Below are 70,693 nucleotides of genomic sequence, written 5' to 3'. Positions count from 1 at the left end.
TACACCAGAGCTGGTTGTAGAGAAAAGGGCTGGAGGGACTTCCCTGGTGGCGCAGTGGTTAAGAATCTGCCTGCCAATGCAGGGGACATGGGTTCAAGCCCTGGTCTGCGAAGATCCCACATGCTGTGGAGCACCTAAGCCCGTGCGCCACAACTACAGTAGCCCGCACACTCCAGGGCCCGAATGTAGGAACTACTGAAGCCTGCATCCCTAGATCCTGTGCTCCACAACAAGAGAAGTCACCGCAATGAGAAGCCCGTGTGCAGCAATGCAGACCCAATGCAGCCAAGGAAGGAAAGGGAAGGGGGAGGGGAGGGAAGGGATGGAGAGAGAGGAGGATCAAATATGTATGGACCAAGATCTTTGGGGTGGTAGTGCAGTAGCTCTCGTGTCCTCTGAGAAGCTCAAGGTGATAAGGGATCTGGTGATGGCCTCTTCTGGTGCCACTGCTGCATATTGTCCTTTGCTCTGGATTTTTTTTTAATTGATTTACAATATTGCATTAGTTTCAGGTGTTGGATTTCTTCAAGCAGAATCTTAATGATTGCACTGTAGGCCTGTGGGTATTTCCAACTTCACCTCAGATCCTAGGGAAAATGCCCTACTGCAGTAATCAGGAGGCAGGATTTTAAAAGTAGGGCTGGGAACCTGGATAGATGACTTGGGTGAGAGTATCTGTTTAAGCCATCTCTTGGAAGCACTTTGACATTTCCGCTTTCAACCTGAAATGGCAGATGGCCTGCATCATTAGGTATGTTTGAAGAGTGCTGAGTAAGTAGTCTGTGGCTTCTGAAATACATAATTTTGATGCTGCAGTCCTCAGAGCAGTAGCTGATGTTCTGAACTAAGTAAGGGTTCTGGTGTCATTTGTGAATAAGGAGAATAGAGTGCTGAAATGACCATTACTGTAAAGAGGTTAGTTGAATTCAGAGTGGTCAGGAGAGCATTAGGCATTGGCCCTTCAGGCCTTAAAAATGCAGAAATAGCTAATAGTGAGTAATGTCTAACACAGCATTTCCCATGTGTCAGACATTTTACATGGATTATTTTATTGAGTTGTCTCAACAGTTTAGGAGGGGTGGGAAGGTAAAGCTATTCAGGCAGTGTTACCCCAGAGTCCCTGACTTTCAGAAAGTATTGCCAAAATCTTGGCTGTGCAACAATGCCAAACATAAAGAAGGAGACAGTTACGGAGAAAAAAGAAAAAGTGGCTTTATTTCTTTGCCAGGCAGAGAGGGAACACAGTAGGCTAGCGCCCCACTAGTAGGCTAGCTGGAACTGTGCCTCACTCCCTGGGGAATAGGGAGAGGTTATATAATCAGGACTGTGGTCAGAGGTATGTAATAAAGGAATAGGCAGTAACAGTCTTGCATTCTCCTGCAAAGTGTCAGAAGGGTGGGTTGCTGACAAGATTAGGGTGTGTGTGGGGGGGTCTCAGATGGACCCTTTAATCTTGCCTCAGGTGGTTTCTGGCTGCTCCTCCCTTGATTAGCAACTGTTCAGATCTGCCCTTTGGAACTCAGGGAAGGTCCTTTGGAGGCTGGACTCTTGCCTACAAGAAATGGGCAAAAATCCTCCATGCCCAGGAGACCCACAGGGCCCTGCTCGGCATCAAAAGCATTAGAGTTCGCTTTCCTTTGCTGAAATTTGTATTTAGTGGCCTTTGAAGTGTGAGTAAGAGCCTACACAGCTTTTGGGTCTAGAGAAAGTGATGTGTGTGTGTGCCTGACCCTGCTTCAGGTAAGCCAAATATGTGGCAGGCCCTTTGGGAAGCATAGTCAAGGAGGTTTGGCTCTCTTGAGTATTGGCTCAAGTCAAGTATCCTGGTCACTGTGCTCCTGAAGCTTATGGAATGACTTGACTGTGTGTCTCAAAGACACTTATATGGACTAGATTATGAAAGAGCTGAGTCTGATCAAGAAAATTATTTTCGACTCACCACCTGCCACCACAGCCTAATTGTTATTCCTGAGGATAAAGGAACTTTCACAGTGGACTTAGCTTGACAAACATATTAAAAATGAAAAGGAAAACCTATGGTTTATTTTAAGGAGGTATATATGGAGTGGGATATTCCATCCAATTTTTAAGATTTAAAAAACAAATTTTGGGGTTCACAGCAAAATTGAGAAAGTACAGAGGTTTCCTATATGTCCCCTACCCCCAAATATGCATAACCTCCCCCATTGTCAGCAAGCCCTACCAGAGTGGTACATTTGTTAAAATTGATGAACCTACATTGACATAATCATCTGGAGTCTACATTAAGGTACACTCTGGTGTCCATTCTGTGGTTTTGGACATGTATAATGACATGTATCCACCATTGTATACAGAGTATTCTCACTGCCCTAAAAATCCTCTGCTACACTTATTCACCACTCCCTCACCCCACCTCAGTCTGTTGCATCTGAGTGAAATAATTCCTCCTTTTCTCCGATAGCCGGAAATGATTTTTGAGTATTTCTGTATGTGAGAAATGCCCCTGGTATTTTACTCTTTGATTAAACATCCGGTATTTTGTATAAGACTTGGAAACTAGTCAGTTGTTTAGGCTTTAACAATGAGAGTAAATGGCACACACTCATCCTTGCTTTCCCCCTTTCTTCCTATTTTTGTCGATTTATTCCTAGCTTTATTCCTAGCTTCTGCTAGCTTTTCATCACCTGATAATCTCCCCACCTTTCTGAAGACCATTAATTTGTCATCTTTGGGAGGAGCCAGAAGCCAAAAGCAAATTACTTTCTTGTCTGGTCTCCTGGTGCCAGTTAACCATCCACAAATTCTGATAGGGAAGACCTGGCTCTACAAATGCTGCCCACCTCTGATCTGTATGGGTGCTCTGGCTTTTTTTTTTTAGTTGATCTTTTATTTTATTATAAAATAATACTTGTAGTAAAGTCAAGCAATAGAGATGTATACAAAAAAATGATCTCCCCCACCTTATGCCTGTGAAGTTCTGTTAATGATTTGTGGATACTTCACAGTCATACATACCAGCACATAAAGCATGCCTTTGGTGTGGTGGTCATGCTCTATCATACTAACCTGATGATGATCATGAAAAGTAAATTGCCTCCCTGGGAGCAACCTAGGTTAATTTTACATGTGTCAGCACATAGGTACTCTGTGTGTGTGTTACTCCTGGCCCCTTTACAACAAATGATAGCGACACTGTTCTGTACATGGTTGGCACGGTATCCAGGCATCTTGGATACCATGCCAACCAGTATGAGCTTTTAATTATTTTACAAATAACAGCAGTGAGTTGGCGAAAGTATGCTGGGCCCCTAAAGTAGCTAAATTTTAAACAGGGAGGCAAAACGAAGTTAACTCACAGGGTTGTTTGAGTGTGGTCATAGTTGTGCACAGCTCCAACGTGGGGCGACGATCGTCTCGGCTCGCCAAGTACTTAAGGGTTTCCCAGGAAGCAGAGCTTTCAATTCTCAAACTGGGACAGTTAGTCCCCCCAGCATGGGGTTCTGTGCCTTCCTCTTGTAGGTACAGAAAGCCTTTCCCACCCTCACCAACTTGGCAGAATCGAGGCTCTGCTTTGGCTCTCATCTGAGTTTTTGGTGGAGGAGTGCTCGAGGTGGTAGCTGGATGAATCGATTCAGACCTGAGTCCTAAGTCCTTCTGTTGCTTGGACTGGTCAGCAGGAACCAGTCTGCATTGAAAAGCCTATGACTCAGGACTTCCCTGGTGGCGCAGTGTTTAAGAATCCGCCTGCCAATGCAGGGGTCATGGGTTCGATCCCTGGTCCGGGAAGATCCCATATGCCGCGGAGCATCTAAGCCCATGCGCCACAACTACTGAGCCTGTGCTCTAGAGCCCGCGAGCCACAACTACTGAAGGCCGCGTACCTAGAGTCCGTGCTCTGCAACAAGAGAAGCCACCGCAGTGAGAAGCCTGCGCACTGCAAGGAAGAGTAGTCCCTGCTCGCCCCAACTAGAGAAAGCCTGCGTGCAGCAACGAAGACCCAACACAGCCAAAAATAAATAAATTTATATTTTTTTAAAAGTTAAAAAAAAAAGCTTATGACTCAATTATTTGTAGTGAGGTGTTTGGACCTAGAATCTGTTGTACAGAGTGAAGTAAGAAAGAAAAACAAATACTGTATGCTAACGCATGTATATGGAATCTAAAAAAACGATACTGGTGAACCTAGTGGCAGGGCAGGGATAAAGATGCAGATGCGGAGATCGGACTTGACACAGTGGGGGGGAAGCGGAAGCTGGGACGAAGTGACAGAGTGGCATGGACATATATACACTACCAAATGTAAAATAGATAGTGGGAAGCAGCCACATAGCACAGGGAGATCAGCTTGGTGCTTTGTGACCACCTAGAGGGGTGGGATAGGGAGGGTGGGAGGGAGATGCAAGACCGAGAGGATATGAGGATATATGTATGCATATAGCTGATTCACTTTGTTGTACAGCAGAAACTAACACAACATTGTAAGGCATTTATACTTCAATGAAGATGTGGGGGGAAAAAAAAGGCCTGTGACTCTAGGGCTTGCTGACTCCCCAACATTCCAAGCCTTGTGCTTTATTGATGGTCTTGTTTTATAAGAGAATTTCAAGGCTTTCCAAGTCTTGAGGCAAAGGACAGAGATATTTGTCTAAGGGGGAGATTAGAGGTAGGAATAAATCGACAAAAATGGGAAGAAGGGGAAAGCAAGGATGAGTGTGTGCTGTGGGGTGGAATAAGGTATATTGATTCTAGCAAGAGGGTTTCGTTCTCTCAGAGTGTAGTAAGGGGTTGCTGCCATTTGGGGGAGCATAGCAATGGGGAGTGAAACAAAAAGTTGTTGCCGTAGTGTTTGAGTAAAGCTCACGGGGTAGGTAAGCCACTGCCAAACACTAGCTGAACTGAGTGGTCTGGTAGAGTGCGGCTAGTGGCTGGTTCAGGTGGTGTACCACAGGTACCTTGGGTGAGACAAGTGACAGGATGGCCTGGGCGGGCTTGGGAGCCATTTTGACTTTGTTACCGCACTGGGCTGTGTCCTATCCTCATAAGACAACTGCATGGTGAAGGAAGTGGAAGGGTATAGTGAGGACCCCGATGCTAGGTGTGTTGTCTTGGGTAACTGCAGCTTTGAAGTTTCTTCATCAGATACTTCTCAGTGTTAGGAGCCTTTTAAAATGGAACAACATTTGAAAGGGCAAGCAGAAGGAAGGAGATTTAAACACTCATTCAGTAATGAGTTCAGTAGTGCTTACATGCCAGGTGTTATTAGGCACTGGGAATAAATACAGTGGTGCACAACACCAAGTGTCTATCCTCGGAAGCTTACACTTAATGAGAGACAAATATCAAAGTCAGATAGGATGCGTGTGCTATGAAGAGAAATAAAGGGGACGGGAGGGTAAAAACAGGTGCCCTTTTAGCCAGAGCCTGCATATACTTTTGTGCAGGTTGTCTGTTGCATGACTCAAGTTTATGAATTATGACAGTTTCGTATTAAGACATTTTGATGTAATGGCTTTTAAATTTTTTGATGTAGATAAATTTTCATTAAATTTAACCGCACTGATTGGGCTAGTAATGAGGCTGGTGGTTTCTGAGGAAGTGACTTTGAGCTGAGACCTAAAGGATGGCAGGAACTATCCCTTCTTACCAGTCTGTATTAGACACTATCTCAAGATGACACTTATTTTAAATAAGAAAACTGCAGTGTGGTTTGTAGAGCAGCACTGCCCATGACCTGACAACATCCCCAGAAATTTCTCTCTTCACCTGCTGGGGCGGGGAGGTCGGGGGCAGCAGGAGGGAAGCTGCTGGATGGGAACCTGTTGTAGTCTAGCCTGGGATTTTCTGACCAGAGCCTGGGGCTGCACCTGAGCAGCAGGACATGGCTAGAGAAATGGACTCAACTATACTGGTAGGGACCATAGTTGCCACCAGACAATCCCCTTCGCTTCCTGAGATTTTGGTCTCGGCCATCAAAAGGACTCATGCAGATTGCCAGCATCTCCCTTCCAGAACTCTGATGACATTGCCTATTAACACTGCAGAGTCCAGTCAGACAAGATCTCTCTCTTCCTCCTGCTACCACCTCCGTCAACCTCTCTGTCTCTCATGTTGATCTCCTCAATTGGATTATTCCCAGCAGCATAAACAAACATGGCTCCAGTATCTTCAATCCTAAAAACAAACTACTTTGACCTCATAGCCCCCTTAAGTGTCTCCCCCTTTTCTGTACTCTTCTTAGCAAAACTCCTTAAAAGAACTGTTCTCTATTCTGTCCACCTTTTCATATTACATTCCCTTCTCAGCATACCACTCCACTGAAATCATTGGCTTTATTAAGATTATTTTCATATTGCCAAGTATAGTAGATATGTTTTGAATATTAAATTCCAGTTTCTAGCATTTGAAGCAATTGACCAAAACAATTTCTGGAAATAATTTATTCTTCCACCATTACTAGCATAGGGCAAATCTAGTGATTTGCTTGTTCTCCTATATTTTTGCTACTTCCCAGGTTCCTTTGCAATTTCTTCCTGTGCTCTAAACGTTAGGATGATTAAATGCTTAGGTTTCTGTTTCTCCTCTACCTAGGTGATCTTATCTAGTCCCATCTATATGCGGAAGAGCCCTAAATTTATATCCTTAGCCCAACTTCTCCCCTGAGCTCCAGAGTTACATTTCCAATCGCCTCCTTGATGTGACTCAATCTCTAACATACATCTCAAGCTGAATTCCTGATCTCCTCCCACACCAACTCCTGGTGTTCCCTTACCTCAGTAAACAGTACCACCATTCATGCAGCTATCCCTCACATGTACTTCATTAGCTATACCTGCAAATACATCTTTCTCCTCAACTCCATTGCCCCTGCGCTAGTTCAAGCCTGCTAAAAAATCTTACTACTTCCCTTCTTTCCCCCACTACAATCCATCCTCCATATAGTCACAAGAGTGATCTTTTTGGGGCTTCCCTGGTGGCGCAGTGGTTAAGAATCTGCCTGCCAATGCCGGGGACACGGGTTGGATCGCTGGTCTGGGAAGATCCCACACGCCGCGGAGCAACTGGGCCCGTGCGCCACCAACTACTGAGCCTGCGCTCTAGAGCCCGCGAGCCACAGCTACTGAGCCCACGTGCCTCAACTACTGAGCCCACGCGCCTAGAGCCCATGCTCTGCAACAAGAGAAGCCACTGCAATGAGAAGCCTGTGCACTGCAACGAAGAGTAGCCCCTGCTCCCTGCAGCTGGAGAAAGCCCGCGCACAGCAACGAAGACCCAACACAGCCAAAAAAAAAAGTGATCTTTGTAAACTGTAGATCCCATCGTGCCACTTCCTGCTTACCCTCCCTCCCCTGAGGTTGCTAAATGCAAATAGAAGAAAATCCAACTTTCTTATAATGTCTTCCCTGCAAAGCTCTTCATGTTCTGGCCCTTCTCTGCCTTCATCTCTTTGCACTTTCCCCCCATTCATTAAGCTCTAAGGATGCTGGCCTTGTTGTTCCTGGAATATGCCAAACTCAGTCTTACCTTAGAGCCTTTGCGCATGCTCTACTTGAACACTTCTCCCACTTTTTTCCATAGCTGGTACTTTCTTCAGCGGGTTTCTGCTTAAATGTATCGCTGCCCCCCCTCTCCCCAACTTCAACTCTTATTTTCTTCACAGTACTTATCTATTTAACATTCCCTTATTTGTGTTGGTCACATCTAACCCATTAGAAGAGAAACTCCCTGAGGGCAGAAATCCTTTATCTTTCTTGTTTACCACTGCGTGCTGATGACATGGGGGTGGGGGGGTGGTTGAAGAGAGAGGGTACTAGATAAATACTCATTGATTAATTGACTGACACTGTCCACACACTGGCAGCTTTCTGGGCCAGTTAGTGAGTGGCTCAGTCATTGACTGAGTCAGAGATTCTCCTGGGGAAATCCTTGCTACTCAGTGGCCCCTTGGCTGACTGGCCTTCCTGCCTGGGCACTCAGTAGTCACAAACTGACACTTGCCTTGCAGGACATAATCAAGCTGCACTTGGCTTCACCTCACTGATGTCTCCCTGAGTCTGGCTCCTGGAATGTTCAGCATCTCAGGGCCTGGCCTGGAGCTCCACGGGCAGACAGCTGGCAGGCTAGGCTGCACACCTTTCGGACAGATTACCCTGCCTGGTGGTCTCTGCCCCGGTGTGCTGGCTCCAGATGTGCCACGTTGGTACTGGGGTCTTCTGATCTACGGAGGCAGACAGTGGGAAGACACAGCTGGAGATTACAGGTCATACCTGTCATGGTTTTGTTGTCTGCAAAAGAGCCCTCGATGCACTGCACTGCCCTGCTCCTCACTGAGCCTACTTGACTCCTGCTGCCAGGACTTCCTGTGTGTGAATTCGATTTCACAGAAGGACGCTGTGGCCCACAGGGTTGGAGTCTGCAACCACGGTGTGTGTGAAAAATCTGCACTGGCATTCATTCTCTGATGGCCAGACCAGGGATCTGGACAGGATTCTGGGTCCTGGAGAGGAGAGAGGGCAGCTTCTGGAGGCATCTCAGTGAGAGGGCAGGGCAAAGAGGGCAAACCTGGGAGGGGGAAGGCCTCCTTGGACAGCCATCTGGCCCTCTGGCACCATCTGCTGGCTGAAACCGATCAGTGTTGGTAGTTCTTGGGGATTGGCCAGGACCAGCCTGTAGGGCAACCCCATACCTGTGCCTGCCTTTGCTGGGTCCATCCTGGCCACTCTGAGCCCACAGGGGGCACCCATGTATCTCCATAGACTTTCCCTCTGGGAGAGGGGGTGGAACAGAGAATAGCCCAAGTTCTTCTGGGAAGCTTTGATTCTTCCGTCGGTGACTTTGAGTCGGTCAGATCTAGGTTCAAATCCCACCTCCCCACTTCCCTGCTATGTGGCTGGGGCAGGTTGCATAACCCATCTCCATCTCGTGGGCAGGTCACTCTGGCTTGACAACCCTCCAATCTAGCCTGGGCCCACAGCTGTCTGATGGTGCTGGGTACAGATATGGGTCAGGAAGTTTTCTCCTGCACCGTTTAGGTTGGAGGCCCCTTCTGCCTAGAGCTTCCATGGCAGCTTTCAGAGGGTGGGTCCATAGCCCACCAGGGGTGGGGGGTGCAGTGCACTGGCTGGCTGTGATAGAAGCAAGGAAGCTGATGAGGGGCCCTTTCTGCAGTGTTGTCTAAGGCCTCAGTTAGACTCTTCTTCCCTGAGCAGATAAGGCTCAGGGGCCTTGCAACAATCCCCGCCTTCCCTCCCAATGTCTTTCTTTACTCCTGCAGCCTTGGCTGTGGAGGGTTGGGCAGCCATGTGAAGGAGAGGCTACAGGGGCTCAAAGTTCCTTCTGGAATTGACCCTGGAATCATGCTAATTAACATCCAGTTTTACACTCCCTGCTTTTTTTTTTTTTTTTTTTTTGCGGTACGCGGGCCTCTCACTGTTGTGGCCTCTCCCGTTGCGGAGCACAGGCTCCGGACGCGCAGGCTCAGTGGCCATGGCTCACGGGCCTAGCCGCTCCGCAGCATGTGGGATCTTCCCGGACCGGGGCATGAACCCGTGTCCCCTGCATCGGCAGGCGGAATCTCAACCACTGCGCCACCAGGGAAGCCCTACACTCCCTGCTTTTTAAACTGAGTTATGACTTGTAGGCAGTACACAAATGATTATAGCTCAGTGAATTTTTATATGTGCATACACCCGTGAAACTACCACCTGGATCAAGATAGGGAATCGCCAGCATCCCAGAGCTTCCCTCTTTGATACCTGCCTCCCTGGCAAAGGGAACTATTATTCTATCTTCTCTAACCTACACTAGTTTTTGATTTTAATTTCTATGGACTCATAAGTACTCTTGTGTCTACCTTCTTTCACTCAACATTGTGAGATACATCCATGGTCATATCCATAGTTTCCTTTTCATTGCTGTTTAGTATGCCATTGTATGAATATATGACAATTTATTTTTTCATTTTACATTTGATGGATTTGTTACTTCTAGTTTTTTTCTCTTATGAATAAAGTTACTGGGAACATTCTTAAACATATTTTATGGATATGAGGACTTATCCCTGTTGGGGATTAGTCCAGAGTTGGGATTACTGAGCCACTGGGTATATGCATGTTTAGTTTTAGTAGATACTGTCAATTTTCTGAAATACACCAATTTGTACTCCCACTAGCAACATGTGAGAGTTTCAGTTGTTCCACATCCTTGTCAACACTTGGTATTGTCACTCTTAAGTTTAGCCATTCTAGTGATTGAAATAATTTTCACAAAAATCCTGTGAGGTAGGTATTGCTATAAGCCCCATTCTACAGACAAGGAGACTGGGGTTAGAGAGGGGAAGCCACACATCCCACCCAGATCACACAGATGTGAGCAGCAAGTGGGCAGCAGCAGGTCTATATGATTCCTTTGCACCATGGCTGTATGAAATTTTAAAGTCAGAAAATTAGGGTGTGCGAATATTATAGCTCTTTTACTTTCTATAGTACCTATTTCCAGATGATAGCAAAAATATAATCTGGTCACTTCAATCAAGTGGTTGTATGATCACTGTCATTTCAGGGGTACACTCAGTCAAGTTGAGGGTTTTGTCCCTCTTCTGCTATCCAGGGTCAAAACTACAGTCTGAGCTTATATGATCATGGCATGGAGTGGGAGTTGAGGGGGCTGGAGATTGTCTGGCTCTTGGTCATCATCCATCTTCCTCTACTACTCAGGAAGGCAGGTAGACTTGACCCCTGCCAGTTGTGAACTGTCATCCTTGATTTCTGCTGTGCCCACGGATGTCCGTGTTTGTGCCATAGTCTCTGGCTTGGACTGTCCAGATTCTTCTAGGTTCATTTGATTCCGTTTATTACATCCCACAAGCCCCTTGCTGCTTATCTAGCCCCTCTTTGAGCAACTTCCATGCTGTTTTAGGGTCTCAGGACATACTTCAATGCTCCTCACCAGCCTGAGATGCTCCCAGGCCCACTTGCCTAGGCACACCCAGGTGCCATTTCTGCTTCACTGCTGCCATACTTTCTCATCATGGAAGACTTTAGACCTTACTCACAGACCAAGGCACAGATTCTCTTCACTCTCGGAGCTCCCAAACCTTTCTGGAGGTCCTAATCTCTCCCTATTCCTGGGTAGAGGGGATCAGGGGAGGGAGTGAGAGAGAGTCCCTTCTAAGAGGCCCACCGCAGTAGCTAACTGCAATGCTCACTTTGCCTTGATTTTTTCCCTACCCCCAGTGTTTTAGAAAACTAGCTCTGGTGTCGTCATACCTTCTTCCTCACTATGCTGTTGCTGATGTAAAATTTAAGATATGAGTCCTTCAGCCTCTTGGACTTTCACTGCTCAAAAAAACTTCTTGCATTAAAAATCTTTGGGGGACCTCCCTGGTGGCGCAGTGGTTAAGAATCCGCCTGCCAATGCAGTGGACACGGGTTTGATCCCTGGTCTGGGAAGAGCCCACATGCCACGGAGCAACAAAGCCCGTGTGCCACAACTACTGAGCCTGCGCTCTAGAGCCCGCGAACCACAACTACTGAGCCTGTGTGCCACAACTACCGAAGCCCGCGCACCTAGAGCCTGTGCTCCGCAACAAGAGAAGCCACCGCAATGAGAAGCCCATGCACTGCAACGAAGAGTAGCCCCCTCTCGCCACAACTAGAGAAAGTCCGCGTGCAGCAATGAAGACCCAATGCAGCCAAGATAAATAAAATAAATAAATTTATTTAAAAAAAAAAAAAGCTTTGGGTTTCAAGAGAGCATTTTGCTAATCAAGATCCAAGAATTTCACTCTTTATTCTTTGCATTCAGCACTCTCTCCTCTGGAGTAATAGGTAGTCTGATTTTAGATGGAAGGCTTAGAGTTTGACAAAAGGGAAGAAGGAGTGGCTAAGCAGAGGAACGTGAGGCTCAGAGAGGTGAAATAAGTTGCCCAAGATCATATAACAGTCACTGTGCTTACCACTGTATCAGGGGAGAAAGACTGAGAAAGTTGACACAGCAGGAGAGTACAGCCAGGAGATCTCCGACCATGTAGACTGGATTACTTCTTAGCTTACATGCTGTCCTATGGGCTGGAACACACATCCAGAGCCTGAGGTCTTTTCCATGGGTAAGCGCCTGACAAACGGAGTGTGACTGAATTCTGGGCAGCAAAGTTTGATTTTAGATCCACCGCGAGGGCCGGTCCTCATAGGAATGCTCCTGTGAGCCCTTTACATCAGTGAAACTCTATTTACAAAGGGTGATCATCTCTGGAAATGAATTCACCATAAAAACCAGATTTTCCCACCTGGACTGCTTGAATCCCAGGAGTTTAGCTCCCCTGGAGGTAGTATGCTGGAAATAGTTAATCAGAAAATATTCCTGGCATTTGAGGGATGGGGCTAAAATTCAGTATCTCGGCTGTGGTTGCAGAAGCAGAGCTGGGGCTGGAACCTCAGCCCTGCTCTGCAATGGCTTTGTGACACTGGAAAAGTCCCTTCTCTTTGATTTTATTTTCTTCCTCTATAGCACAAGGAGTTTGATCACATGGTGTGTGGAGTGACTGAAGTAAGGATGAGACCTCAGCCTTCTTAGGGCTAGCTCCAGGATCAGTAGAACCACCGCCTCCCCACCCCCTCAAAAAACACACCCACACCCACATACCAAGGGGACTCTGTCGGGGCCAGTCCTTTTTGACCTGGGCTGGTGATTACGGATAAATGAGTGGGGATGCATGTTCCCCAGCCCGCACCCTGCAGTCTTGCAACTGTCTTGTGTCTCCTGAGTGGAGGGTATGGTGGATTCAGAAAGTGTGAATCTAAATGGGTCACCTTTGACAGACACTGCTGGCCCCTTCTTGGCAGTGCTACTATAGTGGTTTCTCAACTTACCCTGGGTTTAAGAATCACTTGGGGGAACCTGTTCAAAGGCAGAAAAGCCTGCCCCCAGGGAGTCTGATTCATTACATTAAGAGCGGGCCCAAGAATCTGTATTTTTCTTGACCTGATGCCAATTTTTTTGAAGTAAAGAAAATTTTGAATAGGTAATACATACATATGGATCAAAATCCAAAAGGTAGAAAGGGTATAAAGTGAAAAATCACCCCAGCCCTCTTCTCCAGTCACCTAGTTCCCCTCCCCTGAGGCCAAAAATTACTTGTGTATCTTTCCTGAGATAATCTATGCGTACAATAGCTGCATGAGTAAATAAAATGTGCTTTTTGAAAACAAGAAGCTCTTGGTGACTCTAATATTGGGGGACCACAGACGTGTGGAAAAAACATACACCTAGTTTATGCCAGGCCCCGTGCTAGACCCTCAGGCTAGATGTGCGATGTGGCACTGCTTACGATGCTCAGCAAGACTTTACAAGGTGCCACCTTGTATGCCATAGGCTGGGGAGCAAAGGGGCTCCAGTGGGTCTTGAGGAGGAGACCTGAAGCTTGAGCTGCTGAGGGCAGGGCGGTGTTGTGAGACCAAGTCTGAGAGCTGTAGGTCCTTTCATCTTCCTGTCATCAGCTGTGGCACCTGGCAGACACTGGATACCACAGCTAGTAGACAAAGACCTGGTAACCCAAGGAGCTGCTTGGCCTCCCTGCCCAGTCCCTTCCCAGAAGAGCTGTAGGCCTCTGATTTCTTTAGGGGGCCCTCTGTGGAAGTGTCTTTTGTTTCTTTGGCGTCAGGAATACCATCACGTGCCTGTTGGTTAGCTGAGCCTGGCGCCTTCGTCTCCTAGGGAGGGGTGGCGATGTTCCCTAAGCAGAGCAGGGTAGAGCTGGTCAGTCTCTGACTGGAGAGGATGGGGCGGGGGAGGGCGGGGTCGGAATTTTCAGACTAACCCCTTTCCCTTAATGGTTGGCTTCATCCTAGGGAGACTATCACACAGCCCTCGGGAAGCATCCCATACAAGAGTTCTGTGCAGGCTGGATCCTGGCTGCCTGGTTCGCTGCAGGATCTCGCCCGGTGGCTCTTCACCGCCCCGCTCCCCTCCACGCCCCCACCCCACTTCTGCTGAATGAATGGATATTCACTGGCAGAGAGAGGCCTCCTCTATACACTTGGGGTTTCTCTGCAACAATTGTTACTTTGGACTGGAGGCCTCTTCAGAAGTCAACGATAGGCAATAGGGGTTAAGAGGATCAAAAAATCCTTGCTCTGCCACTGAACCGTTCTGAACCTGTTCCCTTACAAATAAAAAAGGGTAACGATACTTCACCGCACGGATTATTGTGGAGAGTGAGCTAACTCCTATTAGGTTCAGGGGAGGATACTGAGACCCTGAGCAGAATCTCACAGCGCTGACTGGAAAGGCCAACTCCCATTCTTTCTCGGAGTCCCAGTTTCCCCGTCCTGAAAGGGAGCCGTAGCCCCTCCCAAACACCATCCTCAACACACACGCGGGAGAACACCTCTCTCTCCCTCCCCCCTCCCCCTCCCCCTCCCTCCCCCTCCCTCCCCCTCCCTCCCCCTTCCTCCCCCTTCCTCCTCCTCCTCCTGCGCTCGCGGCTTCCAAGCTTTTCAGGTCTGGGGTCTTTAGTTCAGCTTAGGACAGCCCCCGCCTGAAGGACCCTCGCAGGCCGTGAAGTACCACAGCCAGTCCTCCGTTCCCGCTTTGAGGAGACCGAGCCTAGCTTTCGAGGGAGGGGGTGAGGATCAAGGCCCGCCGCGCCTCGCCTCGCCTCGCCCCGCCCTGCCGCGTCTCCGCCTGGCCCGCCCGGCCTGCCTCCGCCTGTCGTCAGGCGATCTCGGCGGCCAGCCCCGCCGGCTCTGTGACGTGACGGGCGCAAGGGTCCTCGGCGCCTGCGCCCGCTCATATATAGGTAGACGCCGCGCCGCTCCGCAGTGTTGGCCTTGTTCTCCGCTTTTCTGTGTTTTTTTTTTGCAGACGCCGCCCTGCTCTCCTCAGCCTCTGGCCCGCCATCTCCTTGAATCCTAACACTGTGAGTAGCCGCCGACGGAGCTGGGAGGGGCGGTGGCGCCGCGGGTTGCGAGCTGGTGGCAGCACCGCTGGTGCTTTGGCCCTGCTGGAGGCGGGAGGCACCTGGGCCTGGCCTTCCCTCAGGCTCTTTGGAACCCGTTGTCGGCCTTGTTCTCCCACACCGCCCCTCGACTCGGCGAGGCCTCCTCTAGCCTCGCGTCTTCACGGCGCCCCGTGGGTGCCCGGGCGGGCGGGAGGGAGAAGGTGCGAGCCGAACCCGAGATTAGGCCTTCTCTTCACGGGGCGACCGTCAGCCGTGGCGGGGCTCGACTGAGGGCCCAGGCTGGGGCCGGGGGCCTCGCTCGGCGTTGAGCCTGCCAGCCACTGGCAGCCAGGGCGAGGGTGGCGGCGGGGCTTTTAATGGAGTTCCCGGGGCTGTCGTGAGCGTGGGCGTGTGTCCGTGTTTGTTGTTTTGGTGTCCGGAGGAAGCGTGACGGTAGTAGTCCGGGAGCGCAGGATTCTTGGCACCCATCCTTTTCTCGCCCCTGTATCTAGCGTCGCTAGTCACCGGTCCTGGCTGACTGTGCTGGGTCCGAATCTTGGCAGAGAGCCGCCTGCTCCTTCGGAATATTTCTCTCCCATTACTTTGCCACAGCCTGGGCTTGCTGAAACCATTGTTGTAATAGCAGATGCCATCGTCATAGTGGTGTGGCTTTTAGGTGCTCTAAGTCCTAACTCGAGGTGCCTGGTTTTTGAAGGGGTAGGACATTCACCTGCTTCGGTTTACTTTTTAATGGAGACTTCAGGTTTAGGTTTTGGGTCATGATTTTTTTCATCAGAGCGTTACAGTAGAATGTTTCTGTGTCATAGAGCAACGCAGATTTCACTCTACCCTCTAAAAAGAGGTGTCAGAATTTCGGGTCACTTAAAACAGGTTTTTTTCCTTTATGGTGTTGACAGAACCCACTCAGTGATTTACAAGTACTGGAGCATAAGGAATTGAAGGAATGGTCTTGAAAGCATGTCAAACAAAATTTCACCCATCATTATACGAAAATTTGCTCTGAATTCCAGCTGTATAACACTAAAAAAGTTGTCTTTGAGTACCAAGTTTAGCGTTACAAAGTGCATCGAATTACAGATTAACCGATGGTTTCTCTGCTATTTATTAAGATCTCAGCTCCCGTAGGAGTAACCTAATAGACGAATTTGACTATGACTAAGCAGATCTTGCTGTTTATCAAAAGTTATTTGAAATATGAAATGTTCGTCTTGCTTAAAAGTAATTTTATCAACTGTGTTGCCAGACTCTTGATTCTATAATGTTCGCTCCAGTACTGTGGAACATAAAAAGATCATAGAATGTTTCGTAATTAAAAATTGAGCTCACGTTAAAATATTTCTTTTGGGGATACCTTTTGTTATTGCCTTGTCACAGAGAAGGTTCTCTGCTCTGGGTCTTTCTCCATGGAGCAGGACAACTGCATTATTGGCAAGTACTGAGCAACACGGAAAAGCAGACATATTTGTGAACTGTAAAATGAAATCTGATTCTCTCCACCCATGGATGGGTGAGAGCTGGATATTTAAATGGCTGCTTTTAAAACAGCTTTACCTTTTTGCTTCCTTGCCTTAACAACTTGTTGTTTGGGAAATGGAGACAGTTGTCTGGGGAAAGCAGAATGAATATTTTAGCTGATTTAATGGGTCTTAAGTCTTGGGACCTAAAAAGGTTCGATCAGTGTTTTAAATGCCAAATTCTATGTTTTTAAGTTATAACGACATCGCAGGATTATGATGGACCTTTAAAAAATCTATACTTGAAATTTAAAGAGGTTTTGAATTTTTACAGTCAGGTATTGTTGCCGTCCCCCCTCCCCTGCGCCACTCCCCCAAGAATCTGAATATGGTAAGAAATTGCTGGCTTAGAAGCTTAGAACTTTTAATTTTAAAGAGGTGTTTTTTTGTTTTGGTTTTTTTGCCAAAACTCAAGTCTTTTGAAGTTAATTGCTTAATTAACTTTTATGTAAGAGGTGTCTTTTTCCTAATGACTCATAATTAATCTGAGTTAATAAATACATTTTTGGCGCAAGTAATAGGTTATTACTATGAGGACTTTGGCAGGAGATCTCAAACTTGGACACCTGGACAGTCAATAATGAAAGGTAAAAAGGACTCTGAAATTTACTAGGTTTACAACATATGCTTATCCTTAAAATATTTTATTCTTTTGTGTATGGTCTTGCATTGATCCAAACATAAATAAGTATATCCTGATCTACTCTTTGGATTTGAACTCATTTTTCACTGGTAAGTCTCACTGTGGGAAAATTACTATCTTATCTGGGTAGCTTTGTTTATTTTGGACTCACCTCCCTCAGGTTTGCAGGTGGAGTAGTCAGTGTTCAGTGAGAGCAGAAAGGTGGGCAAAGAATAAGTCCATTTTAGATACAGTTTGCATCAAAAATATAAAGTGTTAATTCTAAAACTTACACTAGTAATGAATTCAGTAGGGCAGGCTTTAAAAGCTTCTGTTCCTAGGAGTTATACTTTCACAGAATTTTTATAGAAACACTTGTGTGCTAGCATGTGAATAATCACTTAGTGTTTTATAGGGTTATATACTATAGGTCCTTAGGGTTTTACGGTTAATAAGTTAGAAGGTGTCTAACAGACTGTAGTTTGAAATGTAGTTTGTATAGAAGTAATATCTCTTAAATTTCAAATTCAATATAATACCTTTTTTTAGATGCCTTCAATTAAGTTGCAGAGTTCTGATGGAGAGATATTTGAAGTTGATGTTGAAATTGCGAAACAATCTGTGACTATTAAGACCATGTTGGAAGGTAAGTTTATTAGAAAACGTGGGTCAGAGGAAAGGGAAAGAAATGAGTAGCTTGATATAACCTGTGAACATCAAATCTACAGAAGTAACAGTGTCAGAAAACTCTCAGGGGTATGAAGGGGTAAAGTTTACTTTTTTTCTTTAAAGTATTAACTGCATTGTTTTTGGTACAGGTCAGTTTTTTCTGCATTTTCTGAATTACTGAGTTTTTTCCCTTATTAGGTAGATAATACCATAAGCTAATACTGAAATGACTTCCAAACCTCAGACAATGGCCCATTTCTCTTTCAAGTAAATTTGCGTTCGTAATTTCTAATGACAAAAAGTAAAGCCTTTGGAAAAGAGATACCTTATATATGGTAGCTAAATAGAACACCTTGTTTCAACAGCCGGAGTAAGCTGAGTAGATTGTAAACTGAGTAGATGTCTGTTTCTTTCTTTTTTTTTTTTTTTTTAACCAAGTCTTCCCTTTTGTCTGTTTTGTCATTCCTCTGAAACTGCTGCAAAGCATGTATGCAGTGCATCAAAGAAGGAAGGCAAGAAAACAGGTCCTGAAACGTTTTGAAACTTTTACTAGTTAACATGGATCTCTCTCTCTTCTTTTTTTTAAATTAATTAATTACTTTTTGGCTCAGTTGGGTCTTCGTTGCTGCGCGCGGGCTTTCTCTAGTTGCGGCGAGTCGGGGCTACTTTTCCTTGTGGTGCGCGGGCTTCTCATTGCGGTGGCTTCTCTTGTTGCAGAGCACAGACTCTCGGCGCACAGGCTTCAGAAGTTGTGGCTCGTGGGCTCTAGAGCGCAGGCTCAGTGGTTGTGGCGCACGGGCTTAGTTGCTCCGCGGCATGTGGGATCTTTCTGGACCAGGGCTCAAACCCACGTCCCCTGCGTTGGCAGGTGGATTCTTAACCACTGCACCACCAGGGAAGCCCTGGATCTCTAATTAGTATTATCAGTGGGTTGGTAGACATTAACAGTATATGGAGACTTACAAATCAGTTTCTAGAATTGGTGGAAAAAAAACAGTAGTAATAAGAATGTTCTTCAGTACATTTGTCTCCATATCTGCAGGGGATTGGTTCCAGGACCCCCTATGGATACCAAAATCCATGGATACTCAAATAACATAAAATGGGGTGGTATTTGCATATAACCTACATACATTCTCCCTTATACTTTAAATTATCTCTAGATTTTTATACCTAATAACACCATAAATGCTATGTAAATTCAAATTTTAGCTTTTTGGAACTTTCTGGAATTTAAAAATTTTTATTTTTTAATACTTTCTATCCACGGTTTGAATCCAAGGATGTGGGACCTGCAGATACGGAGGGCTGAGTGCATTCAAATATCAAAAGTTTTTGTTTATCTGTAGCTTATAGATATTTAATTAAAGAGTTGTATGCCAAGCATTAGCAGGAGATATAGTAGTCAGTGTTCAGTGAGAGCAGAAAGGCAGGCAAAGAATAAGTCCTGGTGCCGGTGAAAAGAAGGTAAGTGAGAAGTGGTCTTTGCTCTTGAAGGATTTATAAACTAGGCAGGGAGATAGACACCAAACAAGGCTAATGGTCACATGGTATAATTAGTGCATTAATAAAATTGTGCCAAGTGGTGCTATGGGAACTTGTTGGCTGATGTTATTCTTTAGGCTTGTGGAGAGTGCAGTGTGTAGTACTAGTGAGGTGATATTTCAAATCTAGTAAAATTAAGATGTTTTGGGAGATCATTCTGAGGTAAAGTAGACAGGATGTGTTTAAAAGAAATTGAGGTTTTTAATTGGGGTTGTGATTGTGATACTTGTAGTTGATAGAGCTGAGCAACAAGTTTGAGAGGAATGGAAAGAAAATGACTTTGAGCTTGAACATGTTGTGTATGTTAGAGATTCTCTCAAAAGATCTTTGTAATAAGCTACTAGTCAGTTGAGTATGTGGATCTTGGTCCCTGAGTTGTAGGCTGCTGGGGATAGACTGACTTTGTATGGTGGGTTATAGGAGTATATATATATATATATATATATATATATATATATATATATATGGAAGTAAATGAGCTTGGCAGGTGGCCATGTTGGGGCAGGATGGGCTGTTACGAGTGAAGTCAGAAGTAGAGAATATGTGGAGTAGGAAGCCAAGGGAAAAGGGAGGCATTTTGAAGTGACCAGAGTGATTATCAGATTCATATACTGCAGACTGGTCACTTAGGATTTCAGGGATAATAAGTTAGAAGACTTCTAACAGCAAGTATTAGGTGTGGTAGAGGCAGAAGCTGACCTGCAGGTTTGTCTTCTGTTTTCTAATAGAAAATAAAAGCTGAACATATTCTTTTCGGTTTTCTTTTTAGTTATTTTCCTCGTTTCTAATAGAAAATAAAAGCTGAACATAAAGTTGTTTTGGGTAATTGACACCAGTTATGTGGCACTTACAGTCCTGCACCCTGATGACTTACATAGATTACTTTTATTAAGTTGTAAACCCCTTGGTACAACCCACAGTCACTGTTCATCAAGTACGTGTTGAATGAAGAACTATAGTATGGTCACTGATAAAAGAGTGTGAAAGTTATCCAGGTGTCCCTAAAGGCAGGTGAGTAAGGCTTTATCTAGAAGATGTAGAAACTGATAACAAAATTGCTGCCTGAATACTTGCTTTATTTCATCTTAGTTGGTGCCTGGCACACTAATCTCTCCTGTGCTGCTTCAAAGAAGCATTTGCCAGTGTAGGAACATAGGGCTGCTTGAAGGTTTTCTGCCAACTTTGATCACTGAAGCAAGTGGATGATAGATAGCAACAATTAAAATGTTTCTTTCCTTTCATAGCTTTGGGCATCAGAGGTGAATGGCTTTGTCTTAAGTACCAGTGGTTTATATAGAATTCTAGCCTCTTGAAGACTGGAGTGTATTGAAATAAAATCTTCTAATCAGTGGACAATCAGAAGTGAAAATCTTGGCATGTGTACACATGGATTGACTCATTTCTTCAGGTCCAGGTTGTGGTATCAGGATACAGGTGTCTTTCAGAAGTCCTTGAAACTAAATAGCTTAAAGGAATGACTGTTGGTACTTGTGCATTTAGTCTAAAAGCAAAAACCATTTCAAATCCTCGGTTTAAATGCTGGAGAAGTGATCCTTTACAACTGTAAGGCCCTTATTTTTAATGTGACTTAAGCCTTCTTCCAAATAACATTTGTATCTAAACAAGCTGGTCTTCTGTATTTCATTTCCTCTAATCTGTTCATTTCCCCAAACACACGTATTTTCCATAGTATAACTTCTTTTTCTGCCCTCTGAGTTAAAAATACTTCATACTAGTTCAAGAAAAGCATAAGTGGCTTGATCCAAATTGAAATATTGTCATTTTATAGTTTTACTCTCAGCAAAGATGGGATCAGGTAAAGGCATTGGTGGGGAGGAATAGAGGGGAGATGAGTGAATGTACCCATACAGGAAAATAGAATACTTTTTGAATATACTCTCATCTTTACCACTTCACTGGAGAAGCTTGTTAAACTCATTGATCTCCAGGTTGTCAAGTGCATTGTTTCATTTCTCATCTAGACTTACTGATAGCCTTTGACAGTAGATCAGTCCCTTCTACATTTGGCTTTCAGGATACTTAATACTTAGCTCACTGACAACCTGTCTCCCCATCTTTAAAGCCTTCTCCCCATCTTTAAAGCCTTCAGTTCCCGGGAGTTTGCTTAATCATTGTACCTCTTCACTGTATCAATACTCAGTCAGTCCCTCAGCTAGAATCATAGTGTTATAAATCATTTATACATCATTTCCCAAACTTACCTACAGTTCTAATCTCTTCTTTTGATTTTTAGACTTGCATATTTAACTTCTTGGTCAACCATTGAATATCTAATAGATATCTCAAACTTATTAAACTAGAATTGTTTTCTTTTTTAAATTTATTTTTGGCTGCGTTGGGTCTTCGTTGCTGCGTGCGCGCTTTCTCTAGTTGCAGCGAGCGGGGGCTACTCTTCTTTGTGGTGCACAGGCTTCTCATTGCAGTGGCTTCTCGTTGCAGAGCACGGGCTCTAGGTGCGTGGGCTTCAGTAGTTGGGGCGCGCGGGCTCAGTAGTTGTGGCTCATGGGCTTAGTTGCTCCGCGGCATGTGGGATCTTCCTGGACCAGGGCTTGAACCTGTGTTCCCTGCACTGACAGGTGGATTCTTAACCACTGTGCCACTAAGGAAGTCCCCAAACTAGAATTCTTGATTCCCTGCCCTCTAAAACAAGTTCTCTGTCAACTTTCCCCATATCAATTAGTGGCAACTCCAATGGCAGCTCCATCCGTCTGGTTCCTCATGTTATAAGCCTTAGCCGTCGCTAACTCCTTTCACATTCTGCTTTCCATCTGTTGGCAAATCCTGTTGCCTCTCACTTCAAAATGCATACAGAATTGGACTATTTCTTCTTCCATAGCTATATACCTTGTACAAGCCACTTGTACTTGCCTGGGTCATTGCTAGCCTCATAATTGGTTTCCCTCTTTCCCCTCCTGCTCTCTGCTATCTCTTACCAATATAGTAGCCAAATTGCAGAAGGCCCTATTAGGGCCCTGTCTTCTCCTTTCAACCTGGCTAACTCTGCTCTTGTAACACTAGATTCCTTAGTGTTTTTAGGACACTATCAGAAGGCCTTTGCATTTGTCATTTCCTCTGCTTAGGTGTTCTCTCCTTTAGAATTTTAATTAAAATGTCATCTTCTCTGTGAGGCATCCTGAGCAACTCTATCTAAAGTTGCAACAGTTCCTCCCATCCTCCTGTATTCATTGCTGATTCTTCCCTGCCTAGCACAGCTATATATTAGGGACTCAAATGTATGCCTCAGCACTTAACCATGTCAATGTAACTGGTGCTGTGCTACAACCAGTATAGCAATGCAGTACTTTTGACCCCTGATCTTGGTACTTCTGTTACATAAGTGTCTTTGGCAGCTCTTTTTTAGTCCTGTAGAAACTGAAGGATGGACCCATTTGGTTTGAAAAATACTCTTATTTAGAATCTTTAAGTAACATGCGGATTTTAAGTTTTCTCTTTGGAGCTCAGCAACCACTTTGATAGTCTAAAAGTTAGGACTTTTTATTAGAGAAACCTATATATTCAAAATTATAAGTAGTATGTATGTGATGAATAACACTAAAGGATATATGTTGAAACTACGTCTCTCAACCCATGTTCTCATTAACTACCTTGGACATAATATTAACAATTCCTTGTATATCCTTTTGAAGATATTTTAAATATAAATATAAGTATATTCCCATTTTTATTCAGGTAACACTTACCTTTTATACTTGGCTTTTAAAAACTTTAATCTTGAAATCATACCAGTATGTATGGAGCTGCCTGCCTTGTTTTTTGTCAGTGGCTGCACGATCTGTTGTGTGTGTCTGTGTGTGTATATATACATTTTTGGGCTTCAAATTTTAATAGATTGAGATTCTGTTACTTCTGCAATACCTCACATTGTTTTATTTTCCTGAGAGTTTGGTATAAAGAGTAAGGGTAAGCGTCTAGCTTTAATTTTTTCCCAGGTGGTTGCCCAGTTATCTCAATCCCACTTATTAAATCACTTTTCCTCCTAATTAAGAAAACTCTTTTTATATAATCCTGTATTTGTCTTCTCACACATTTTTATATAGTTTTGGGTGGTTCATGGAGCTGTTGCTAGGAACTGCCGGTTTTAAATACTTTCAAGAGAACTATTCTTAGTAAAGTACTTTTTATAGTCTTTCAGATAACATGTCTTACAAGTTACTTGTTTGAAACAGCCTGGTTGTTATAATGGGGCTAGAAAATAATGGCAACTCTCTTCTGGTTTACTTAGATTTGGGAATGGATGATGAAGGAGATGATGATCCAGTCCCCTTGCCAAATGTTAATGCAGCAATATTAAAAAAGGTAAGGTAGCAACTATACCCTTATATATATATATATATATATATATATATATATATATGTATATATCCTTTTTCTCATTAACAATTTCCTGGTGATATTTCTAATTGATATATAGATAGCTTCCTTAAAAACAAAACAAAACAAAAACAGTAACTATATAGTAAGATTATGACTAAGATATTTATTTTAGTTTAACCAGGCCCTGTGAATATTTAAGTTGTCTAGTCTTTTTCATTAACACATTTAAATTATTGAAATATAATGGTATGTGCTTAGCAAAAAGGGGAGTTTTTTTGTATTGCTTGTCTACTGAATGGTATGCCTCAAAAGGAGTTTGAGGGACTTCCCTGGTGGTCAGTGGTTAAGAATCCGCCTGCCAATGCAGGGGACACGGGTTCGAGCCCTGGTCCAGGAAGATCCCACATGCCACGGAGCAACTAAGCCCGTGCACCACAACTACTGAGACTGTGCTCTAGAGCTCGCGAGCCACAACTACTGAGCTCACGCGCCTAGAGCCCGTGCTCCACAACAAGAGAAGCCACCATAATGAGAAGCCCGCGCACCACAACGAAGAGTAGCCCCTGCTCGCCGCAAGTAGAGAAAGCCCACACACAGCGACGAAGACCCAATGCAGCCAAAAATGAAAATAATGTAAAAAAAAAGGAGTTTGAGAACAAGATATGTGCTTTTTTTGGTTTGTTTCTTTTTTTTTTAGTTGATCACCTTACCCTGTGTCTAAGCATAAACAGCCCTCTACATATTATTATTTTTTTGGCTGCACTGTGCGTGGCTTGCAGGGATCTTAGTTCCCCGACCAGGGATTGAACCTGGGCCCGTGGCAGTGAAAGCACCGAGTCCTAACCATTGGACCACCTGGGAATTCCCCAGCCCTCTACATTGAATAGGATTTTAGTGTTTCAGAGCATATGGCTCCTTAATAGAGCCAGCTGTTTAACTGAATGCTGTTCTGAAGAAACAGCAGCCAGTTTCCACATTGTGGGGAAGACTGGCTAGGCTTAGAGATGGGAATGGTCGTTTCCAGTTGGCCCCTTCCTGAGGAATTTTCAGAGTCATTGACCATATGCAGTTGCATTTTATGCTTTCTCTTGACCCTGGCATGAGATACAGCTGCATTGCATATTTTTCCATATTCTTACCATGATTGGCTATTACCAGTCTTTTTAATATCCCTAGTCCGGGTAAAAAGCCCCTTGTAACCACTATTCTGTATTCTGTCTCTGTGACTTTGACTATACTGGGCTATCTTATAAAAAATGGGATCATAGGATATTCTTTTGTGTCTGGCTTATTTCGCTTAGCGTAATGTTTTCAAGGTTCATCCATTTTGTAGTCTTAATAGGCTTTTTATACGAGTTCTTTATGTAGTTTTTACCACTTTGCTTGTCTTAGGTCAATTCACAGCTTTATATTTTTATCTAGTTAGATCTCCTTTTTTTATTACTATTTTTTATTTATTTTTGGCTGCGTTGGGTCTTCGTTGCTGCACGCGGGCTTTCTCTAGTTGTGACGAGCAGGGGCTACTCTTCCTTGCGGTGCACGGGCTTCTCATTGCGGTGGCTTCTCTTGTTGCAGAGCACGGGCTCCAGGCAGGCAGGCTTCGGTAGTTGTGGCTCACGGGCTCAGTAGTTGTGGCTCGCGGGCTTCAGTAGGTGTGGCACACGGGCTCAGTAGTTGTGGCATGTGGGCTCTCTAGGTGTGTGGGCTCAGTAGTTGTGGCACACCAGCTTAGTTGCTCCGCGGCATGTGGGATCTTCCTGGACCAGGGCTCTAGCCCATGTCCCGTGCATTGGCAGGCGGATTCTTAACCACTGCACCACCAGGGAAACCCTATATAGCCTTTTAAGACTTTTTAAATGCCATATGTTACTCATAGGTTTCTTTTTTTCTTTTTTTTTTTTTGCGGTACGCGGGCCTCTCACTGTTATGGCCTCTCCCGTTGCGGAGCACAGGCTCCAGACGCGCAGGCTCAGCAGCCATGGCTCACAGGCCAAGCCGCTCTGCGGCATGTGGGATCTTCCTGGACCAGGGCACAAACCCGTGTCCACCGCATCGGCAGGCGGACTCTCAACCACTGCGCCACCAGGGAAGCCCTGGTTTCTTTCTTATACTACTGGAATACTACTTCTTTTTTTTTTGCGGTACGCGGGCCTCTCACTGACGTGGCTTCTCTGGTTGCGGAGCACAGGCTCCAGACGTGCAGGCCTAGCGACCATGGCTTACGGGCCTATCCACTCCGTGACGTGTGGGATCTTCCCGGACCAGGGTACGAACCTGTGTCCCCTGCATCGGCAGGCGAACTCTCAACCACTGCACCACCAGGGAAGCCCTGGAATACTTCTTAAAAAGCTATTTAATTAAAGCCCTTTATGCTTGGCTTTTTCTTCTAGAAGTAGTTCTTTCCCTTTTTTGTATCCTTATAGTATGATTTCTCAGTTCTCCCATTTTCTCTCAGCATTGTTTATTCCCCCAACATTATAATATTAAAAAAAAAAAGTTAATCATACAGAAAAGTTAAATTATACAGCAAACACCCATTTTCCTACCACCTAGATTCTGTAACTTAACACTTTCAGTGTAGATTGTGGTCTGTATGATGGTGCACAGTCTAGCTAATCAGCTTCTAGAAACTTTAATGTGTTCATTCCATTACTAAGGGAACTTTGGGCTTTGCCTGCATTGTTCTTATACTGGGTAGTGTTGTGCATGTGTCTAGGGTGTTTAGAATTGCTTGGTGATAGTGTATGCACATATTCAGCTTCCCTGGGTACTCCTAGGTTACTTTTCAAAGGGATTATACCAGTTTACACTCTATAGTAGAAAAGTTCATGTTATCCTCACACTGTTGCCAATGATTAGTATCGACATCTTGATTTTTATTTATCTTTTGGGGGTACAGTCTAAAGTAGTATCTGTAGTGTTAATTTTGCATTTAATGAGGCTGAGTATTTCCTCCTTTTAGACTATTCATATTCAGATATATTTTGTAAATTGCCTGTTCATATCTTTAGCCCATTTCTGTGTAGAGATTGTTAAGATTTTATATTTTATAAGGTAATCCATTGCTGGCATGTACATGTTGCAGGTATTTCCCAGTCATTGTCCTGTCTGACTTAATGTGTTTTTTTGCACAGGAGCTTTATTAGTATGGTCAAGTATAGTAATCTGTCTTCATGGTTCGCTGTTATCTAAGATCTTCCATGAACTCTAGGGTTGTGCTTTTCAAGCTGGGCTACTAACTTTACTATTCAAGTTGACTTACAGTTAGTTCTTAGCCCCGTATAGGAATAACCTTGCCCCAGCAGTGGAACGAAGTACCTTGTTATAAAATGCCATATAGGAATGAACTTTTGTTGTTGTAGGTCATTCAGTGGTGCACCCACCACAAGGATGATCCTCCTCCTCCTGAGGATGATGAGAACAAAGAAAAGCGAACAGATGATATCCCTGTTTGGGATCAAGAATTCCTGAAAGTTGACCAAGGAACACTTTTTGAGCTTATACTGGTATGTTTTTAATGCATAGTATAAGATATTTCTAGTCCATACCTTTAGCACTTTTCATAGAGTTAAATTTGTTAAATTCATTGATACTGAATTTTAACTCTAAACTCTGCAATGCTATATTTAAATCCATGTATCAATAACCACGTTAAATGTAAACAGTCTATAAACACCACAATTAAAGGTTAGAGGTCATCACATTGGATAGAAAAGAGTTAGCTATTCTGTCTACAAAAAACTCACTTTAAATATAAAGACACAATTAGGTTTAAAGGGTGGAATAAGATAATATTATGCTAACAATAATAACCAAAAGAAAACTGGAGTGACTATATTAAAGTACATTTCAGAGTGAAGAATATTATCAGGATTAAAGAGGGTCATTGCATAATGATAAAGTGGTCTGTTCATTATTACGAGGACATAAGAATCCTAAATGTTTTTCTACCTAAAAGCAGAACTTCCAGAAAGTGAAACAAAAACCAATAGAACTCTAAAGGTTAAGTAGGCAAATCCACAATCATAGTTAGAGATTTCAAAACCTGTCTCTAAATAATTGATAAAACAAGTAGACAGAGAATCATAAGGATGTAGAAGACTAATGACAGCAGAATTCATATTCTTTTCAAGTGTATACTTCCAAGATAGACATGTTGTGGGCCTTAAAACAAGTCACAGGGGAACTTCCCTGGTGGTCCAGTGGTTAAGATTCCTGCGCTTCCATTGCAGGGGGTGTGGGTTCAATATCTGGTTGGGGAACTAAGATCCCACATGCTGCGTGGCACGGCCAAAACAAAACAAACAAAGAAGTCTCATTTGAAAGGATTCAGGTCACACAAAATATGTTTTCTAATCACAGTGGAATGAAATGAGAAATCAGTAACAGAAAGCTATCTGGAAAATCTGCAAATATTTGAAAACTAAGTAACACATTTCTTAGTAATCAAGAATGATTACTGAAGAATGAGTCAATGAAGAAATCACAAGAAAAGTTAGTATTTTAAACTGAATGGAAATGAAACACAACATACGAAAATCTGTGAGATTAAGCTAAAGTAGCATTTAGAGGGAAATTGATAGCCCTAAACACCTATATTAGAAAAGAAAGGGGCTTCCCTGGTGGCACAGTGGTTAAGAATCCGCCTGCCAATGCAGGGAACACAGGTTCGATCCCTGGTCCGGGAAGATCCCACATGCCGCAGAGCAACTAAGCCCATGCACCACAACTACTGAGCCTGTGCTCTGCAGCCCGTGAGCCACAACTACTGAGCACTCGTGCCACAGCTACTGAAGCCCACGTGCCTAGAGCCTGTGCTTGGTAACAGGCCACCACGATGAGAAGCCCATGCACTGCAACGAAGAGTAGCTCCCACTTGCCGCAACTAGAGAAAGCCCACGTGTAGCAGCAAAGACCCAATGCAGCCAAAAATAAAATAAATAAATAAATATATTTTTAAAAAAAAGAAAAAAGAAAAGTTTCAAATCAGCAGTCTAAGCTTTTTTTTTTTTTTTTTGTGGCACGCGGGCCTCTCACTGCTGCGGCCTCTCCCGCCACAGAGCACGCGCGGGCCCAGCGGCCCCGGCCCATGGGCCCAGCCGCTGCCGTGGAATCCTCCCGGACCGGGGCACAAACCCGCGTCCCCTGCATTGGCAGGCGGACTCCTAACCACTGCGCCACCAGGGAAGCCCAGCAGTCTAAGCTTTTACTTTAAGAAACTAATGAAAGATGAATTTCATCCCAAAGAAAGGGAGTAGTAAAGGTAAGAGCAGAAATCAGTAAAATAGAAAACAGGTAAACAATAGAGAAAATCAAAGAAACCAAAAGTTGAATCAGAAGGTCAGTAAAATGTAATGCTATAACTACTTACGGGATCTTAGTTCCCCAACCAGGGATTGAACCTGGGCCCTTGGCAGTGAGATCGTAGAGTCCTAACCACTGGACCACCAGGAAAATCACTGAATTCTTTAAATATTTTTGTCAAACACAAACTTGTGTTTGTGTGTGTGCACGCGTACACAACTGCCAGTAGTGGCCATTCTTTGACATTTGAGGTAGTGTAGTTTGCTGAATGTAGCGCAAGGACTCAGTATTACAGAGGTATAACAAAGAATGGGACATACAATAATCTTTCACAGAAGAATTTGATTTATTTATTCATTTAATTTCTTAAAATTAACTAGTATTTTAAGCTAAGTTAGATATGGATTGTTAGTCACTGATTCTGGATTTAATTTAAAGCATCAAGTATACTTTAATGAAAACAACAATTACTTTACAGGCAGCAAACTACTTAGACATCAAAGGTCTGCTTGATGTTACCTGCAAGACTGTTGCCAATATGATCAAGGGGAAAACTCCTGAGGAGATTCGAAAGACATTCAATATCAAAAATGATTTTACTGAAGAAGAGGAAGCCCAGGTAGGTGGCTAACAGCTTGTTCTTGATCAAATGCTTTTCAAGAGAGACTGAAACCCATAGCATGCTAGGAAAAGAGGTATTTATATCAAGGAGTCTTGACTTGAGGGAAAATAGGTACCTTCTGTATGCTAAAAATATTCTGGTCTGTCTCTTAGTCTAAGCACTTAGATGATACTGTTCTTTTATAAGCATAAGAACAATTAGTTTTCATCCAAAGGTGCTGTTTGATATTTGTTCCTTAGCAGGTACTAGTTTTGGCACCTGGGACCTTACATGTAAGCCATCAATATTTGACTTCAGAAGAGCAGGCCCTATGGATTATGTGCCAGGATACTTCAGAGCAACTTAGTGAATGGGGAAGAAATGAATAGATCAGAATGATTTTGTTGATGCAGGTTGTCTCTGGTGACTAAAGCTGTAATTGCCCATTGTCTTTGCTTTTCTTGATAATTTCGGCAGGGCACAATAAAAAACTGGGGAGGGAAAGAATGGTAACCTGGAAGCGTACTGTTAACTGGGTTTTTCCGGTTTTCCGTCTATTTCCTTCTGACCCACCTCACAGGCTATTGATGAATCATTAGATAGTAGTCTTAGAAAAGACTACTTAAGGTACTTCCTTATATCTGTCTCTTCTTCTAGGTACGCAAAGAGAACCAGTGGTGTGAGGAGAAGTGAAATTTTGTGTCTGATGCTGTAACACTGTAAGGATTGTTCCAAATACTAGTTGCACTGCTTTGTTTATAATTGTTAATATTAGAAAAACAGTCCACAAATGCAGCAGCAAATCAGTTGTATTAGCAGAATGTTGTCCTCATTGCATGTGTAGTTTCAGTACAGATTCCAAACTTATGGCTCAGTTTCTTCTAGTATGATCAAAAGTTCTTTATTCTTTGCTCTGAATAAAATTAAACTGTGGGTTCTCTATGGAAAGTGGCATTTTGGGCTTTCCCTCTTTTTGTAAAGCAATTTATGCCTAGTTTATTGTCCAGTTAACTTTAGTTTAGTGACTTTTAAAAGTTGGCATTGTAAATAAAACAACTTGCAAAAAATTTTCTGAAATAGAATTAACAACGTATTATCTTTTATTCATGAGTTGGAAACTGGAAAAAGGCTAATTGAGGTAAATGTTATCAGAGTGGGGTTATCAGAATGTCTTCCAGCTTCCTGGAGTCCACTGGTATTGATTAACCTGTATGTAGCAGGGCTCCCTTTATTGGATCTGAGGACTTATTTTTGCATTTTTAATCCTCTCAGCTTTGAATATGTTGGCTAGAGGCTCATTTACCACTCAGTTTGTGGTTTGGGAGGAAGCAGAATTAGACAGTTTGCTGGCTTTTCTATTAAAAGAGACACTTAACCCCATGTGGTGTGTCATCTTTTTATAATCAGTAATCCTATGTGGGGAAAACCATAAACACTACTTGCATGTAAAAAATAATTTAACCTTTAATGTTAAAATGTATGGCGTTACCCAGAAAGCATCAGTCACAAATGCAAGATACTTCCAATAAAAAGTAAGTTACGTAGTAGGTAGTAAATGGTTTGCTTTTTGTGTATTTAAATGTTTCTCTTCACTTAATATTAAAAGTTAAGTTTACGTATGGTTGTTCAGTTGGAAAAGACTTGCAGGCAGTTCATGTCCTAGCTCACTGGAGGCTGCGACATAACAATAAGGTTCTGGTAGACTCTGTTCTAATTGTCTTCTAATTTTTTTTCTTTCCTCCTTGTGTTCCCTTTTTACTTACTTTCCCAGTTAGAATTAACTATATTCACATGTAGTCTTAATGTGTTCTCTTCATGTTTACTGTGAGCTCTTCTGGCTCAGATTATTACTTGACAGTAGTTTGCTTTTACTTCAACTCTTATTTGTCCCAAATCTACCTTTATAATAAAGTTTCATGTGCTGTCTCACATAAATCCCCATTTGTTGTCTGTACCAGAGATAGCAAACTACAGCCTGTGTGTGGGTGAAATCTAGCCTACAACCTGTTTTTGCAGTCTGTGAGTTAAAAATGGTTTTTACATTTTTAAAGGATTGTTAAAAAATAGACACACAAAGAGTGTATTTGACCAAAAAGCCTAAAATATTTACTCTGGCTCTTCACAGAAAAAGATTGCAAACCCTTCGACTACTTCTGAATCCCTGATTCCCTTTACTCAGAAGTAAGCTTGTTTTTCCATTTGTTCTGGTTTTAGTGGGGAAGGTAGCAGCATTCACTCCTAGCTGGAGTGTCTCTTTTCTGCTATTTCCCAATGGTCAACTCTTGCCAAAAGTTTAACTACCTCAAGTATATCCCTCGCAATATCATAACAAACAAATCTTTCCTAAAAGTTCAGGATTGTTAGCATATGCTCTATTTAGTTTGGAAAGGAAGTATCAGCTTATAGGAAGCGGGAGCCTATTATTATTAGCTGTTGATCTGTAACCCCCAAGAATTGTTACAATTATAGGACTAAATATCATCACTACCCATATTTAAAGGATACTGGGATCTTTCTGAATATGTAAGATTGAGTGGACAGACAATATAGTAGTTTAAAATTTTGTTCTCTTCTTGACTTTCTGTAGACCTTGGTCCTTGTCTTTAAACAAACAAAAATTCCTGATAATCTGAAACTCTCATGTTTAATAGAAATCTGACAGCTCATCCAAGAGAAAATAGGCAATTTGTGGACATTATATACCCAAATAAATCATAGGCATATTAAGAGGCCCATCAAACTGGCTGTAACACTTTCCTACCCTTTTCCCTCTTCCCTGTTATATTCTATTTCTTTAATATGTCTACCAAGAGTTTTCCAGGTTCTCACCTTGTCCAAGGAAAGTGAGTGGCCCTTTCCCATTATCCATAATAGCAAACCTGTCTTCAAAGACACACTCTCTCCTGTCTGCCCTCTCATTTCCCAGTTATTCTGAGCTAATGCTGTAGCATGAAGTCAAACTGAGGCTGGAGTCCTGCCTCTGCCTCTTAGTGCCTACCTCGTCTTGGGTAAGTTGGAAATTGTAGCTACCTGCAGTGTGGTGCTCTTGGTGGTGAAGACTCCTCTGTGACAGTCCTTTGGCTTCTCAGCTTTTCATTGATTCTCTGGGTCACTTGTGATCGAAAGTAAACCAGCCGCCTTCTGAATGTTAGCTTATTACTTTCTCCCTAACATTGTCACGGATTAAGGATGTGTGCTCTCAGTTTCTAATAATTCTTAACCTCTTTCGAGGTGCTGTTATATTTTATTAGCTCACCTTCATAAATCTACTTTTAATATACAAAGTAGGTATTGCTTTACAGTTTTTATATTTTTCCAAAGATTCACAGGCATCCCTTTAGGTTACAGATCCCTGAAGTGGCATTATAGCTGTGATTTATTCTACAACTGTTTGAACACATCAGCTGCTGGAATTGATCAAGCAAGATCTGTATTGTAATTTGGTAGACTGCTAGGACTGCAGCTCTGTAACATGGTGCCATGGTAATTCTGAGCTTAGTCTGGAACTAGCTGGAGAAGGAGGAGAGTAGCAGTGAGTCACTATAGGCACATGACTCAGGGCAGGCAGATACTCCAAACCACGTGATTTTTTTTTTTTTTTTTTTTTTCTGGCTGCGTTGGGTCTTTGTTGCATTGTGCGGGCTTTCTCTGGTTGCAGCTTGCAGGGGCTACTCCTTGTTGTGGTGCGTGGGCTTCTCCTTGTGGTGGCTTCTCTTGTTGCGGAGCATGGGCTCTAGGCACGCGGGCTTCAGTAGTTGTGGCGCGCGGGCTCAGTAGTTGTGGTGCATGGGCTTAGTTGCTCCATGGCATGTGGGATCTTCCCGGACCAGGGATTGAACCCGTTTCCTCTGCACTGGCAGGCAGATTCTTATCCACTGTGCCACCGGGGAAGTCCTGCCCGGGCTCTTAATACGGCAGTTTGAACAGGGAGACAAAGTGGTTTCACCAGGGAAAGAGAGCAGCAGACCCTTTGATCTGAGCACAGCCTTTACCTTATCCACATCCATCAGAATCTCATCTTTCAAAGCTTAACTTTTGGTTGCCACCAATTCCATTTGAAGATGTTTCTGATTATTTTTATAAAGCTCAGTATACATTGAAATGGGAAGGTACCAAATAAATGTTCTCCTATGAGTTGCTTGTGCTTTAAAAAGGTGATAATCTTCAATTGTCTGGATTTGTATGAAAACCAGGAGGGAATAAGGGAGAAGATTGCAAGTAAAGGGTAAGCACATGAAATGGTTAAATCCCTGAAGTGTAGCTCCTGGCTTCTTTGTAGGAAGTATAAGACATGGTTGCCTTCTTAGGAGATTTTGGTGTAGCTTAGGAGGCAGAGATAAATACTGCTGGGAGGAAATGAATAATAAAAATGTTCTGAGACAGAACATTAGTGAGCGAATTGGGGCTGCAGAGCTGGAAGGGTCTAGGAAAGGTTCCATGAAGAACTTGGTTTCAAAGGTCAAGTTGGATTTGGTTGGGGTGGAGGGATGCCAAGGTGAGGGAGAAAGCAGTGTGCTCAGTCTGGAACTAGTAGCAGAAGTTGGGTGTCATTAGGCCTGCTAGAGAATATAGTCTGGAAAGAGATATTAAAGCTGGATTGGTGAAAGAATTTTGGTGACATTGTAGGAAGAGTATTCATCAGACTCATGTTAGGCAGTGCAGTTCTTGAGTGAACCAGAATGTTTTTATTATTATTAAAGTATTCTGAATATTGAGGAGTTTACAACTAGAGTCTTGATGCCTTCTTCTTGGTTACTATTGTTAAAAGTCACTACCTTCAAAAAACAGAATGAGTAAGAACTGTATGTGTACACAAGATGAAGAACGATGTAAGTTTATAACATGTCCCTTAGCCCAAGATTTAGCCATTTGAACACCTAAGCAGGTAGGCTGAATGCTACCCTTCCTGTTGAGTTGTCAGTGGATATCAGCATTGTTGGTGGCATAACGGTGTTGGTGAAGGGGCTCTTGTTTGAGCAATTTCCAGTGTGGGACTTCTTTTGAGTGACAGTTTAACTTATGGATAACATACTTGCTTCCTTGCAGTATTTTGCACTGTTGGCTATATCTGGTCTGTGTGCCAATACTGAGAGGCATTTTGTAGGAGGAATATAGTTGCTCACAACAATACCTGCTTTCATGTCTCTAGTTCTCATGACCTTCTGACACTGCTGAACTTGACATGTTCAGGAGTCATTTGCTCAACTTATTAACCTGCCATATGCCGGCCTCTTCTTCCACTCTGAGGATCAGCCTGTTGCATAAAAGTACTCTCACCTTCAGAACCTTCCACCTGTATATGTTGCAAATTGGTATTTTTCCTTTGAGTGCTGAATGTGCCATTTCACATCCTCTAACTTTTACCTGCTTCAGATGCTTTGCAGATATTTCTGTCGTAGGAGGCTTATAGGAAGGGTGGGGATACAGAAGAAACTCAGATATATATATATTCAAGGGGTGTGTGTGTGTGTGTGTGTGTGTGTGTGTGTGTGTGTGTGTGTGTGTGTGTGTGTGTGTGTGTGTGTGTGTGTGTGTGTGTGTGTCTGTCTGTCTGTCTGTCTGTCTAGAACCTAATTTCTACTCCTCCATTCCCCGCCCCGCCATTGACTGCACATGCCTGAAAGAACAAGACTTCAGATAAAGGAATGTGAGAACACCTGAATAAAAAAGGAACATCTGGTCCAGAGCCCCGGGTGAACTTTAAAGAAGTGTCAGCCTGAACTAGTAACTATCTCCCTTATAATTCATAGCTGCTGAAATATCCCTTACTTTAGGTTGCTAGTGACCTAACTCATGGGGACTGCTAGGGATAGGATAGTTCCTACCCCTACCCTAGGACAGAATTATGCCCTTTCCAGTTAACTCTTTGTCCAGTCCCATAACTGTTCTTAACAACTTCAAAATGTCTCTTGATCTAAGGTGGGCTTTTATTCGAGGGAATTGACTATGGGAATATCCCCATCTATATTCTCTGTTGTAAAACTCCCTGCTGTACTCCCTGAGTACATTCAGTTATAGCTCCTCTCAGACCCCCACTGCCCAGTGTGGACAAGCAGACCAGTACAGACTTTGGGAGCCTGAGTTAAAAAGAAGCCCATGGTGATTTGAGATCTGAAACAGAAGGTGATCGCAGTAGTTGGGATTGGGGGAGTTGACACAACCTAGGAACCAGGTTCTGCTTTGGTTGCCAGCTCTGTTTCAAGGACCCTTGGTGAACTCTTAAACTCTCAAGAGACCTGAGAAACAGGCATGCTAAAGCAGCTTTTCTAACCTCATAGAAAAGCCAACTCAGCTTTAATATAATGAATTAGTTTTTGGTCTCAAATCTTATAGGCCTGGCAAGTCTGTGTTACCCTTGTTCCTTCAACGCTGTTTTTTTTTCCCCCCCGTAGAAATGCATGCAGGAACTGATTCCTTTCTTATTCTTTGGAACAATGTAAAGAACCATTCTGCTTCACTGCACATGTGGCCTTCCTAGCCAGGCTTATGGTACACTGAATAGAGCTGGGCAGCTTCTGGGCCATCCAGAATGTAGTTACAGTTCAGAAGAGAGTCTAGCCACAGAGCTTCCTGTAAAGGGGGAAACACCCTCAAATTGGGAGACCTGGGAATGCGCTGCTAGCTTGTTGGGCTGAGCCCTCACCATGTCTTCTGACTTGAGGGCAGGGGGAGCAGCCGTAACAGGGGAGGGATCAAGATCTGTATTTCAAGCAAATCTGCCAGTTGTCTAGGAATGTGTAAGGGAGGTTGGGATGTCTTGTCTTATGTCTCAGAAAACAGCATGTTTTTGGCTGGAAATGAGGTGGGACTGCTGTGGTATTTGAAGTTGAATTTGGGGCTACACTCTCAAGTCACCCCATGCCCTCACAGGAATGTGCTGGTATGATCTAGGAAGATTTGAGTTTCCTCTTTGAAGTCAGTTTCTTTTAAAAGGCTGGTTTGATTTTAACAAAGTTGCCAAAGCCCCCCTCTTTACCCTCACATACACAAAGAGTGCATTGTTCATGTACCCCCTGTGCTGTAAATAAGACACCAGATCAGATGCACCAACCCAGTCTTGCATAAGCCTTGGTTAAAATGTTTTTTGAAACAACTAGGCCAGTAGCCAGAGCGGAATTCTTTAAATGGGACAGATGTCAAGAGAATGGCTGGTCTCCTCTAGCACCCTTGCAGAAAAAGGCAAGTCTAGGATTACAACTTTCAGTGGCCTACTTTAAATAGACACTACTCTGGAAGATGACTTTCTTTATATTTTTAAACATAAAATCCAAAAAACTAACTCTGTTAAGTGAAAATTACAATACATTATGGTGACCCAGCAGCTGGCTGTTGTAATACTTCTTGCCCACCATTTGTACCTAATGGTTGACTGACCTTTTGAGGTGGCTTTGTGACACCTTTTATATTCGTGATGGGTCTCAAGAAGTTTATACTTAAACATGATGGAAACTGCTGTGGAAAAAGATTGTAGATTTATCAGTCTTCAGTTTTGTATAAGAATATGACTACCTCAAGAAATATTTCATGTACCTTACAGTCTTTGGGAGGAAAGGGTGCTCTTAAAATACCCATCTTTTGGATTTTATGATGATACCAGGTTATAAAAGATTCCTGTGTGTTCGTTTTCCTCAAAATAGGCTATGTACTTCTGTCTTTTCTCTCTGCCTTCAGAGGAAAATGGAGCCCAGTGATGATACGTGCCTATTTCTGGTTGGGTTTTCCTAGGGGCTGTGGCGGCAGTTTCCAGTCCATTCTCATATGAGCAGTGGGGTAGGTTGGCCTGTGCCTGCATCAGGGGTGAGCTCAGAGGACTGGGGGGTTAAGATCAAGGCTTGCAATGGGAACGTATACCTAGCATGAGCCCCGCTCTCTGGGTTGGAGCAGGGCCCAAGCCCCTTAAGGAGAGATGACAAGTCAATCCCTGGCTTGTGTAGGTTCAACGTCTTGAGAACATGTGTACCATAATAGAGAATAAACTTTGTGGCTGTGGAAAAGAAAAGGAAAGAGTGTTATACTCTGTCACTGAAACAGCTTATTCCTCAGAGTCAAGCTTTGAAAAAGAAACCCAGTAAAAAGTATCTTTATTCTCATATCAGAAAAGATTTTCTGTAATATGCATTAACAATACAAAAATATTTTGAATACTACAATGGTCCTTTTTTCTCTCAAGACTTCTTGCAACACTACACCAGAACATACGATCTTTGGATTCTGAGAAGCCAGTGGCTAAAGTAGGAACTAAAGGCTTTTGTTGAGGGTGTGTGTGGGTACGGGGGTATAGCCCTTTCTCTTTGGACTCAGGCTATGTACAGTGAAGAGGAGGCAAAAAACCCAACTAAGTTAAATTAAAGATTTGTTTTTTAAGGCTCAGGGTTGAAGCTTGGCTCAGAAATGGGTTAAAGTAGGCTGTGGTGCAAACCCGATGTCCACCACTAGAGGTTTTCTGGGCTCCTTGCTTTGGTTGTAATAGTCTTTCTTCCTGCAGCCCCATAGGGAAACTGAAGCTGGCCTACTTTCACGCTGGAAGATAGACACTGGTTGTCCTGAGGTTTGGCTTGCCCTCTTACAACTGTCTGAGAGCTGGCTAGAATGGTGTGGATAGGCTGGAACTGGATCTGTGAAAAAGGCTCTCAAGAGCAGGTAGGGATGCACACTGGATTTTGAGCCATGACTTACTTGAACTGTTGACTGCAGCCACTAGTGACTGAGGCATTTGGTATCAGGGCTTCTTAGGTGGTTGAGTTCCTTAGGAAACATTTCTGAGTAATTTGAACTAGAGCCACATACCCTCACCACCCACACTTGCCTTTAAGGTGGTGTCAGGTTATTCCTGTTGGCCAGGGTGATAGGCCTAAATTTAACCTATTCCATTCACTCCTCTTCTTGTAAGCTCCAAAGAACGTGGCAAGAAGCTTCCTTTGGTCCAGCTTACAGATAGCAGCTGGTTTTCTGTAAACAGGGCTTCTCCAGGCCCTTAAGAGAGAAACACTGTTGTCTTAAGCTTTGTGGTTGTGACCATGCTTACATATTGTTTGGTAAACCAGCTTGTTCTTGGTCCATGAAGTATCTTGTATGGGGAGGGTGTGGCAGTGGTGGGGTTGGGTGGGGGAAGTAGGGAAAGCAGTTGGGCTCAGTCCAGTCCATCTATGACCTATAGCAGAAAAGCAAGGGAGGCAGGGGGGGGGCATCTGGCTAGCAAGACAGATGGTAAAAAGAATAGATCCAGTCTGCCATAGGCATGAGGGGATGCCCTTAATCAAATGACACAACGCAGATCTAATTCCCACCACTTGGAGCAGTTTGAATTGATGGCCCCATGTTCAGGCAGAAGATGTGCAGCCTCTGAAATCTCCAGGGCCTGGACTCTGAGAGGGAGCCAACAGGGCCCCTGGCCGGTTTCCACGTGCTTTGGGGCTCTGTCGTCTCCTCTCAGAGGGTGGGCCCCTGGAGGAAGCCATGTGTCCTGTGCATGCTAGGCTGCCTGTCTCTGAGATTCCTGTTGCTGTACCTGTGTACTCTGCAGGTTGCTGTGAGGAGCCTGAGGGGGCCCAGGGGTCTGGGAGGCTGAGAGTGGCCGAGAGACCTGGTGATGTAGGCGCCGGTTCCGCAGGGCTAGCAAGCAGTTCTGTGGGGAAGCGGGGCAGCAGGAGGTACGAGGGTGAGTCCTGGGGAGCTGGGGACCCGGGGCAGCCTAGAGCACTGTCATCGGAAGGAACGGGGCTGGGGCAGCGGCCTTCTCCGGGTAAGTACCGAATGCATTTCTTTTTCCTCCTAGGAATAGTGAAGAGAGTTATCTGTAAACAGAGGGTGAATTCATAGTCATACTCCACAACCAAAAAATGCTGTCCTTGCATAGGCCTAGCTCCCCATGACTTAGGTGATATGTCTGTGCCTTCATGCTTAGCGCTACAACTGCTGAGCCTGGCCCAGACCTAGGGACAGGTGCAGCTCCCAGCAGAACCACAAGGTGGCACAGGGACCTTTTGTAGCTTGGCCTGTGGGCTGCCTGCTATCTTCCAGGGCAGCTATCTCCTAGTCCAGGCTGTTGAGGCTCTGCTTCACATTTGGGGGGCTCAGATCTGATTAAGGAAGCGGCGGGGGGTGGGGTGGGGGGGCTGCAATGGGCTTGTGGCTTCTAGGGCTGAGCAATCCAAATGCTCAGAGCTAGGCTAGGGGCAGAGAAGGGAAAGAACTGGACAGTGACTTGTCTACCATCTTATTCTCTGGACAACACTTTGTTTCTGAGTAGTGTGGAATGGATGGAATAGGGCCTCCTCTGAGAACAGGGTTGCCTCCCATCATGTGTACACACACACACATACTTATTTCCCCCAAATTCCTCTTTGCCCTTGGACAGGGAGTATGGTGGGCACTCATAGGGGCTGGACAAGTATTCCCTAGAGTCAGTGAACTTACTGCCTGGAGCAGCCTGAGCCTTGGCTCTAGCAGGCCTGGCCTGAACCTCAACTAGGCAACTTTAGCCATTTGGTAGGTATACTTTCTTTTCCCATACACAAATATTTCTCTGTTGTATGGTGAAACATATAGGTTTAATGCCACAGGGTCTGAGTATGGCTACCAGGGGTACCTCTGTTCATCTCCCTACCTCTCTGAGCCCGCTGGTCTCAGCAGGTACGTGATATAAGTCACATGGCCACTGGGCATTTAGGTTATTCAGGTTTTTCTCTACTACAGTCACTTCGTTATTCTTAGGGCTCGGTATGGTACAGCAGGGATCCCAACTGGAAGAAGTGAGGGAGCTGGTGGACCATGATGACTTTGAGGCCTGGGAACAGGGGCTCAGGCCATTTAAATGCTGTGTGTGTGATTTGTCTGCTGAGGACCTGCTAGGCCTGATAAGCACCAGACCAACATTACCAGGGAACCCTGGGCACCAGGTACCAGAAATACCTTCTAAGTCTGCCTTTCCTTTCCTCCTAGAGCATTGTCTCTCCTCCTTCCTCTTAGACCCAAGTAGTCTTCCCCACGAGCTGTTGTGTTCACTCCCATTCTTAGGAGGCATGGGCTCCCCAGTCTGCGGGTATGTTGGGGGCTAGGGGCCAGAGGAGGGCAGCAGGCCCAGCAGAACATGTGCAGAGAGTAAGGGAAGCAGCTTGAAGCAAAGGGAGGACAGTGGTGGGGACAAACCCACCTGCACGGACCACACCAATCCGTCTGCTGGTTGAGGCCAAAGCGAGCACGGCATTTCTTAGGCGAGCCAGGGTCTGCTCACAGCCATGCCAGAGGGGCAGAGCAGGGCAGAGGGCGAGCAGGCAGGCAGCAGGGCAGAGCAGGGCCCAGAAAGAAGAGGTAACATCAGTGTTAGCCAGTCACAGATACCCCACAGTCCCTACAGGCAAGGGCTTCTCCACGGCACAGCCAGCCCTAGTGGGAGCCCCAGGGCCCAAAGCCAAGGTATCAGGAAAGGGTGGCACCCAGCTGGCAGTGTAGAGGCAGTGGGAAGAACGGCGGGGGGTGGGGAGGGAGGGGACCCTATCAGACTGGCTCCTCTCTGTGGCTTGTGGGGCCCCTTGCAGCAAGGGAGCTCAGAGAAGAACCTGGGGGGCCCGTGGGGATCAAGCCTCTTCTGCCTTAGGGCCCCACCCCCACCCCGCCAACTCCCTGCCCATTTTATCCAGTTTTTCTTCATCTTTGCCAGTGTGCAATCTGCCTGACCCATATCCCCTGCGGCTGTAGCTTAAGCCTATGCTAATACTTTTCCAGAAGGAAAGTAAAGCCCATTCTTCAACCTTAGAAAAAGGACTGAGGACTCTCCCGTGCCCCAGTCCTAGCTTCCAGCTTCCCTGTGTGGGGCAGCACAGCTGAGAAAGTCACTCGTGGATGCGGAGTGTGAAGTATCAGAGTTGGGACAGGAATTCACCCAGAGGAAGACTTGAGGCAGGGTGCGGCCTCCCGAGTCCTCTATACAGAGCACTTTGCGCCTCCGTGAGAACTGGGGGTGGGGCGATAGAGAAATTGCTAGGCACCAGCCAACAGGCTGTGTGACTGCTGGGCTCAAGCATGGGGCCTGGCTCAGCCTTCACCCAGACAGCCTGCTGCTCACCTCCGCAGAGCTAACCAGGATGCAGTATTTGGGTTTAGTCTTGAATCAAACAGTTCCTCACTAGCTTCTCTGGCAGAGGCTGGCCACTAGCAGGGCTTGCAAGGGTGTGTGTGTGGCGGGTCACAAAGCACTGCTCTAAGAATTGGCTTCTGCAGGTCTTCCCTGGGACTTAGTGTAGCTGTTCCTCCTGTGGGGGGTTGACTTGTGAGATGCAGGCCTTGTTTCCAGAGGGCCCCGGCCCTAAAGGTTCATGGCTCAGTACTCTGCCCCTCTCTTGGGCCAGAGCAGGGCCACTCGTGAGCTGGGGACCCGAGAGGAGCCTCCACTACTGCTGAGGGAAGGCCTCACCTGTGTTGGATTCTTGGTGCTTTTCCCGTGACCGCCTCTTCTTCTTCCCCTGCAGGGAGCAAAGTGGAGGATGCTCAGAGGATGCTGGGAGGTGGACACTGTAACCCCAGTGAGCGAGTGGTTGGGACACCTGCAGCCTGCTGCCTAGTCTGGCTGCCGCTGGGATTCCAGGTCCACAGTTCCCTCTGACTTGGGGGCCCTGGTGTTTCTTGATTGCACTTTTTGCTAGGTTACCACGGAGCAGTTGGGGCCTCCTCCCTTTCCCACACTGGTCTCCTTTCTGAATGCAGGAGGTGACTTCCGGGCCCCTTCCTCCGCTTGTGCTGATGTAGCCCAGTCAGGTACTGGACAACAGCCCTGTGTGGAAGTACATCCTGGGGAGAATGAGCCTGCCTTTAGGGGCAGCTCCCCTCATCTGATCCTCTTCTGAGCTAGCCATGGGAGGCCTTGGACCCTCTATTCTACCACCTCCCCTCCTCCTCTGTGCCTTCAGGACAGTAGTCCCAACTTCCCTGGTGAGACTGTGGCCTGGCATCTTGAAGGTTCCCCTACTGCGTGTTGGCCACTCACGTAGTTGTCCCGCGCCGACCAGCCTGGGTAGAGCTGCATGTGCAGCTGCCTCTCCTTGCGGGCCAGCTCATAATACTTGGCTTGCTCTTCCCGGGACAGTGCGTGCCACTGCAGAGGGGAAGGGGAGCAGATGGAGGTGCATCAGGGAGTCAGCAGGCTGCACTGGGGTGAAGGTAGTCAGGGCCCACCCCTACCAGCCCACCTGCCCCGTGGCCTCACCCTACGGCCCAGGATCTGGTTGATGGCAGCGCTCTCCTTGAGTGTGCATTCTGCAATGACCTTTGCTCTCATCTCCTTCATGTACAGCATGAAGGCATTGAGAGGCTTCTTGATGGTTGGCTTCTTGGCTTCCTTCTCTGCCTTGGATTCTGCCTGCGTCTTCCTGAAGGACACATGAACAGATCACTCAGGGGCCTCCACGGTGTCCTGATGCTACCACTCTCCTCTAGTGTGTCCAGTGTATGTGTAAGTGCCTGGATACTAGGGTTTTTTAAATGGGATCTTTTTTTTAGCTGCCCCAAAGTAGGTGAGCAGAGCTAAGTAACTTATAGTTCCTTATAGGAATTTTGCAGCTAAGTAAGGAGAACCCCTCCCCTCTTGGCTCAAACTAAATCCACCCACTCCCTTCCTGCTTCTGAGGATCAAAAAACTGGTCAGTGGCAATTGCCAAAGGACGGCTTGGCCAGAGGCCTCCTGGCAGTCCCTGGAGCTTCCAGGCAGCAGGCTTGGGCCTGGGGGGAGGAATGTGTATCTTGAGGTCTGCTTACCTGTCCCACCCCCAGTCCCCATTGAGTGTCTTTTCACTCACAGGCTGCGGTCATAGGGCTGCAGCTCCTGCTTCCCTGAAGGGGGCACAATGGCTGGGTGGGGGATGGCTGCGGGGTGACCAGGTACACCGGAACCTAGCATCAGGGGTGGATGGGTGAACCTAAAGGCAGAAGAAGAGTTAACAATGAGCCAGGTATGTACGGGCCAGATCTCTGGACACAGAGAGGCCCCTGCACAATACAAGAGGGTGAACAGATACCCACCTCCACTGACCTGCATACAAGTACACAGAAATACATACAAATACCTGCTCCCAACACACTGCACAGACACGATGCAAAAATCTACATGTATGTCAAATTCAGGTGGTTACTGAAGCTCTGAATAGCTTTTGAATCTGTCCCCTTCTTACCTCCTGGCCTCACCAGCTCAGCCTCAGCCTGTGGCTGCCCTTATTTTCCTCCTTGACCCCTCAAGGCCTCTCTCTATATAACAGCCAGAGTGACCTTTTAAAAACACCTGAATGCTCTTGGCCACTTCTGTTGAAATTCCCCCACTGCCCACAGAATAAAACCCAGGCTCCTCCCTAGGGCTTGCACAGCCCTGTATGGCCATCTCTGCTGACATTTCTAGCCCCACCCCCCCACCCCATTTCCCATCACTTCCCACCCCCAGCCATCTCCAGTTACTGATGTTCCCTTTGTTTCCCTCACTCAAGAGATGTTATCCTCTTCATGAAGCCTTCCCTGACCCATCAGACATGGCTGGGGTCTCCTCGGGGCTTCCCCATCACCCAGCTAGCCCATTCAACTGCTGCTGCTGTGTCTATACCTCCCACCCTGGGCTGTGGGCTACAGATGTCTGTTGAATTCCTTGTTCCATACCTGCGCACAAGCCTGTCACTGAGGGAGTGAGCCAAGTGAAAGGACACACATATACACATAGCTCCCACTTTACTTTCTTGATGTTCTATGGATACCAATCTGTCCCTTACTGCTTGCACAGGTATGGAATAACTGAGCAGGTGGCCCCTAAGGGCCAGAGGTTGGAGATGCATGTAAAAGTTTCTGCCTCAGCTTGGGCAGAGCTCAGGGGTTGCTGTCCTGACTCATCCTTTGCTCAGCAGGATGCACAACAGAGGTGACTGCACACACACCTGCACACGTGTACATGCACTGTCTCTGGCTGCTCTGTTGTGCTTTGCACTGTATGGCCTGGGCTTAGGCCTCCTGCACTCCCACTGGCTTCATTCTCAGGTATAGGGCAGCATGGGGCTGGAGAATGACAGACGGACGGATGGACAGACGATTGACACAGGGCAAGCACTGGCCTGGGCGTGGCCTCTTGTGGGCACTGAAGCCTGGGCAACAGGAAGCAGGAGCCTAGCTGCAGGGTAGGGGACTCACCTGGGGTAGGGGGCGCCAGGGGCTGCGGTGGGGGCGGGGAAGTGCTGTCTATATCCGCAGGAAGGGGACAGGGGGTAGAGAGGAGGGCTGGGCCTGTGGTTGGGAGAGATAGCTGTTAGCAGTCTGGCTACTTGCCAAATGTGGGGAACGACTTCCCCACCTTGCTTGGGCCTGACCCCCAGTGTAATAAGGCAAATTGGCTTCTGCTTCGACTACTCTAGTGTATATTTTAAACATGTGCCACCAGAGGGCAACCTTTCCCTCTACAGCAGCGGTCCCCAACCTTTCTGGCACCAGGGGCCGGTTTTGTGGAAGACAGTTTTTCCACGGACTGGGGCTCGCCCTGCCGCTCACCTCCTGCTGTGCGGCCCGGTTCCTAACCCCTGCTCTCCAGGCTTACCTTCCCTCTACTCGTGTATAAGGGGTAGAAATGGCAGCATTCTCCTGGGACCCAGGTTAGTAGGTCCCTGGGGTCCCTCCAGCCTTACCTCCTGAAATTCGGGCTTGATACCTGCATACCTGCCTTAAGACCTTTGCACTCACTGTTGACACTGTTAGGACTGTTCTTCTGTCCCACTTTGTTTCAAACTCCTGGTCATCTGTCAAGGTCTTGCTTGGCCAAAACACCCTTTCTCCTGAAAGCCCTTGAGATCCCAAACTGGATGAGGTGTCCCTCCAGGCTTCTACAGTCCTCAAAGCACTGCTAACAGTGCTCTGTAATTGGCCTCTTGCCTGACGTGTGCACTAGGTGGACTGAGTTCTGAGAGGGCAGGGACCGGAGGATCAACCAGCTTCAGCAGTGCTGCTCTGGTTCCCAGAACCTGCCCAGTGCACTTAAATCCTGCGGGGACTCGTAAGGGTAGTCCTGATTTGTATTCAAGGTGGAGCTTTATCCAGAGACAATCTGGACAGGGAAGAGTGAGCTGAACGTGGATAAAGGGCAAGTAGGAAGGGGCAGGTGGGCCCCAGGTTGGGCTTCTGGCCTGCTCTGCCTTCCTGGGAAGCCAGGCTTTCCTGCCTTTGGGTAATTGCCCCAACCTAGAGAGGCTAGAGACCTGCCTAGGTCAAACTGCACACGATGAACAAAGGGTCACGTACTCTGCCAAGGCCCAGCTCCAGCTGAAGACGGGCCCTTTGGCTCACAGTTGGGCCTGCCGAATGAGATCCAGGCTGTCTTTCCTTGGCCCAGCCTTAGCAGAGTCTCCAAGCAGAATGCCAGGGGCTTGGACTGAAGCAGGCACCATAGGGGCAAGAAGGACCCTGCCCTTCAAGCAGCTCAGCCAAGGAAGGGACCAGCCAGCAGTAGACACTGAGGCAAGTGGGAACTATCCCTCTGTCCACCAGGCCACTGAGAAGCAACAGCTTCTCTTGTGGCCATGCATGCTGCCACGTCCCCGGTCAGGCCTACTTTTTCTTCCTCACATACTCATATGGCCCTGAACAGCCCAGGGTTCTCCCGTCCAAGTCTTAGACGTTACGGCAGAGTGTGATAGGGCTAGGACCAGGGGCTAGGTCTCCTGCCTTCCCAAAGGGAGTATGTCTGGCTAGCTGAGGCATGGATAGAGCTGCTGGCCAGCCCCTGGTACCTGTACAGAGCTGGCATCTGTACAGAGCTGGCATCTGGGTGCTCAGCACAGAAGGGTGGAGGAGGAAAATGAAAGGGCAGGTATGGGTCCAACCAGCGCAAGGTGCCCCTTTCCCACTGGGCCCTCACTCACCAGCTTACAGTGTGCGGGAGCTGTCCCATGCTGCCTGAGGTCAGAGAGTAGAAGCCAGAGAGGTCAGGGGTCTGCAGAGGCCTGTGAACTCCTGCAGTGGAGAGGGGCCGAGTAAGTGAGCCAGTCTGACCTGGAGGCCACTTCAGCTAGTTACTGCATCCTGGAGCCTCCTGTGGGGCCCTCCTAGGATCCCATCTCCGTGTGCTAGAGGGAGGACCAGACATACTGGTTTGTTCAGGACTATCCCAGTGTGATAACAGTGCCCCATTTACAGGCTAGGGAAATCAAGGGCAGAGGGTTTGGGTGACTTGCCTACGGGACAGTGGCTGGACAGTGGCAGAGTTGGAGTCATTCAGGAGTGGGAGGCCAGACCTTGCCACACCCTGGTCCAATGCTGGTCTGTAACTGGGGCCTCTCTGCTGGGGGCTCTAGCCTGGCTTTCCGGGCAGGAGGCAGACCCCCTGGCCTGGGGAGCCAGGGCTCCACCCATCCCCCCGTGCCCCCTCCTCCCCAGGGTTGAGTCAGCAGGTTTCCCACAGCCGACAATGGCTGATTTCAGAATGACTCTGCCCGAGGCTGAGGTGAATCAGCCATCACAACCACCACTTTCCATTTTCTCACTGGGGGAGGGAAAGACTACAAGTTTTATATTTATCAGTTTTACACAGAGGCCTACTCCCATACTGGTATTGGGTAGTCACGCAGGATTTAGGCTCCTACCTCAACCTGAAGCCTTCAGATTTTGACCAGGTACCACCTTCCCCAACCTTTGGTGCCCTCAGGCTCCTCAATCTGTTGGGCATGTTCGAGGGGCCCTGAGTTTGCACAGCCCCAGGTTCTCCACTTACAAAAAGGGTCTAGCCACCTGGTCTCAGAAGGCTGGGACTTGATCTCCCCACTCCCCGGCTCTGGGTCTTGTTGGGCCATTCCCATCCAGGATCCATACCTTGCTTCTGGCTGATGTCGGCTGGAGCAGGTGTGGGGTGTGGGCTGCTGAAATGGTCATAGAGAGGAGAGAGTTGGGGAACGCCGTGGGAAGGCTGACTGGCCTTGTTGTGCTGAAAAACGAGGAGGGTGGGTGAATGTGGGGGACCTGAGAGAGGAAGGCACGAGACCGGGGTGCACATACGGGAAGAGCCCCAATTAGCTGTGTGGCGGCAGCCCAACCACCAGAGAAAAGTGGAGGTGATCAAAACCACAGGCTGCACTGGACAGGACCCCACTCAGGCCACCTGGTGTCCGGGGGCCCTGCCCCCCCACCCAACTTTGCCCAAGCAGTCCAGTCTCCTACTAGAGAGCCTCTCGGTCTTTCTTGGCCCTCAGTTCTAGGAGGCGTTTCCCCTGCCCAGGAAATTCTTCCTGCCTCCTGGTTTCAGAGATCTCCCCGTTTCTCTGAGGCCCTATGGCCTGTCTGGGGAGCTGCTCACAAGCCTCCAGCCCTAAGCCTGGAGCTTGCTGTCCCCCTCCTCTAGCCCCCAGATTGAGGGGCTTGAGTCTGACCCTCTGGAACCACCTCAGGCTTAAGAGGATTTGTTGACATAGGGAAGGGGCCCCCTCAGCTCTCTAACTCAGGGGAGGTGGGGCAAGGTCGTGCCAGCTGTGGCCAGGCTCCCCCCAGGGCCAACCCACCCAGCCTCCACACTTCCTGTTTCCTCAGCACCGCAGGACTCTTACTTTTCACGCTAGTCACATGGATTTGTCATGAGTTGACTCATATTCAGACTGGGACGGGGGCTCCCCTGAGACCCAACCACAGGGAGTTTGCGGCTCAGGGCCAAGGCCTAGCTCTGCATCTCCTCAGTGCACCTTTGCAGGCCAGGGCCCTGGAGACATCATCTAAAACTGAAGGTCAGCTTCCACTTGGAAAAGTCCACCTGTGGGGATGCTGCTGGCTGGGAGCACAGATGAGTGACTTCTAACCCACAACACAGAAGAAATGGGACATCTCTGGGGCAACAGTCATGAGAGGTGGTAGTCTGGGCTCCTTCCCACCCTGTAGGTGAAATTTCTCACTGGCTGAATTTAGCCAGACTCCTTAACATCTCTGGGCTTCCTCTCCTGTGTAGTGGATGGGATTCATGATCCCGTCATCACCAGGTTGGAGGAAGGTGAAGGTAGCTCTTGGTGAGGAGGCCTGGCACCGGTCCTTCGGCACTGGCTGTTGGGGGTCCAGAGTGAGGCTAGAGGGAAGGGCAGGTATGAGCCACACTGTAGCCATGGCATGAGGCTCCCGGGTGGGCACAGGATCCCACACCTCCCAGCAACAGCCCTGGCCACCACCTTTCCCACATTCCTGCCTCCAGGGGAGCTTCAGGCTGGGCTACAAGCTGTACCCTTCCCCTCAGGGCTTGGTAAATTGCTCACACTGCCACCTGTCAGTCCCCTGCTCATCCATCTGCCCACCAGGAGGAGTCTTGGATACCAGGGATGATAAGCCTGCCTCCTGTCCTCAGGCAGACAGGAGTTAATGCTCTAATAGTGGTGCCTCCTTCTTTGCGGCTGGCGTGGATCTGGCATCACAGCCACTTCCTGAGACCGATGCCTCACCTCTGACCAGAGGCCTCTCCTGGGGCAGCGCAGGAGAGCTTCCGAGGACTCGCCACTGTGGGCTTGAGGAAGAGTCTGCCAACCACGTTCAGTTCCTGGATCTAATTTACTACAATACCTGAGCACCTATTACCTTGTCTCAAATGGCTCCTGTGAGGATAAAGCCAGGAGCTCAAGTAGTCAGGTGTCAGGTAATGAGGAAGGGACATGTAAGAAGCCCTTCATTCACCCTGAAGAGTGAGGAGGAAACGTTACTTAGAGTGCTTCCCTAGCCCCCTGGTGCCAGGCCTCACATGGGCCAGACACTTTGATCTTATTATGCCAAAGGAGGTCTGCCTGGAGATGGCAGACACGCCTGGCAGCCCACTGGCAGCATCACTTGTGAAGAGTGAAGACAGGGCCATGATGTTCAAAGCTTTGGTTGCTGGGACCTTCCTGTTGCTGTGTGAAGGCTGGGCTTCCTGAGCAAGCTGGGGGAAGCTCCTGTCATTCCCAGGCCTTCTTTTATCCCCAGCACGGACCCAGACTCACCTGTGACAGGTTGGGATCGTGCGGGGGAATGGAAGGTGGAAAACAGGACCCTCAGGCCTGCAGGTGACCGGCAACAGAGAGAGGAGTAGACTGGGGTAGTAGGTGTGGGGTACGGGGTGTGGGGGAATGTGACCCCTTCATGTACTGAGTACTTGCCACATGCCAGGCACTGTGCCCAGCACTTTGCAAGCCCAGTCTTATTCCCACCAGGGTACCAGCAGGTTGCTATTTCTCGCATCTGTAAGTCCTCCAGCTGCCACCTCGTGTCTTGCTCCCCTTTATTGCAGACCTCAGCAGAGCTGTCCCCATTTGCTGCCTCTAGTCTTCAGCTCTCATTATCCCTTCATCCAGGCCAGTCTCTTGCCCCATCACTTCCCTAGGTGACTCGTCAAGGTCCCTAGGGACTTCCATGTTGCTGAACTCAGCGGTCAATTCTCAGTCTGCATTTTACCTGACTTCTCAGCACACTGAACACAACTGATCTCTCCCTCCTCCTTGTGGTAGTTTCTTCACTTCGATTCCAGAATGCCACACTTCCCTGATTTTCCTCTAACCTCAGAGACCACTCCTTCTCAGCCTTGTTTCTGGCTCTTTATCTTCTTCCTGACCTGACCCAAGCTTGGCCCTCAGTTCTCTATCAATCCTCCCCTCCCAGGCTGCTCTCATCCAGGCTTACGGCTTTAAACGTCTTCATCTGATGACTCCACATCTCCAGCCCCCACTTCTAGGAACTCCACTCTCCAAATGCTCCCCAAATTCAACATGTCCAAAGTAGAACCTTTGACTCCCTGCCCCAAACATTCCTCTCCATCTTTCTCAGTTAATGGTAACTCCCTCCTTCCAGTGGCTGAGACCAAACAGCTTGGAGTCACCTTTGACGCTTCTTTTTCTCACACTCCACCTCCAATTTGTCAGCAAATCCTAATGGCTCTACTTTCAAAATATAACAGAATCCAGCCACTTCTTTCTTTCTCCCTTTCCCCACCCAGTCCAAGCCACAGTCACGTCTCACCTGGCGACTGCAGCAGCCTCCTGCTTCCTCAGTCCTCCATCCAGCAGCCATAGAAATCAGATCACGTCGCTCCTCAGCCCAGGCCTATGGAGCTCCAGGATCAGGCCCCCAACTACCTCTCTAACCCCAGTACCGTCCTCGCTCCTTGCTCACTATGCCCAGCACTTCTCATGGTTGTTTCAGCCTCCAGCCTCTTCCTCCAGTTACTCCAGTGGTCATTTTTAACTGTGCCAGGATGGGAAGTGGGTTGGGAAGTACAGCTCTAGGCTTGCTGACCCTTTTCATTGACCTTTCCTCTATAGGACCCTGGGCCAGTATGCCCCTTGTAAAATGAGCATGATCATATCAACCCTGCCTACCTCATTGGTCATGGATGCAAAGAACCTTGCTTTATCCTAGAATTTTTGGGAGCAGGAGCCAAGGGCCTATGAAGGTGGAAAGCTTTCTGGAAACCTCGGGGGCCTTTTTACCCTGATAAGTTCCTAGGACAGGGATTAGCCAGATCCCAGGCCTTGTGGCACACATGGAGATGAGCCTCAGGGCCCACTCCCTCAGGAACCTGGGACCCTGGTGGAAGGCATTCCACTATTCGCCATCTAAGGGCACAAACGCCTGGAGCCCTGGTGCAATGGGTGGAATGAACACCCTCCACAGGGCGCTGCAGACCACAGAGCTTTCAAATCTAAACTTCTGTTTCAGAGAAGGCCCTGCCATTCAGCCTTGGCTCTGGCTTTTCAGCTCTCAGAGTTATAAGCCTGGCTGGTGGAATAGGCAGCTCTGACCCTGGGGAATCTTAGGAGCAGAGCCTGGGGTCCAAGGTGCCAGCTCTAGGAAGACAGTCCCGGAGTCCCACTCTGCCCAGGGCAGGGAGAGGGTGGCTCCACAGCAGGTTTCGCAGCACACCACCTTCCCCGGGGAAGGCTCGTTTGGGCCAGGAAGCCCTGTCACCTGAGGGACAGCTAGAGCTGACCCTCCTTGGCCAGGTTGTTTAAGCTCCATGTTGTAACACAGCTCATTCTAGGTCTAGGAAACCTCAGAATCCAGCTCAGCCTATAGCCTCTGGCCTGGTTATGTATGTGTGTGACAGGAGCAGATGGACAGAGGGCTCATCCTGTCCCCCAGCCTTCCCTGGGAACTGGGGAAAAGCCTCATTAGACGGGGGTCTGTGGCCAGGCCACAGGAGAAGTGCCAGGTGGGTGGAGGTGGGGCTGAGAACCTGCCAGCAGGTGGAGGCCCTGAGGTGCCAGGGCTCCAGGGCAGAGCACTGAGGGCCTGGCCAGTCCTTCCCACGTTCGTGCAGGCTGCCTCTCAGCCTCACTCCCCAGCCCCCTGCATGCCCGGTGGTGGCAGCCAGGGGAAACTGTCTGGCGCAGGACCTGGTGCCCCACGCCCCTCTCAGCCAAATGGAACGTCCCGCTCCACGGCCTCAGCACAAGGCTGTCCCAGGGCTAGGCTGCCCAGCCAGCAGGGTGGAGTTGCCTGGGGCCTGGCCTGTGTCTGGGGAGCCCAGTGACTGGAGCTCTGCTCCTCTCCTCCCCTGATGGTGACTGTGCCCTGCCTCCGAGGGAAGGAGGCAGGCCTGGGTTGATCGTCCCCACCCGTCCCTGAGTATCTCGACGACACAACCTCATCTCTTACCTCTGAGGGCAGAGTGCCAGGCATAGCGCTGGGCACTCAGTAAGCGCTCCCAGCATGGTGGGATGTATAAACAAATGAAAGACCTAACAGCAGACCATACTCCTTGATCAGCACACTCCAAGACCCCTGTTCTTGGCCTTTGCATACAGCCCCTTTCCCCTCTCCCCCTCCAGACTGCAGCACTCCAGGACGAGTCTAGACTCTGAGACCCTTGGACTGGGAACAGCCTTAGCAGAGGCGGTCCTTCCTGCCACAGCATTGCTCTTACTGTTCTTCCCCATGCCGGTTCAAAACCTATCATCCCGAAGGCGGTCCTCATCCTTCTGGGATCTTTTCATTGGCCCATGGCTGGAAATTCCTCACTCTGGTGCCCCAGCATGCCCTCCTCTTGCTGAGCAGGCTGGAGCCAAGAAGGGGCCCTAGGGCAGGGCCAGGCAGGAGGAGGTGGAAATGAGGGACTCCTGAGGTCGGTCTCCTCTGCTCTGAAGTCGGGCTTGGGCCTGGCCGGGCTGCTCCCGCCTCCCTCTTCCCCAACCCCCAACTTCCTGCAGGCTCAGGTGAAAAATAAACACGGTCGGCATTTTCCCTGCAGACCGCAGAGGTCGGCTTACAGGCTGTGTGCACCCTGAGAGCCCTTGCCACTGCCAGCAGAGAAGCTCCCTCGCCTCTAACGGTTGACTCTGAAAACCCCCAAACGCTTAAGAAGCCGCACAACACTTTCTCAGTGAAGAAAGCTTCTGCTTCCTCTGGTCTCAAGCCTGGAGGGTGGAAGCCTGTGAGGCTGACAAGGCCCTCCCAAGAAGGCCTCCCCTTGGCAGGGACTGTGCCAGGAGGAGCACCACCCCGCAACACACACATACACACACTGCACCAGAATTCGCAGTTGACCACTATCAGCAGACACAGTCAGTCAGGATGTATTTACTAAGCTCCTACAATGTATCAGGCAGAAGAATGTTTCAGGCCAGGAGATCAGCATCTGCTAATGACAGCTGATGGTTTATACCCTGTGCGAGGCATAATTCTGAGCACCTTATAGAGTTTAACTCATGTATTCCTAAAACCTATGAAATAGGTACAATTATTATCCCCATTTAATAAACGAGGAAACTGAGATGGAGACATTACATAGCTTGCCCAAGGTCACACAGCTTGTAAGTGGCAGAGCTGAGATTCCACCAACTGTACTGCAAAGGCCCTACGGTTATCAAGGACAGAACAAGGGGGAACAGGGGAAGGAGTCCCAGTCCTAAACTCAGTCTCTCCCTTCTTCAGCCTAGTTGGTCAGAGTCACCTAAGCCAGTGCTCCCCTGACCCTAAAGATGCTCCAGTAAGTTCTGGGACCCTGGGATTGGGGTTCTAGCTATACCCCATGCCTGCTTGCCTGCCAGGGCTGTCGGCACAGGGAGCTTGCCTGATGGCAATAGTTGGGACATGACCCCAGGTCCCCAGCCCACATCTCCCCGACTCACTCTCGCACAGCCACACCCCAGCCATACCCAACCACGCAGGCCTGCCTCTCTCTTACCCAGGTGTCCAGCTCTTCGCCTCTGCACCTTTATCCACCCCTTACACCCTCCCCTCCCAGCTTTCCACACTTCCTCCTACTCTTTGCCATACTGATTCCTTCTCATCCTGACCTCAGTCTAAGGGCCACTTCCTTAGGACTGTGACCTGGGTGGGGTTCCACCAGCCCAGCAGGCAGAGCTGCCCACTTGCTGCAGGGGTTGTTGGCCTAGGGGTCCTGGAGGGCAGAATCGGCTTGTTAGTCATCTCTGCCTCTCCAGGGTCTGTGCTTGGCATGTTCATTAAGACTTGCTGAATGAAGGCCTCTAGAATACCTGATGCCCCAGAACCCGTGCATGCCTACCCACTCATCCAACCATGGACCTGACTTCAGTCTCTTGGCTCCTAGAAGGGGGGGGGGGTATTCCTGATGCCCGCTCTGGAGCTGCGGAACGGCCCCTGGGATGAGTCCACAGAAGGAGGGCAGATCCACACCTCGAACTAGACAGAAGGGTGGGCTATTGATAGTTATTGTTCTCTCTGCCAAGTGCACAGATGTGAAATTCAGTATTGTAAATGCCACATGTGACAACTGATTTGAGGCAGGCATTATCCTTCCTGTTTTACTCATGAGGGTCGTGAGGCTCAGTGACGCTGAGAAAATTGCAAGTCAGTGCTGGGGACCCCTTTAAGGTCTCTCAGGGTCTTCAGGCAACACCAGACAGCCACATTCTCATCTCTCACCTCCTCTCCCTCTGTGCTCCAGCCACTTTGGCTTCAAGGGCCATGCTGTTGCCTCTGCCTGGAGAGCTCTCCCACCACTTGTTGGGCTCTCAAGTTAGGTCTCTAGCAGTACGTGTAGGTAGGGCCCAGTGTGAGCCAGTGTTTAGGGAGCATGTGGCAGCACTGGACAAAGCACCCTGGCTGGGGCTGGGCATGGTCACAGCAGCACACAGGAGGCTGGGAGGAACTGGGGCCACTGCTGGGAGTCAGGGACATCCTGCCTGGCAACTGAGACCCTGTGCCTCCTTCTACCCCATCTCCTCCTTCCTGCAACACCTTGGGAGTCAGAATTCACCAGACAGTCAAAGCCAGGGCTACCACTAGTTCATATGGTGCCTTTGTGCTAACTAGAAAAAGTACCCTTTCCTCTGGAGAGACAGCCAGGCCCACACCAGGGCACATGGCTTGTGGAGCATAGTGCAGGCTAGATTTCAGCTCCTTGGCCCGGATTCCCTGCATAACCCCACACAGTGGCCCTGCTCAAAAGGTCCTCTCCAGTTCTCACTTCTCTTCCCTGCATTGCCAGAAACCAGGCCACGCTCCATCCAGGGTCTGCCACTCAACTTCTGCTCTGGCCTTGATCAGTTCCTCTGGACTCCTCTCCCAGCTCCAGGGCCCACTAGTGCCCACCACACACAGCTCCCCCAGTCCTCTAGGTCTGGAGCTGGGGATCCACTGTCCAGCACCCACGGTGCTTAAGCACCAAGGAGTCTGGCCAGTTTCTGAGTGGGAAGCTGCCCCACGGCCTGGGACCACGAGAATGAACTTCCCAGAAGGAAGCAGGTCCTTCAAAGGAGGTTCGCCTGCATATCAGCCAAGCCGTGATGTGCAGGCTCCCCAGACCCCACGTCTGCAGATATCCCCTGGCTGGGCTCATGCCCTTTTATTGCCAGCCCCCGCTGCCCAGGACATGGTGCTCTCCAGAGGACGGCCCTCAAGCACCCCGCCCACAGCGTGCTGGACGCCTTGTGCTAGACGCCCACCGCAGAGCATGGAGCCGCGGCCGTGTGGCCAGCTGAGCTGGAGGGCTAGGGTATGGCTGGGCTACACCCTTGCGGACCAGGAGGCTTTAGTCCCGCCTGCCAGCACAGGACTGTGGCCAGGGATGCACAGAGCCCTCCCAGGTCCACGTGGCCAGTCCACCAGCTGCCTGGCCTTGACATCAGATAGGGGGTCCTGCCACAGCAGAGGCAAGGACTCGAGTCCCTGCCTACAGGCTTGGCAAACCACAGGCCTGCTCTAGACCCAGCCTGGCCCCGAGGCACCCCCGGAGCTAGCGGAACCTCACTTAGCTGAGTGGCCTGGCCCACAGCCTCCAGCGGTTTCTATGCATTCGTTTACTTTTGTTTTCCTTCTTTCTCTCTGAGGTAAACGCCCCTCAGGACAGGATGTTTTCAGAGGAAAATATAAGCTTCCGGGAGCTGCTGCAGCCGAGCTGCTAGTTGATGCTACCGACACACTGTCTGGGGACTCTGCAGCAGCCTGGGGGCTGGGCATCCCCTGTCCAGGCAGTCGCCCTCCCAGCTCCTCAAGGCCCAGCCCTCCGGGAGCCCATGTGCCTGAGGCAGAGGCCAGGGCACAACCTCGGCTCAGGCTGTCTTTGGCAGTAGGGAAAGCCAGGCTCTGGGAAGAAGGCATTTGCGGAGTTCAGAGGTTTTGTTCCCTTGGGAGCAAAACAAAAACGCTTTGTAGAAAAGGCATGAAGAAAGCAGCGGAGGTGCAGATTTAGACGCGGCAGCCGCCACCAGTGGCCGCCTCCTGTGTGCCTAGCACCCTGCAGGGTTCGCCCCCCGCCCCCCGAATCCCACCAGTCTTCCCAGCCACTTTGTGACGTGTGTACAGATTGTGCGGATGAGGAAAGGGTAGCCGGGAGAGGTTAAATGACTTGCCCAAGGTCTCAGAGCAAGTAATGGCAGATCGGGATTTGAATCCAGCCCTTTGGGGTTCCTGGCCAGAGATCTTTACCACTCGGTGAGAGGCCTCCCAGGCCAGCTGGTAGCGCACAGCAATGGAGACCACACGTGTGAGGCGCAGGAGCCGAGTGGTTGCCAGGTTCTCCCCCCTACACTGGGTCTCCTCACTAAGACCTCCACCTACCCGGGACCCGCTGGATTTTGCCAGCAACACCCTGCCCTCATAGGAGGTGATGTGGGTCCTCAGTCGTAAATGACTAAAGGAACCGTGAGAAGTCATTCTTCCCACCAGGTCTGGCCTCTTCCCAGTCCACGTGCATGCGGGGTGGATGGCCACCGCAGAAGAGTTAGTGTGCTGCCTAGGAGCGAGAGCTAGGGCGGCCTGGCGCAGGGCCCAGAGAGGCGGAGGCTGATGGTCAGCGACGGCTCAAGGGTGGGAGGCAGAGGAGACTTGGAGATCTCATCCCCAGCCTTGGCACTGCATTCCTGCCCCGATTAATTCCAGCCAGCTTCTGAGGAGCAAAGATAAGATGGGGGTCTCTGAGTTACCTGGTCTGTTCAGCTGCCTGTACCAGCCCAGAGGACAGTTCTGCCCTGGGGCCACAGTCAGGAAGCTCACTTGGGTCTAACCCTTGCAGCTACTGCCAGTTAAGGAAGGCCCTTGGGGCTCTGCCTGGACTCAGTCCAGCGGTTTATCCCAAGTGAACAAGGCAAGGAGTGGAAACGAGTTGCTGGAGGCTTCAGGCCCCAGGATGCTCCCACCCAAGCCCCTCACGCCAAGTGTAAGCAGACGGAGGAGGGCAGGGCTGCTGCAACTGTCACAGGGGCCCTCTTGGGGTGGAGCCCTCTAATGAGGTTGAGTTAGGGGGTTCCAAAAACCACACCAAACAGCTTTTACAGATACACACCTGGGTCTAACACTATAAAAATACAGGAAGAGGGTGAAACACTAAATTCCTGGCGGGGGTGAGGAGTGGGGATGGATGGGATGGGGGAGCCAAGGCGACCCAGCTGTAGCTATAAAACCCAACTTTTCAAAAATGAGTGGATAGATATGTTGTCTGAGAGGCAAGGTAGCAGGTGGTAAGGGCAGGGAACACAGAGGTAGATGCCTGAATTCACATCTCTCCTCCAGCACTTGCAAAGTGTGTCTCTCTGTGCTTCAGGTTCCCCATCTGTACAATATCCATATCTCATAGGGATTAAATGAAGTAATATTTGTGTGTGCTAATATTTTTTAAAATTAACGAAGAAGAAAACAAAAGACAAAGGCGAGCATGTTCCTAGACCAAGGCTTTTCAGGAAAGCCGGCTTTTGTGCCAGGCCAGGGCTGCTGGCCCTCGATTTCCTTTGGACTACGGCCAGATTGCTGTTGGGCCAGACTCCTGAGCTCCTGACTAGCCCTCAGTGACCAGAGCCAGGGCAGGGGCGGGGGGAGGCGTGGGGGGTGGCACGGGAGGAGCAGAGGAGGGCAGTGGTAGAAGAAGAAACCCTCAAAATGCCGCAGCAGGGTTGGGAGGTGGATCTGGTTTCCAAGGGGTTTGGGGAGGGGACACCCATGTGCAGGGATGCCCTCAGATTCCTCAGTCCAGCCATTCCCATTGTCTCCGAGCCTAGGACACCCTCTAGCCCATCCCTGGACCACACAGAGGAGGGCACCTGGGCCAGAGAAGTCCAACAGTGAGCTCCAAGCTAAGCCAGGACCAGGACCAAAGTTAGAAAGGAGGAATCAACCTATACACAGTTCTTAACTGTCCTTGCATCATGCATCAAACCTGATGTAATCTTTTTTTAAAAATTTAACTTAATTTTTGGCTGCGCTGGGAGGCTTGCGGGATCTTAGTTCCCCAACCAGGGATTGAACCCATGCCCTCGGCAGTGAAAGTGCAGAGTCCTAACCACTGGACCACCAGGGAATTCCCAAACCTGATGTCATCTTAAATGTCATTTATAAACACTTTTCCAGGTAATATTTATTCTGAAAGCCCTGAGGTCCTGCTTTTAACCAAGAAACAACCCTTTTGGCCCCCGATAGCATGTGGTCCAGCCCTGACCCAGGTCCAGAGCTCTGAGGTCACGCCCAGGAGGGGCAGTGAGGGCCAAGTCTTTCCTTGAGGCCAGAGGAATTCAGCTCATAAACTCAACAGGAGTGGGTTCAGCTTTGCAGCCTGCAATGCTCCCAATGAGCTCCACACAATCGAGACCAAAGGGACAGAGCAGAGCCTGGGCTTTGGGGTAAAACAGACCTGAGTCCAAGTCCTGACTCTGACAGGTACTAGCAAGTTCTTAACCTCTCTGAGCCTCAGTTTCCCCATCTGTAAAATGAGAGCGATAATAGTATCTACTTTCTTGGCTTCTTGTAAGGATCTTGCTATCAGGATTAAGTCCCCAGCACAGGTCTGGCACTTGGGAAGTTCTTGACACATGCACTATTACTGTGGCTGTTGTTATTCTTGCAACAGTTTACGAGCACCTACTATGGGTCATGCGCTATGCTGGCCGCTAAGATTCTAGCAGTGAAGAAGACACATGTGGCCTTGGCCCTGTAGATCCTCTCCAGCCCTTTTGATCCCAACCACCATCCCTTAAACCCCACCTCAACACGGCCATCAACGCTTGTGGCCTCTGCAATCCCAGCTTCATCTGGCCCCACACCCTTTGGTCTATGTTCACCCCCCAGCCCCACCCATGGGGTTGCCCACCACAGCTGGGGGGCTCCCAGGCTGTAGCCTGCTTCAAAGCCTGTCGGCAAGCTCTGGGGCGGCTGCTGCAGCCCGGCGCACACTTGGGGCCGCCCCGCCTGGACCCTGGCTATAGCCGCAGAGACCTCACTGCCGCTGCTGCAGAGCTCTCCACAGGCTGCTTCTCAGCGTCCCTAAGTGCCCACCCACCCCCTGCCTGCCTGGCCACCGGGCCAGCCACAGAGCCATCTGATTTGAATGAAACTTCAAACTTAATGACTTTCATGCTGGTTATTTAAAACGCAATGTAATTTTCTTAAACACCCTATTATTTCCTTTGATAGCTACAAAACTTCCCCCAATCCCATAAGCATGTTTATTTTTAGGGAAAAGAGTGGTTTTGCAGTTGGTCATAGAGACTATAGGGAAAAGGAGCCTGCAGAAAGTAGGGCAAAGAGTCAACCGTAGCAGCGTGGAGACCCACAGCTGCCTTGCCTTCGTGCTGGGGCAGCCTCCACCGACACCACGGGGTCCAGGGCAGGACCCTGCCCTTCTCATACCAGCACATCCACCAGCGGCCCTCCTGTCTACCATCTGACAGTGGCCAAGTCCCCCTTCCTGTGCTTCCCCTCCACAGGGCCCCAGTGTCCTCATCTGTAAGATGGTTCCACTGGCTTCCCACAGACATGCCAGGCAACTATGGTCTGGGGAAGGGGTCCTGCGGCCACTGACATGCTCTCAGCTGCCTCCTCCAGACATTCTGCCCTAGTTAAGGCCTTGAGGCCTGCAGCTTTGAGCAGCTGGACGAGATCTGTGCCCAGATAAAGTGGCCTCCGGCAGTGGCTGCCCACACTGGGAGGGTGGGTGGGTGTGGCCCTGCCAGTCGGGGGCCCCCTGGCAAGGGAGGTGGCCTAGTGGTGGGTGTGCGTGCGGAGGTCAGCTGAGCCCCGCCAATGCAGGGTGTCCTCTGGGAATGGCTATTTTTAGATCCCAGGCTTTCATGTGGCCGAATGATGTGCAGTTTACAAAGCATTGGTAATGCGTTTCAGATGGCGGCCCAGCGGACCGGGAGGCTGGGCCTCCTGCCACCAGAGCCAGGTCAGAGTTAGTCAGAATACCCTCAACTGGACTTCTGTCACCTGTCTCTCCCTCCCTACAATTCCTTCTTGCCTGACAGGGAGACCAGGCCTGGAGCAGTCCTTGCAATACCCACCAAAGACCCCCTGAGGCCCACCCGAGCAGCAGGCCTCCCCAGCTGACCCTCGTCTGAACTTCAGAAATCCTCATGTCCGGAGCTCCCCACCCCCGTTTACAGAAGGAAATTGAGACCCAGAGAGGTTAACAGATTTGCTTGAGGTCACACACCCAGGGGAGGAGGTGGCCTTGGTCCCTGGCTTCCTTACCCATCATAGCCCCCTCCCCTCATGGGCAAATTGGGCTTCCTGGGAGGGGTGACCGGCCAGCCCTGGCTAGGCCACCCAGACACGGTGGGCTGGGGCAGCTGTAACCATGCACCCCCAGAACGCACTGTTCCCTGGGGCCTGCCCATCCACGCCTGCAGCCCCAGCCGCACACTCGCCATCAGCTGAAAGCAGAGAGTGTGGAGCCCAGACACCTCTCCGGTTCGTGGAGAGAGAGAGGGAGAGATGGTTGTTTTAACGGGAGGGGTAAAGGGGTTGGCAAAGCATCTGCTTCCTCTGATCTCCAAGGAGCTTTGGCTGTGGAGCTGGCTGTGACATGAAGGCTGTGTGTCACCATCTCCCTCTGGGCTCTAAAGCCATATCTGCTAGCACAGCCCAGGCAGGCAGGCAGGCAGGCTCCATGGGTGGGACAGGCTACATGGCTGCCTCCCCACAAGAGAGGGCCAAACTCACCAAACTACTACCTTGGGCCAGGGACCCTATCCAGCAGGGGACAGTCCCTCTACCCACCAGGGGACTGAGCCAACGGGAGCCCCATGTTCTGCAGGACCAGAAGGGGCCAAACCCTCTGACCAGGACAAACCCTCCCGGGCTGCAGCTCAGAGACTACACATGCCAAGGCTGATGTGGGCCACACCTCTTTAAGGGAGGGAGGCGGCACCCACGTCCAAACCCCAAGCATCAAAGGTCTGCGAGCTGAGACAGCAAACTGCCTGAAGGAAGAAGCTAACAATGTCCTGGGGTCTCAGAGACCCTCCATTGACTCCTGGGGCCTTGGAGTCCTGCTAGAGACAGTGCTGAGGAGACGTGTTCTCCACACCCTGGCTAAAGCACCAATGGGCTGCACACCCTGACCTCTGGGGTTCAGCTCCCCTCAGGAAACAGCGGACAAGACCCTGGACTCATGACCCTGGAGTGAGACTGAGAGTCAAAAGAAATAACACAAAACTTCCACCTCTGAGGCACTCCTGCCTTGCATGTGCCAGTCCGCTCGGGTCTGCCCTGCCCAAAGCCCACCCCCTCCCTTGCATCCCAGCATCCACCTGCCCCAGCTGCCGGCTCTGCCCGCCTCACCATCTATGTTCAACTCAAACCATCTCCCGTGGGCACCACACTGCCCTTCATGCTGCCAACACACTGCAGGTACCCACCAGCCACTCCTGGGCTCTGGAACCAGCACCCCCGGGTATTAAGGTCACGTGCTGGGCCTTCAGTGCTGGCCCTTCTCCAGCCTCACAGACCCTGGGCTTCGGGTGGCTCTTCCAATGACCAAGAACATACTAATTTCTGCCTCTCCTCCTCTGCTTGAGCTGTGCCCCTGACCTCGAGCATTCTCCCACTCTCACCTTCGCAGGTTCTGGGCCAGCCAGAACTCTCCCCTGTCAGGAAGCCTTCCTGGCTGCCCCCACTGGCCTCCCTCCCTCCTCAGTGCCCTTTATCCAACACGGCCGACTCTGAGCCCCAAGGAGAGTCTCTGCCTTGCCAGAGCTGAGCTCTGCGGGGTGGGGCAGAGGCAGCCGTCCCCTCTGAGCTGAGCCAAGGCCAAGTGGGGCTCAGTAAATACCGGTTAAGAGTCTGGATCAGGATTCTAGGTACAGCTGGCACTATGTCGTTGACCAGCTGAGGGCCCGAGGGCTGGCTGGGCCGGACAGCTGTCCTCTTTGCTCTGCCCCAGGGGAACTGGCTGCTGAGCTGAGGACGGAGAGCATCAGGGGCTTCAGTCCAGCCGCACCTTCAGGAGCACTGCACCTACTGGACCGGCGTCCTTTACAAGGGCCATTCCCACACAGTGTTAACAATCCCTCCCACAGTGGCTTCCACTCAGGAAGCACCTACTATGTGCCGGGAACTCCACATCCACTATCTCGCTCCACTCCACAGTAACCCAAGGAGGTAGGAACCTTCGCTATCCTCATGTTTAGATGAGAAAGCTAAGGCCCACAGGAGTTAACTTACCCAAGGCCACCCAGCCAAGGAGTGGAAGATATGGTATTTGAGGGCGGAGCTTCCCGACTCAGGCCTTCCCCCTTCACTCCTCTAAGGGGCCTTGGATAAGTCCCTTCCCTGACCTGGCCTTACTGTCCCCACCTGCAGAGGAGGGCTGTTACCCAAGGATCTGTGCACTGTACCGTTCGGGGAGGGGGAGCCCTGTGACCTGATAAAACACCTGTTTCCTCCAACAGAGTCTTGTTTGTACACAGTGGCAGGAAGCAGCCAGTCACAAGGTATGAGGGAGTGTGACTGTATGGCTTCGGAACCGCAGCTGCCCGAGGAGGCTCAGAGGGAGGCTGCGGCTCCCCTCATCCCCTCCATGTGGCTCTGTGCCCACCCTGATCCAGCCTGACCTCAGCAGTTATGCGACTTGAAACCAGTGCCCCTGCAGCCCATTCTTGCAGCTCCGCTAAACCTCCCTTCATGCAGGAACGGGGGTTGGGTGTGATCTTAGGAGACCCAGGAGGGCATGGTCTGCCAACTGGCCATGAGAGGGGACCACCAAGGCCCCCCCTTTTCAACTCCACTCACGCCTAAGTCTTGGAGCACTTGGGGAAGTAGGCAGAACTGGTATGGATATCCCTGTTTGCGGGCTATGGAAGCTGGCTCGTTGAAACCCTGCTGGGGCCGGGGGAGAATACCTGGGTCCTGGTGACCAACTCCGGGCTCTCTGTCAGCCTCTCCACCCTGCTAAGCTGGAGGAGTGGATGGCAGCCCTAAAACAGCAGCCCCTGGTGACAGGGTGGGGCAGGGGTCTGCAGGATAGGCCTCCTTCAGGGTGCTTTCCTGGCCCTGAAATGCATCAGGGAAGCCCCGAAAACGAAGTTTCACCTTGGGAGCAGCTGGCGGTGAGGGGGTTGCTGCAGATTTTCCAAATACCACACAGCCTTCCAAGTCAGGAAGGAATGCAAGTTAAAGTTACTTTTAAGTCTCACTGCCCACCACGAACCTATAAAATGAACAACAAAAAAGGGGAAACTCCACGTCAGCTATGCTTGGGCACCGCAAGGAACCCTCAGTGAACTGGGGCCTTGATTCTTCCTACCTCTTGAACCCATAATTCTCTTTGAACATTATGCTCCAGGAAAATAATCAAAACGGAAACCAAGGAGTGATTTGTATAGAGCATCATTCCCGCTGGTAAAGAAGGCAAGCGGCGAGCAAACTAGAAGCCACACGAGGGAGAGATGAATAATAAACATGAGGGAAAACAAGCAAAGAAGCTGTGCATGGGCACTGCCTGGGGGCCTGCACACCAGGGAAGCGTCGGAGCAAGACACAGGGGTGTTGCACACGGGGCACCATGTGAGAAAAGCTCTGGGAGTGGCTCAGAGGCTAATGGCCATGAAGGTCTTTTCCCTTTTTTTCTTACAAAATAGCTTAAGCCCCTAACATCTTGTGTAAAGGGCTTCTATATGGCTGGGGAAGGGGAGCCTCTTTCCGCAAAATCTCTGGGCGGTGGGAGAGGACTCTCAGGATGGAATGAGTGGCTATGGCTCCCAGTCTGGCCCCAGGAATAACACTTTTCCTCCCAAGAATGCCTGGGTGAGGCAGGCGTTGAGGAGGGGGCCTGTACACCTGAGGGCTGGTCCCCAGGGTTCAAACCCCCAAACCCCGTGGCCCAAAGTGGAGATATAGTCCTCCAGACAGAAGTGCACATGGAGCCTACCACTGAGCCACCCCTGGTCCCAGAGAAGCCAGGACAGCAAGGGAGAGGGATCAATTGTGGCCAAACCCCGACCCCCAAGCCCAGGCCACGCTGGCACCTTCCTGGGCACGTCCCTGGTACTGCTGCCTCCAGTCCTCAGTCCAACTCTGGGAGGAGGGCTTGCCACTCCCATTGTGCAGATGAGGAAACTAAGGCTCAGACATACTTCTGACACATGGGCTGTCTCTGGACTAAGCATGGCAAGTGCATCATAAACCAGTGCCAACCACCTTGGCCTGAAGAGCTGCTGGGGTGGGCAAGGCAGCCGAGGCCCGGTGGGGGATGACGGAAGGCCCCACTTGGATGGTCAGAGCAAGTCTCTCTGAGGAGGTGACATCTGAATAAGCCCTGAGTGAGGAATGAGAAGTGGCAGCTAGGTGAAGAGCTAGAGAAGAGAATGCCGAACTGCGGGAACGAGCGCAAAGGTCTTGAGATGGAAAGAACTTGGTGGTTGTAAAACCTATCAGGCCACTGAGGTGGCTGCTTTTTAGGGAGAAAGGAAGAGTATGGTGCAGACGAGGAGGGGCGGTCAGCAGGGGCTGGCCACCCAGGCCTTCAGGCCGTGGTGAGTGGCTTAGATTTTACTTCAAGAGCAATGGGAGCCTCTACAGGGCTTCAACAGGCGAGAGGTGGGATCTGACTTATGTTTGGCTGCTCTGTGGATCCTGGATTGAGGGTTAGGGTAGGGTTGTGGGGAGGGACCCAGGTCCTGCAGGGACCCTAGTGGAGGCTGCCTTCCTGGGGGAGGGATGGTGATGGTTGGGGCTTGGAGGTAGCGAATGAAGTAGAGACGTGGAAGATTTGGGATGTCTGGAGGGAGCCCAGATGCCTGCCAGCCCCCTATTTGTCTTCATCTGGCAGACAACTCTACTCCTTCAAGAAGCTGCTCAGCAGACCCTCCTCACAGCCTAGGCAGGGGCCAGGTCTTCCCAGGACACGCCAGCAGGACCTTTTGTGACAGTACTCCTCTGGCCAGGGATTCAGGTCTATTCATCTGTCTCCTCCACTCAGTTGGGCACTCCAGGGGCAAAGGCTGGTTCTGCTCTGTCTGGTGGCCAGCCTGGTGCCAAACTCTCTCCTAACAGGCTTCATCCCAACCAGGGCTGGTGACCAAGCATCACTACCCCTCCTCCGTGAGGCCCCACTGCTCACCCTCTGAGGGGTGTGGAGGGTTGGGTGGGTGCATCTCTGCAGAGCCCCCCCGGACCAGCTAGCCACCCGTCAGCAGCACTTCCTTCCTCTGCTCAAGTCCTGCTCATACCCTCACCTCCTGCTCCCCCAGGGCTCGCTCCCCTCACCTGTACCTCAGACCTTGGAGTCAGAGAACATGAGCCCGATGGCCAGAAGCCCACTGCTTCAAGTGGGCTCCTTCACGTCAGATGTCTCTGGGCATGCCCAGACACCAGGACGGCACAGGGAAACAGCCCCAAGTCCCTGCAAGAGCCAAAAGGCTCAGCTCAGCTATTTATTTTTTAAATTGAGATGTAATTCACATACCTTAAAATTGACCATTTTAAAGTATACAATTCAGTGGCTTTTAATATATTCACAAGATTGTGCAACCATCACCACTAATTCCAGAACATATTCATCACCCAAGAAAAGAAACCCCGTACCCATGAGCAGTCACTACCCATTCTCCTCTTCCCTCAGCCCTCGGCAACTACTCCTCTGCTTTCTGTCTCTATGGACTTGCCTATCCTGGGCATTTCAACTAAATGGCAAAAGGCTCAGCAGCCTTCCAGGCCACAGATACCAAGCAGAGCCCATAGAAGGGGTCAGAAGAGTGACATGGCCTCATATCCTTTTTGAGATGGGGATTTGCACTAGACTGTCAGTTCTGCACTAAGACTCTGAGTTTCCCTAAGGAGTGATGCCTTACTCATCCCAGAAATCCCTCAAAGTCTGGCGCAGGACCAGTCATTGCCCCTCCCCACCTCAATCCCAGAGCGGAGCAAACAAAACAAACCAATAGTGGCTACTGGTCTAGGCCAGTAACTGTCTGCAAGCCTACATTAGATGCCTCAAAGACATCAGCTATGAAATTAACTTTGACCTAATTTCCACTTCCAAAAACAGAGTTTGCAAGAACAAGTACCAAAAAGAAGGAACCTTTTGGGAAAAAAATCCCTCTGCCCCCCTGGCAGTTGTCTGTGAGGTGGTCATTTGGCCCACTGCTCCTGACAACGTTCAAGTCTGCCTGCTTTAAGGTGTCCAGCGTAGTAGCCGCGTGGGTATTCCACTTACACAAGGGCAGATGAGGTCCCTGGCATGGGTTTTCCCCACTGTCAGGGGAGGTCAAGCGTTCGGCCCTGAGCTCCCCCGCACAACTGTTGACCACTTGGATTCTCTCAGAAAGTGCAAAGAGCAAGAGGGGCCAAGTTCTAAGGCTCACGGGGAGGGGCTGGCCAGTGTGTCATCTGTCCCCTGAAGAGGGGCTCAGGAAAGCAGAGCTTTGGAAAAAAACTTCCAAAGGTGATTTTCCTCAGGTCCCCTACAAGGGACTCCTAACCCATCGTAAGAGTTTCTTTTCTCATTCCAGACACATGAACCTTGGATCACATGATAAATGTGCTCCCAAAACATGGGGTCAATTAATTTTGCTTTTTAAATCCTCACCATATTTTATATGTCCACACAACTCTGAGTAACACAAAGAACTACTACTCTTATTTGCTATTTGGTTGTAAGTATCAGATTTGCTTAAAGGAGGCTCCCTTATATTCACGTACATCTTCCTCACCCAGCATCTCCCTACCTTAGGCCCTTGCCTCTGTCCTTGTCCCCAGCCCCACGGAGCAGCCGATGCCAGGGCACAGAAAGTCAGCTCCAGAGCCTGCCCTCCTCCTGTGTTCCCATAAGCCAGGCTGCGGGAGGCTATAGCTGTGTGGGGAGGAGGACAAAGGGATCTGCCCCTATAAGAGAGGGTGCGACACATAGAAATGCATCTGCTGTACCTTGAGAAAGAGCCCAAAGTTGAAAAAATGAATGATCTAGGCCAGGGGAGTGATGGTGTGCCTGCCTTAGTTCCTACTCCCCCCACAATCCTGACTGCTAGAGGCAGCCATCCATCTGCCTACACTTTGACCAGTGTAAGCTAAAGGACACCAAATGGTCCCATCACCACACCCTTACGAAGAACGAGGCACTCCCACTCTGGGCACTCTCCTACCACTTGCCCAGGCTGTGAAAGAAACTCAGAAACACCGCCTTTTCCCTGCCCCTCTGTGTAATCATAAGATGCTGGAGGGAATCTGCCTGCTAGGTCTGCTTTGGGTCCTAGGCCTTTTGTTTAGTCATGATTATCAGGGACGCCAGCCCCCTGTCAGCAGCTCACGTGCCTGTGGTTTGGCAGTGGTGGGTCAGGTCCCACCACTTGGCCCCAAATCTAAGGGTTTACACCTTATAGGGGGCCCCCAAAGCATCCTTCAGTATCAGCTCATGGAGGGTAGAGGTCTCTGGGGAGAGCTGCTGCGTCAGGTGGCAAGGTCAGAAGGTGAGCCCCTTGCCCCACAGACTTGGAAGGAAGCGAGTACCTCACAGATGGAGCCACCCCAGAGCAGAAAGCCAGACAGACCACTCAACCAACATGTTCCTTCACAGATGAAGGAATGGGGGTCCAAAGGGCAAGGAGCTTATTTCTAGTCAGCTGCCTACTACCAGGTTTTCCATCCTGGGTTTCTGGAGAGAAGGCTCAATCTACTTTCTCATGTCCCACCAGCTTCAGCATGAAACAGCTTTCAGAACCAACCCTCCTCACTCCTGATCTGACACAGCCTGGCAGTCACTCTCCGCCCTCTGAGTGACCCCCACCACTAGCCATGTGAGCCTCCTACTGCTGGCCTGACCTGCCCTGGGTCTATCTGCACCCAACACCCACCCACCAAAAACCCCAAACCCTTACATGAACTCTAGAAGCTCTCCTCTCACCCCTGACTTCGGCCAGCTGAGCACACTCGGAAACACTAATCTGAATTTTTCGTTAAGTGCAGCTTTACCGCTGCTCTACAGCACTCAGAAGAGGCTCTTCACACCTTAGGTCATCTGCACCAGTGGGCAAAAAGCATGGTTTGTAATGATCATGGAATCTTCTCAAAGCACTGGGGACTTAAATTTAATTTGCAAATTCATTAAACAGGCCGCTTACTGACACTACTGATTTGAAACACCTTTGCAAACCCTTCCTGGTGCATCTGAGACCAAGCCAGCTTCATAAAAACCCACTTTCCACACATCGTGTTCGGGTTGTTTCTCTGGTAAGGCCACATTCATGCCAATAAGGACAGAGCGAGTAGAGCATGTTTCTCCTGTACAACCAGGAGACCTGAAGCAGACCAGCTTTTCTGCCCGTTCCTCCGAACACTGAGGATTGGGGCTTAGTGGGAGAAGGCTAACAGCCAAGCTCACAACTCTGAGCACACCACACACACCACCATCAGGAGGGGTGGGTGGTCTCAGCTTAACCGTTCTCCAAGCCGACTCCATCCCAGCACCACCTAGCACCAGGACAGGGCCCACGCCTGCTCGTGAGCAAGCTGGAAGACAAAAGCCAACCGCTGGAGGCAGGTGGGGTGCCTAGGGCAGCCCTCCTTACTTCAGGAAAGTTCTCCTTCTGGTTCAGATCCCGCTGGGTGTGGATGGGGAAAGAGACAAGAACAGAGTTCTGTATCCATTTTGTTCTAGGCAAAAGTCTAGTCTTGCCCATGCCTCACATACCTGATCAGGAAGGTAGCAGGCACAAGGCGGGCTGGGCTGCTGGGGCCACTTACCAGCGAGGGCTGCGGCTGAGGGTGCTGCCCTGCTCCCGAGGGGGGTGGGTAGTGCATGAGCAGATTGAAGGCGGAGTAGACGGTGTCTTTGTACATGCCGCTGGCGCACTCCGGGGTCTTCAGGCCTGGAAAAACCACAGCTGGTCAGAAGCGCCAGCCCGGGCGTCTCGGGCTGAAGGATGTCTGTTCGCTCGAGAGAAAATCGGAATTGCCAAGGGGTCCCCTTCAAGTTCGTGACTTGAAGGGCTGGGGGTGCCCGCAGTGCCAAGTTTCGACGAAGGACCCCGAGTTCGGGCCTCCCTTTCTCGGCCCCCACTCCGCCCTCCCGCCAAGGAACCTTGGCCAACGTTTTCTCGTCAAGTCGGGGGATTAGTCAGTCACCTGGGCAGGAGGGGAGGCGGAGATGGCGGGGGTCTGTTTACTCCTATAAAGGTCAGGGCACCGGAAGTGACTCGAGCCCGGCGGCGCCCGGGAAACCCGCCCCCCACTCCCCCACCTCCTCGGTTTTACCGCCTCCTCGAGCTGCAGTTGGGGGGAGGCACCCCATCGGCTCCCTCCCGTCCTCAAAGGCCCCGCTCTCCCACCGAGGCCGGGCCTTAGCGGGAGGAGGGGAGCCAGGCCGGCAGAAACTCACCGTCTTCCAGAGACTCTGGAAGTTTGTCGGGGAAAAGTCTCTGCGAAGTGTGTTCCCGCCCGAGGGCCTGCGGGGAGATCCAGAGGGGCCTTGAGAGGGCTGGGAAAGCTGGGGGCTCGGGGCCCGGGGCAGGAGGGGTCTGAGGGATGCGGACCCCCGAGGGCCGCGGGAGGGAGGGGCGGGGTAGCGCGAGCCGAGCGCCGGGGCCGGCGGAGCGTGGCGGCTGCGGGGGAGAAGCGGGGCGCGGGCCGGCGCTCACCTCGGCCCCGACCTCGGCCTCGCCGCGGGCACCGGCGCCCGCCCCCGGGACCCCCGCGTCGCCGGCCGCGCCCTCGGACTCATTGACGAGCGACGACTTGAGCTCGGCCAGGTCGCGCTCGGGGCCCGCGGCGCTGTCGCGGCTCTTGTCGTCCTGCTCCTCGCCCTCGTCCTGGAAGGCCAGCAGCTCGTCGGGCGCTCCGAGGTCGTCGCCGCCGCCCGCGCCGCCCCCGCCCGAGTCCAGCTGAGGCATGGTGCGCTCCTCCCTCGGGGGCGCGGGGCGCCGGGGGTGCGGGGCGCGGAGCCGGCCCGGGAGGCAGCGAGCCCGGAGTCCGGACCTCCGAGCCCGGAGCGCGGCGGGCGGAGCGCGGGCTGACTCCGCCTGGGCGGGCTGCGGGCGCGGGGCGCGGACGCAGGGCTGAGAGGCTCGGGGAGCTGGCGGGTCCGAACATCAAAGGCGCCGCCGGCTGAGTGTCGGGGGCGGGGCGGGGACGCCGGGGGCGGGCCCTGTCGATGGGCGGCGCCATATCGCCCCGCCCCTCCTCTCCCGGGAGAGGCCGGGACGTGCCCAGTGGGTAGAGACTTAAAGGGCTCGCTCTCCCAGGCATAACCTGGGTGAGGCGTCGGAGGAGCCTGAAAAGCATCACACTTCTCCTGAAATGCGGGGACTCTAAAGGAGATTCTTGACCTTGATTCCTCACCTACAACAAGGGAGTCCCTTCCTGCGCCCAGGTTTCTCCGCCAGCTGCGGAGGGCACGGAGTTTGTGGGTGCCTTGGAACGGGAGCCAAGGTGTGAACAGAGTCTGTGCCCCGGGCCCAGTATGTCCTGGGCTTGGAACTGGGGGCTTCCTAGAGCTCGGGGGCTGCTCGAGGCTG

The 70,693-nt window shown here is 49.4% G+C and overlaps 2 protein-coding genes across 2 annotated transcripts; one reads left to right on the top strand and one right to left on the bottom strand.

The window, feature by feature from the left end:
* Window positions 1–14,742: 14,742 nt before the first annotated feature.
* Window positions 14,743–31,093, top strand: SKP1 (S-phase kinase associated protein 1). Its single transcript, XM_082652405.1, has 6 exons — window positions 14,743–14,896; window positions 17,624–17,720; window positions 23,553–23,626; window positions 27,007–27,150; window positions 29,427–29,567; window positions 30,207–31,093. The coding sequence occupies exons 2-6, from the start codon at window positions 17,624–17,626 to the stop codon at window positions 30,240–30,242; spliced, it is 492 nt and encodes a 163-aa protein (XP_082508531.1). The 5' UTR covers window positions 14,743–14,896; the 3' UTR covers window positions 30,243–31,093.
* Window positions 31,094–39,021: 7,928 nt separating this feature from the next.
* TCF7 (transcription factor 7) lies at window positions 39,022–70,069 on the bottom strand (the record flags this gene model as incomplete). Its single annotated transcript, XM_082651579.1, is given in 12 exon segments — window positions 39,022–39,105; window positions 39,107–39,320; window positions 40,702–40,774; window positions 41,962–42,010; window positions 42,532–42,639; window positions 42,751–42,913; window positions 43,340–43,459; window positions 46,424–46,514; window positions 47,370–47,481; window positions 68,925–69,049; window positions 69,559–69,625; window positions 69,818–70,069. Coding segments are annotated over 12 exon segments (1,458 nt in total).
* Between the last annotated feature and the right edge of the window lie 624 nt (window positions 70,070–70,693).

Source organism: Grampus griseus, assembly GCF_964374135.1.
Source record: "Grampus griseus genome assembly, chromosome: 3".
NCBI classification, from domain to species: Eukaryota; Metazoa; Chordata; class Mammalia; order Artiodactyla; family Delphinidae; genus Grampus; species Grampus griseus.
This window is presented reverse-complemented; position numbering and strand designations above follow the sequence as displayed.

Coding starts and splice junctions, on each gene's coding strand:
- SKP1 (XM_082652405.1), top strand. CDS start 17,624: ATGCCTTCAATTAAGTTGCAGAGTTCTGATGGAGAGATATTTGAAGTT. Junction 17,721..23,552: donor TATTAAGACCATGTTGGAAG/GTAAGTTTATTA, acceptor TGGTTTACTTAG/ATTTGGGAATGGATGATGAA. Junction 27,151..29,426: donor CACTTTTTGAGCTTATACTG/GTATGTTTTTAA, acceptor ATTACTTTACAG/GCAGCAAACTACTTAGACAT.